Source organism: Protopterus annectens, chromosome 3.part1 (assembly GCF_019279795.1).
Source record: "Protopterus annectens isolate FY-2018-M chromosome 3.part1, PAN1.0, whole genome shotgun sequence".
Classification (NCBI taxonomy): Eukaryota; Metazoa; Chordata; order Ceratodontiformes; family Protopteridae; genus Protopterus; species Protopterus annectens.
In genome coordinates, this window is record NC_056732.1 from 1274365613 (window position 1) to 1274437701 (window position 72089).

Here is a 72089-nt window from a genome sequence, read left to right on the forward strand (position 1 = left end):
GGTAAGGGAGAAACACCAGCTGATTAGACTTAGGGATGTATTTTCAGCAAATTCTGGTACTGCAGATCCAATGGCAAATACTAAAGCAGCTTTTAATTCTGCTTTTGTGCAAATACTCTTAAATAATGTGCAGGTATTGTTAAAGCAAAACCAGATAACTTGGCAGGAGGAGGAAATATATAAGTTAATAAAATATGCCAAGTACTACATGGATCAAGTAGATAAAAAGAGAAGAGATACAGAACACAAGCCCATGCAACTGCAAATACAGATTTCAAAGGAGTAGCAGAGGCAGGGGCACAGGTAGGCAAGGTAGGCAGGGTAGAGAAAGAGCAATGAATATTCAACAAAATCAAGCTGGGAGTGGGGCTTGCCACAACTGTGGACAAACGGAGCATTGGAAAGGAGAATGCTCTAATCTGCAACAGCAGCAAATGCAGCAATGGCAAAATCAAAATCTTTCCAATGTTTCTCTACCACCCCCACTCCCAGAGTGGCAACAAATGCCAGGAGGAATGCAGTGACAACACTCAGAGAAAAAAGGATGAGTTAAACTTAAGAGCATTAATGCAAGTATATTAAGTAGCACCTTTTGTCAAGTTAAAAGTAGGACAAAAAGATGTTCAGCTTCTGACTGACACTGGTGCGACTCAATCTATCTCGAAAAGAACTGACAAGGATAAAATTCCAATATCGTCTGAAACAGTGTTAGCAGTGCATGTCACCAACACTCTCACTGATGTTACTGTATCTAAAACTATCCTGGTCTCTTTAGGACTGATTGAAAATAAGCATGTTTTTCTCTTAAGCACCTCAGTTCCTGCAAACTTAATGGGTAGGGATCTACTTTGTAAATTAGGATGTACTAACTTTTGCAATGCAGATGGCATTTATTTAGAATGAATCTGAAAATGCGTTTGCCAGTTGTGGTCACCTATGGTAAAGTACTTATGCCATTTAATATCACATGGAGAGAGGCATCTCCTGCTTTCACATGTTTAAGTTACCATACAGGTTACCTTGCCCTGTTATTCAGAAGCAGCTGTGAGCTTTCCTAGGTTTGGGTGGATAGTGGAATACTTATATTAACTGATACAGCAGCTCCAATACTGATATAAGAGCAAAAAAATAAATAATGGCAGATTTGTGGTAGTAAGAGACTACTAAGTAAAGGAGGAGGATTACACTGACGTATTTATATTTCAGCTAAAACTGCTATAAAAACATTTGCGGAGGGTCTCAATAATAATCTGCTCAAGCAACTGAGACCTCCAAAGCAGAAATGCAAGCAACCTCCACCCCCCCCAACACAACCCAAATGACACATAGCCTGCAGACTCAGTCTGCCACTCAACCACAGCCAATAAGGCAAAACAACGTACCCAACACACTAGTCACAGGTGACTCTATAGTCAGGCACACTGATGTCCCACTCACCAGGTTAAACAAGGAGAAGGTTACCATCAGCTGCCTGTTGGGTGCCAGGATCCGTCACATAACCCACGCACTCCGGTCACTCCACAACAAGTACAAATATGACTCTGTCATTGTCCATATTGGTGTGAATGACCTGAGACGTACCTCCCTGGACTACATGACAAGAGACATGGAAGAGCTCTCTGATCTTGTAGCCCAGGCAGGTATGACCCTAGCCCTGAGTAGCATTCTGCCATCACCCAGAATGATGTCGCAGTACAAGGACAAAATGATTGACTTCAACAATTGGCTAAGCTTCTGGTGCCATTCTAAAGGGATCCAGTATCTGTCTGCCTGGAATGACATGGTTGACAGACCACGATGCTTTGCCAGAGATGGCCTGCACCTGTCACCCCTGGGATTCCGGATACTGGCTAAGGTTCTTGCCGCCCCTATAGTGCCTTTTTTAGGCAAGGTTCAAATGACAAATTCACCACCATAACAGGAACAGGCAAGTAAAAATTGAGGGTGATGCTACTCAATGCTAGAAGTCTAAATCTCAAAATGCACTCACTCGAGATACTCCTTAAAATGGAGATCATCAATATCTGTGCAGTGACTGAGACCTGCTTCAAGGCTCCAGACAGCACCCCTGCACTAACAGGCTATAACTCATACCACACTTTTCGGCCATGTAACCTGGACCGGAACACCAAAGGCAGAGATGTGTCCATATTCATTAAGGATATCCACACCTCCAGGCTAGTTGCTCAGCATAATGCAGCCGAGGTTATCCAAGTGCAACTAACTCTGGGCAAAACTGCAATCCAAATTGTAGCTTGCTACAGATCACCCACCATGCCCCAGGATTCCCACTCCTCTTTTCTTGATGTACTGGAAAATATTAGGGTTCAACCAAACACCCTAATAATGGGCGATTTCAACTACCCCACCATTAACTGGGAAAACTACTCATGTACCAACTCCTTCGCTCAACGCTTTCTGGAATTCATAAACTTCAATGCCCTGGATCAACTTATCCACACCCCCACCAGGAGCAACAATATCCTAGAACTAGTCATTACCAACATGAGTGACATTCCACACCTGAAGTCAACGCCTCACTGGTCCAATCCGACCATAAGCTAATTACCCTAGATATCCACATCCTGCCCCCACCCCCATTAAGGAAACCATGGTAAAAAATTTCTCCAAAGCCAACTTCATGCTTCTTAAGACAGAAGTGGTGAACTTCACAACACCCATGCAGATCGACAATACAGTTACGACTACTGAATCCTACACAATTGCACTTTATAAGCACTTACATGAGTGCATAGATTGTGCTATCCCAAACAGAACCAAGATGCTATCCTCCAAAAAAAGGAAGCCAATCTGGTGGTCGCCTGCCATAAACAAACTGTACAACAGAAGGAAGAAACTGTTGCAAAAGAGAGTAAAATCCCATGAGTGGAGTAGCTCCCTGGTCAGCCTCAGTAAGAAGCTGCGATCCCTGATAAAATCCTCCAAAGCTAGTTACGAAAACAAAATCACCACTGATTCTAAAGACAACCACAAAGCATTCTACAGCTATGTCAAGAATCTCAATGGCAACACTCAGATCTGCTCTGAGTTGCAGCACAATGGCACTAAATATACAGACCCAACTGATATTGCCAACATCCTGGCAGATAGGTTCAGTGCTAACTTTACCCCCCTCTCACCCCCTAACGAGCCCATCTCTATACTGGAAGAATGCAAAGTTCCTGTAATCACGGCTGCACAGGTAAAAACCACACTCTCCAAAGCCAAGAACACAGCATCCATGGGAGCAGACAACATCCCAGGCTGTGTTCTACACAAACTACAGAACAAACTGGCACCCCACCTAAGTACCATGTTCAATCATAGCCTCACCTCAGGCTTTGTGCCTGCTGAATGGCGCACAGCGACGGTTATCCCACTCCAAAAGGGGCGAGCCACTACCGACCACGGGAACTACTGCCCCATTAGCCTGACGAGCCTGGACTGCAAGGCCATGGAACTTATAAACAAAGACACTGGTAATCTCCAAACTCTGGACCCCACCCAGTTCGGGTTTGCAAAAGGCAGATCATGTCTCCTAAACCTGATTGACTTCTTTGAAGCAGTCACCAAAGCCGTAGACAAGGGTAAGGTGGTTCACACAGCCTATCTAGATCTTGCCAAGGCTTTCGACACCATCTCCCACTCTGGCATTATAGATAAACTCACTAAACTAGGTATAAATTCCTATGTCACAAGATGGGTTGCCAACTGGCTTACTGATAGAACCCACACTGTGAAAGTAGCAGACTCCAAATCTGACTTCAGACCAGTGACAAGTGGAGTACCACAGGGTTCAATCCTGGGTCCTCTCCTGTTTGGTATCTACTTCTCTGAAGTACAGGCTAACACAGAAGGTCTTTGGCTAACGAAGTTCGCAGATGACTGCAAACTAGGAGCCATAATCAAAACTCCTAACGATGTGGACATCCTACAAAAGGGCCTCACTGAGACAGATGCCTGGTGTCAAAGCCATGGCCTCAAGCTCAATGCCAAAAAGTGCATTGTCAACCCCTTTGGTAAAAACTCTGTACCCGTGAACTACAACATAGGCAGTAGTATACTTAACACCGAAAGTGTGATAAGAGACTTTGGGACACAGGTGGACAGTAGTCTCTCCTTTGATAATAACATTGCCACAGTAGTCAGGAAATCCTTCTACGTGGCACACCTCATCACAAAAGGTTTCTCATCCAGAAAAAAAGAGGTCATTGTTCCCCTCTACTCATCACTCATTAGACCCATTATAGAGTACAACTCCCCTTTTGGTATGTACCTCACAAGACATCTACAACAACTGGAAAGGCCGCAGAAATACCTCAGAAAGAGGATTACCGGCCTCAAACAGATGCCCTACGCAGACCGTCTCAAAAAACTCCAGCTTTACTCCATCGCATATCGCCTACTCAGAGGTGATCTCTGCCTAACATACAAAGCTATGTCAAACCCAGAGCTGTTGGACATGCTCCACTTAAAGAAATCCCAATCCCTCCGAGCTACACACTCTGGGGACCTAAACCTTGTCACCACAATAAACAGAACATGCCGGAGGGATAGATTCCTGTCCCAGAGACTTCCCATACTCTGGAATAAACTACCTATCTATGTCAAACAAAGCTCCTCATTAGTACTCTGCAGGAAAAATCTTGATGATTGGAAGGGAAATAGGAAATTCACCCCGGAGATCACCTCTGTGGCTCTGCTCGACAGTGGCACAGGAAAAAAAATTTCTTGGGTGGCAAAAGCCAGGGTACCTTTTTGACTGGGCTTGCATAGGCCCCAGGGCAGATAGCCAAGTACCTACCTATGAACCTATAATGGAGTTTAAAAAAATTCTGGGAGACATAATCAGCATTCGGCAGGGAATGTTACTTAGAGGTGGAGATTGAAACATGATTTACAACAATAAGGATATATCTGGGCGTCTAGAAAGGAAAATATAAAACAGGGTAGATTTTTGAACAAATGTATGAAAATATTTTCTATGGATGTCATGAATTCAGTAGTAAGAACTGAACTGGCCTATACCTTGTCACCACAATAAACAGAACATGCCAGAGGGATAGATTCCTGTCCCAGAGACTTCCCATACTCTGGAATAAACTACCTATCTATATCAAACAAAGCTCCTCATTAGCACTCTTCAAGAAAAATCTTGATAATTGGACGGGAAATAGGAAATTCACCCCGGGGATTACCTCTGTGTCTCTGCTCGACAGTGGCACAGGAAAATAATTTCCTTGGGTGGCAAAAGCCAGGGTACCTTTTTGGCTGGGCTTGTATAGGCCCCTGGGCAGATAGCCTAGTACCTACCTATGAACCTATGAAGGTATAACTGGGCTTGACTAGACAGACATTATATTTCACAGGAACATATGCATTTAATTGAGAAGTGACATACATCCTATAACTATTTCAGATCAGAAGCCAATAATTACACAGATAAAAATGAAGGGTAATGAAGAAAGATGAGACACTGATGTTTCCACAACTACTTATTAAAAAGAGAGGAATTTAGGGAATGGGTAGTAGAAATTATTTGACATTTATTTGGGAAGATAGAAAATACTCCAGACGTTATAGCTAGTGAATGGGATAAAATGAAAGTGAGTTTAAAATAGGGTAGAAATAAAACAAAGAAAGATCTGGTTAAGAAGTAACAAGAATTGTTGAGCTGAGTTGGCAAAGGTTATAGTATTACAAAATAAAGTAAATCTCATAGAACAAGAAGAAGCACAACTGTATTGTGCTAAATAGAAAATAAGGGAGTACCTGGATAACATGCATGAGTTTAGAAAGATTGCTGTTTAAGCAACTGTTTTTTGAAAATAATTTCAGAGCACAAAAATTTTTGGCACAATGACTTGGACAACATAAAGTACAAAGGTATGTTGCCAAAATTAAAAAGCCTAAAACAAGAAAAACAACCAGAGATCCTGAAGAGATATTAGAGATAATTCGAAAATTTTATGAAAATTTTACAAAGCAGAGAAGTGGGGAAATCAAGAAATAGTGCAAATGGAAATATTTATGGCAGACTTAAGTATGACAAGGTTAGAGGCAGATGAGGCCCAACAATTAACAGTTAAGACAGGAGGTGATGAGATTAAAAATAGCGATGTTAACAAGTGTGCGGGAAAGTCACCAGGAATAGATAGTATTCCAGTGGAAGCTTGAAAGCTAGGAGGGAAGAAAGTGATAAAGATCTGGAAGGTTTTGTTTAACAGTATTTTAAAAGGATCTATAATAGCTACACAGATGGCAAAAGCTTTGCCAAAATTGATTGATATTGATCAATGTGGTTTTGTGGAAGGGACTCAAACATTTGATAACATTAAAAGAATGATGATGATCCAGAAGGAAGTAGAATATAAGAAAATACAACTGCTGCTGTTGGGTCTTGAAGCAGAGAAAGTATTTGACAGAATAAGCTGGGATTTTATGAGTGGGGCAATTAAAGCATTTGCATTTCCTGATACAATAATAAGGTTAATTAAGATATATGATAGACTGGATGTGAAAATTAAACTGGGATGGTTATTCTCTGATAACTTGTGTCTGAACAGAGGAAGCAAGCAGGGGTGTCCTCTTTCCCCTTTGTTATATGTGATATATTTAGAACCACTGGCAAAGGAAACAAGAGATTCAGAAACTGAAAGATAAAATTGGCATTGCATTCAAGAAAAGTTGGCTTTATTTGCAGATGATATTATTTTGTATCTGACGGAACCAAAAAGAGCATCTCAGTGTTTTGGATCATTCTGAGATAGTTCTGGGATTTTTTGGGATATAAAATTAATGAAGATAAAACAAAGGCTATAGCTGTAAACTATGTATCCACACATGAATCTGTTCAGCAATACCCATATTTATGGGGACATGATAAATTCAAGTATTATGAATATGGGTTAAAAAGGATTTTGTTATGGCAGTTAAGGATATATGGGAAGAGACTAAACAAAAGATAATACAAAAAACTGGGAAAATGAAAGCTCTTGCCAATGGATATGGATTACAAGATACAAGCAGTAATAATGTTTTAGTTCCTTTAATTTTATAGAGAGGTAAAGCATATTTTTATCAATCAGAAGAGAAGTTGATTGCAGACAGGTACTTACTAAAGAGCTGAAGGATTTATCTGGGAGGACAAGAGTCAATTGGGATAAGCTGATCCTTCCCATAAAACATATATATATATATATATATATATATATATATATATATATATATATATATAATATATATATATATAATATTTGGGAAATGATGGAAGTATCAACAATAAAACATGAACAAATGCAAATAAAAATTAGTAAGGAATATTTTAAAGGACTTACATTAATACTGAAAACAGCAATGACATCTAGAAACAAACTCCAGGCTATAAACCAATTTGCTCTTCCTGTCCTAACTTACAGTCTTGGAGTGATTGACTGGTCCCAAAAGGAGTTTGATTGGTTGGACAAGACAACAAGAAGGATGCTTCGCGCTCATCAAATGATTTACAATAATCAGTGCATACCAACACTATATTTTCCCTGTTCTGAAGGAGGCATGGGCCTCCTTGAAATTAGTTACATGCATAGACCTTCAATCGTGGGACTGCATATGTAGATCAGTATGTATGTATACCTTTAAGAAGCTTTCCATGGGCTTATACATGTGTATAAATACTGAACATAAGTGAGCCAGACTGCCATTTTGTAGCCGTTGAGATGTAAGCATGGATGCATGTAATGGTCTGTCAGTTAATCAGTTAATTTATATTTTATGTTGCTGCTATCGATCCTGATGTGTTTCTCTATAATAAAGCATATAAATTAACTACCTCAGTTGTTAGTCTTGAATCATAACACAGGACAAGTGACATGGTGTCAGAAGTGGGATCCAGAAATCCAGAATCAAGATCATGAGGCACTCGGTGAATGTTGGAGGAATATAAAGGAATGGCTCATCCCTACTGCACAAACAACTCGCAAAACAGGTCAGAAACAAATTCCAGGTTCTAAAACTTGCTTAAATTATTTCTTGCTCAAAAAATATAAAACGAAGCACTCAAAGCACTCAAAATGAATTTCTAGTTAAAGGAAATGTCTGAAAATGCGACATATTGAAAAAAGTATTCAAAATAGTTATGAAAACATTTGAAACAATGTCCAAACTGCAAATGTATAAAATAAGGAAAACTGCATTTTTTCACTATGTGCTACTTTTTCGCATTAATTAAAGCTATTTAAAATATCTGAAGTAAACAAAGTGTTAGCAAGTTTGTGCAGTATGACAGTAGTTATTTTGCAAAATACAGCCATTTCAAAGCATATTTCGCAAAGTACATTATTTGGAAGAGTTTATTGGCATTTGAATGTTATTACAAGTATCTGGTGTGTGTGCATATTCGTATACAATTACAAGTGGGCCAGGACTGCATTGTGTTTTACTACAATTTGTTGACATGGCAGAAGGCTTTCTTAGATCAGCTCCACTTGTATTTGATAATAATATTGCAGAGAACTGGAGAGTGTTTGAGCAAGAGTACAATATTTTCTTACAATCTGCATTTTCAGAGAAAGATGCACGTACAAAGGCATTTCTTCTGCTTAATTTAGCTGGTTCAGAAGCCACAGAAGCGTTCATATGTGTATGCACTTGCTGTGTTTGCAGGGGAGGGGGAAAACCACCATACAGTGGTACTGGCTGAATCAAGTGAAGTCCCTGAGTGCTTAAAACGTAAATTTAGAGAAATGTGTAACCTCCAAATGGATATTACAATGGAAAAGGTCACAAAAGTACCTCACGAAGAGGATCCTAGGCCTTAAATACATGCCCTACATGGACAGACTCAAAAAAACTCCAGCTTTTCTCTCTCACATATCATCTATTAAGAGGTGATCTCTGCTTGACTTACAAAGCCATGTCTGACCCAGCCCTGTTAGAAATGTTACACCTAAAGACATCCCAATCCCTCCACACCACATGCTCCAAGGACCTCAACCTCATTACCACAATCAACAGAACACGCTGGAGGGCCAGGTTCATAACCCAGAGACTGCTCATGCTCTGGAATAGACTTCCCATACATGTCAAGCAGAGCATCTCACTGGCCCTTTACAAGAGAAATCTTGATGAGTGGATGGGAAATAGAAAGTTCATTATAGTATCCGCATGGGCATACGAGCTAGTGGTATGGCTAGAATTGCTGCTGCCATCATGCCTAATAGCTTCAGAACTTCTGATGCTGGTGCTCTGTCTTTTGATATCAGAACGCTGACATGCTGATGAAGAAGAAAGACTCTTCCTATTGGAAGCCTTAGTGTGGTGGTGGTGTCCAACTCTGCCCCGATAAAATCGATTTGCTGCAATGGTGACAAGGCAGATTTTTCTGAGTTGATTGTAATGCCCAGATGATTGCAGAGTGACAGAGTGGACTCCCTGGCCTGAATGAGTTGATGCCTGGTGGTGGCGGTAAGGAGCCAATCGTCTAGGTACGGAAACACCTGGAATCCTAGATGCCTCAGGTGAGCCATGACCACTGCCATGCATTTGGTGAACACTCTGGGGGCTCTAGTGAGACCAAAGGGCAGGGCTTGAAACTGGTAATGGTTGGCTCCCAGCCAGAAGTGCAGATGATCCCTGGATGGCCTAGCCATTTTTATGTGGTAGTATGCATCCTTAAGATCTATCGAGCACATCCAACTGTCTTTCCCTAAGAAGGGAAGTATAGAATGAAGCGTGACCATCTAGAACTTCTCTTTCATTACGTACTAGTTCAGTCTGCTGAGGTTCAATATGGGTCTCCAGTCTCCCATCTTCTTTGAAACCAAAAAGAATCTTGAGTAAGTTCCAGATCCTGTCTGGTCTGCTGGGACTGGCTGGACGACTCTTTTTCTTAGCAACGTTTGGACCTCTATTGTTGCCTGTTCCCTGTAACTGGGTGGAATGTCCAGGATTTTTCTTATGGGTGGAGGGGGTGTGGCGAATGGGATGAACTATCCTCTGGAAATGATACTTTGTACTTAGCTGTCTTTTATTTTCAGCCAGGCGTCTGGATACAAAAATAAGCAACCCCCGACTGCCTCCTCAGCAGGACAGTCAGGCCTCCTCTCAGGAGCACTGGTAGGACTTCCCAGAGAAGTGATCTGTCGCCCTGGTGTTGTGGACAACTTCTGCCATGAGAGCGGCGTCTTTCATTACTGCCCCCTCCTCTGCCTCTGGAGGGGGGGGGGGGGTCACCACGTGTGTCCTGAAAGGCTCCTTGGGCTTTTCGGAACCACATTTTTCCTCCCCTTTGATCTTTTGGGTAGGGTCGAGTAGGGGTGGAAAAATGGACCCCAACGGCAGACAGAGTCTTTCTGTCCTGTTCATACCTGGTTAAGGTTTCCTTCACTTTAGGCCCAAAGAGGGATGAGCCATTAAAGGGAGTGCTCAAAAAGGATGACTTGAAGGGCTCGCAAAGGAACACAAGTGCATCCAGGAGTGTCTCCTAAGAGCAACTCCTGTACCCACTGCCCTACTCATTCCATCAGCTGCATAAGAGATGAGGCGCATGGATGAGCTGACTACAGAATGGAGGGTAGCAAGCTGAGCAGCAAATTTGTCTGAAGCTCCTGGCAGCTACTATACCCTGAAGAGCATCTCCTAGCTCCTTAAGGAGATCTCTTTGTAACCTGGTAAAATGGGTTGAGCGAATGAAGAGCAAAGGTCGCGGAGCTAAACATGCACTTCTCATATCTATCCATAATCCTGGAGTCTCTGTTAGGAGGATGGATTGATGAGGAAGTCTAAGACATTTCCTTTTTGGTGGCTGCTGCCACCACCATGGCATCAACTGGAACACCTTTTGTTAAAAATGGTTTGTCAAGGGGGGCAGAAATACATTTATTAGGCCTCCTAGGGACAGGCTCCATAGTATCCGGAGACTCCAACGCCCTTTGTGAGACCAGCTGCATCAGCTCATCGAAGGGCGGAGACATCCAAGAGGTGGGGGGCTGAGATCCGAAAGCCTTCAGGAGAACTGACTCATCCTCAGTAGGGCTTTTGGACTGTCAGTCACCCATCTGCCTAAGTATTTCAAGTATCTCAGCAAGTGAGATATCCTCAGAGGGGGACCGTGGGGACCCTTCTGACTCATCTAAGTCAGTATCTGATGCTAGAGACTCCTGAGGGGAATCTACATGTTTCCTCTTACACAATCTCTTCCTGGGAACCTCATCAGTGGGAACTTCCGGTGAGGTCTCAGAAGAGCAGGGGCCACCCAATGGGCTTCCTGAGGCTCTGGGTCTCTACGCTTGGTCAGGATGTGTGAGGCAGAAGCAGACACAGGCGCTTTAGGGGAGAAGGAAGGCAGACCTGAGGTTGAGGATGTCTTAGGAGACATGACTCTCCTCATGGCATCAAAAGCATCTCTGCTCCGATGTGAGGGAACCGACGGATCCGAAGATACCATTGACACCCCCGGCACCGGGACAGTGGGCTCCAAATCAGAGGTAGCAGCCGAGTTCATCTGAGCCGAAGCTATGAGAGGTAGAGTCCGAACTGACAAGTCGGTCCGACTATCCTCCCCGGACCCGACTAGAGAGTGTCAGCCCCTAGAGTCCTCGATTGGCACTGAGGACGTCAGAGTGCATGGAGCCGAAGACACTGGAGCAGACGTCGGCTCCGAGGGTTCTACTATCATCACATCTGACTCCTCCGGCTCCAAAGGACCAGCATGGCTAGGAGGAGGAATAGTTTGAGCCAGTGCAAGGGTCTTCGGCTCCGAAGCTATTTGGGTCGAAGCCGATAACATTTTTGCCAAGGCCGGTGCCAATAACAGCTTCTGCACCACACGCTCTACATCCAGATCTGACAGGCTGATAGAGGACTGAGAGGATCGCACCGAAGGTGGTATCGACTGAAGTAATGGACTCTTTGGTGCTTTGGACACCAGTTCCAAGACTGTGGACCGGCTCCGAAAAGACTGTCTGCTCCGATGGCAGTAGAGCCGAAGTCGAAGATTTTTTCTGATTTCATAGAGTCCGAGGTCTTGGAAGACTTTGAGGACTTGCTGGATCCATCTTGGTCACTCAAAGCTTATTAAAATGAAGGTGTCAACAACCCTCTGTCGATAAGTTTTCTCTTCCTTTCCTTAAGGATCCTTGTGGAGAAGGAATGACAAATAGCACAGCTGTCTTGCAAATGCAGGGCTCCTAGACAGTAAACAAAATTCACGTGGTTGTCTGTTACAGACATCTTTTGGCCACACTTTGGGCACTTCTTAAATCCAGACTTGGGATGCTTGTCTTGGTCAGCCATTGGAAAACTTGGAGAAGAATTAATATCACACAAAACAATTCTACAGTAATCAGCTACCAAAAGCCTTAAAAAAAAAATATCAGGCTAAATCACACACACACGCCGAAATGCAATATAAATATAAATGCAAATATAAATGTGACAGGAAAGCCTTTACTGTCATCACAACTTTTTAAGCACACAATAGCAGTAGGCTATACAGAAAAAAGAAGATAGCTGCCAAGATATAATATCCTGTCTAAATATCCAGTCAGACAAAATTACTGTTAATAATAAAACTCTAACAGTAATTCTAAATTTAAGCCTTTCCTAAACAAACTGAAGGCTAAATACCCTACACAGAAAAACTACACACTAAAAAGTTTTTAGCAAAACAGTGATAAAGGTCACTGACTAAGCACAATCTACTGACTAGCAAAGAGTTTAAACTAGGCCTAAAACGAGAGGCCAACTAAAAAAAAAATTTAAACAGACTAAGGGAAGGGACTTAAGTACAGTAACACACAGTATAAAGCTGCAAGAGCTTTAATAAACTATCTAAGCTATTTAAACTAACTATGCAAATGTAAGTAAGAAATAAGTAGAAAAACAATTTTACTGACCCGAGCTAATGCAGAAACTTCAATCTATTGCAGCGGCAAACTAGATCTAAGGTAATTCCAGGTGCATCATGGGATAGGGACTTGGCCTTGAGCTATTTGAAGACCTCAAGCTTTTCAATTGGCCAGATTACCCAGAAATAGCACTGAACAGCATGAAAATGAGAAACTCGATTTTTAAGTCATGGAAGTGAGAAATTTTTCTTCCACGTCTTGTTGAGCTTAGAAGTCACACAACCTCAGATCCAATGCTTCAGAAGCTCAACCACTTTATCAGTCGAGGATGGCCTTCAAAGCAATCTTGTTTACCAGAAGTGCAGCCATATTTTCCTTACAGAGATGAGATTTTATTTGACAATGGTATCATCATAAAAGATCCAAAAGTGATTGTTCCAAAATTCTTGCAACAAGAGTATATTACCATCTTGGATCGTAGTCACCCAGGAACTTATTCTACTAAAAGAAGGGCAAGAAGACTAGCATTTTGGACTTCTATGTCAAAGGATATCGAGACAGTACTTTCATCTTGTTCTGTATGTAATAGTACTAAGCCACATCAGCAGAAAGAACGACTTCAGCTAAACCAGATTCCTGAACTACCCTGGTAGACAGCAGCTACAGCCATTTTCAAATGGAATGGTCAGTATTACTTGTTGTTAGCAGACTCTTATTCAAAATGGTTTGAGATTGACCTACTTTTCAATCTAACATCCAGTACTGTCATTACAAAGTTGAAGAGTCATTTTGCAGTCTGTGGTAGTCCGCACAAATTAGTTTCTGACAATGGTACACAGTTTACAATCCAGCAGTTCAAGAGATTTGCTGAAGAGTGGGACTTTTATTCATGTTATGAGTAGCCCCGAATACCCAGAGTCAAATGGTTTGGCAGAATGTGCAGTTCAAGTGTGAAACAGTTATTAGAGAACTCAAAACGAGACAACAGCTATGATTTTCTGAATCTCCCGAATCTCAGAAATATTCTTCGTGATAAACATCTTGGTTCACCTGCACAAAGGCTTTTGCCGAGACAAACCAGAACCACACTATTAATTAGTAGTAATCCCTTGGTTCCCTGTGCTAACAACAAAGCAGTGAGAGCTCAACTTATGAAAAGGCATTTGTCTCAGAAGTCCTGTTATGATAAGTCCAGCAAACTGCTCAATCCATTACAAGAAGGGGAGATAGTGAGGATGCAGATGTCCAAAGGTTTTGATCAGATTGGAATCGTGGAAAGTGTATGTCCAGAGCCAAGATCATACATTGTGGAATCACGACAAGTAGAATTTAGGTGGAATTGGAAAGATTTTAGTACCAGTGTCCCAGCTTGTATTGCAGCATCTTGCCTGTGAAAAAGACTCTAGATTTCAAAATGAGTCATCCAGTGTTCCAGCTCCAGAGGACATTGCAGCAAATATCTGTGTTCCTGAGAAGATTCCAGAGACTCCTGAAACAGACTGTTCACCAATGACTGTCCCTGATCCTAAACCCAGTCCTGATTGCTATATCACTAGATCAGGTCCCATTTCCAGACCATGTTCCAGATACACAGCAACTTAGACATGAACGTTTGCTTACTTCTTAGTGTCTGTATAATTGCAGTTCTTTCTTCAGATGTCATTTTTACTGTGGGCAATTCACTAAAGAGGGAGGATGTAGATCAGTATCTATGTACCTTTACGAACCTTTCCTTGGGCTTGCACATGTGTATAAATACTGAGTATGTATGTGCGAGCCAGTCTGCCATTTTTTAGATAGCTGTTGAGATATGCAGTAAGCATGCATGTAATGGTCTGTCAGTTAATCAGTTTGCTTATATTTTATGTTGCTGCTATCCATGTGTTTCTATATAACAAAGCATATAAACGAACTACCCCGCCTGTTCATCTTAAATCATAATATAGAACGAGCGACAGCATACATATCTGCTGACCTCACAAGACCCAAACATAGCAAAAGTTTAGAAATGTGAGGAGAATAAGTCTAAGATGACTTCCTTGCTTAGTTTAGCAGAAGCATATTGGCATCAAGCGGGATTGGAAATCAAACCAGAAGTAGATAAAATTAAGGCAGCAAATGAATATGCCAAAAAGAAAATATAAGGTGAAGGATGAGATGAGAAGGCAAGAAATGTGGAAAATGCATAAATATAGTTGCATGTATATAAAACTCTTGGCATAACCTCAAGTTGATCAGGATCGAACGCAGGAATGGTTAAGATGAGGTGAATTTAAACTAAAAGATGAAAGGTTAACATTGGCGGCCCAAGATAGTGAGAGGTGAGAGAGACAAATGTAGGTTTTGTAAAATAGAACTGGAAACAGTTGCACATCTTGTTGCTAGTTGTGTGAAATACTAATGGTAGAAGGACTATATGCTGAAAGGCATAGTAATGTGGCAAGACTGTTGCATTGGGGATTGTGCAAAAATTATAATACTGAAGTAGCTGAAAAACACTTGAAACATGAGCCACAAAGCATCATAGAAAATGATGAAGTTTGTATCACATGGGATAATCCATTACCAACATTTCAAAAAATAGAAGTGAGAAAACCAAATATAGTAGTCCAAGAAAAGAAGACAATAGTAGCATTGATCATTGAAATTGCTACACCCAGTGACTACAGTGTCTTATGCACAAAGAGGCACGGTCATAAAATACCAGGATTTGCAGGCAGAAATGACAGCAATGTAGACGAAGATACTCAGGTTCAGTAGTAGTAGGAGCAACGAGTCTTATAAAAAAATTTACAATCATACTTCAATATGTTACTGATACATGCAACTCTGTATGAATTGGAGGAGGAGTCATTACTGGGCACACTGCGGGTGCTGCGAAGAGCACTTCTGGCCAACATCAAAGATTGAAACAATATTAATTTCATGAACTTTAATCATACTTTAACTTAGGAATGGGGTTCATTCTCATCATGGTATCAGAAAAGTATAGTTGTGTACACTTACCATAAATGTAGATGTTCAAGTGTATTCACTGTTGCAATCATTACAATTGGGTTATCCTGCTGGCAGGCTGCCCTCAGTCGGCCTGAATTCCAAAATCTTGGTCCGGCGTCGGTTGCTGTCGCCTCTTCCCTGACGTCAGAGCGTCAGGGGTATAAAAGATGCAGCAGATGCCATTTTCTTCAGTTTTTCTTGCCCCAGATGTCAGGTGCCCCCAAAAGTGTAGGCTAAAAATATGTTAATAAAACATACATGCACCAAAGTATATTTTATCTTCATCTACAAGCAAATACACCACATAGGTTGTATAGATTAGAAAAGTACAGATAAGTTCCAGCAAAAGTAAGGGGGATGGCGGGTGGGTAACCTGGACTGCAACAGTGAATACACTCGAACATCTACATTTATGGTAAGTGTACACAACTGTACTATGTTCTTCGTGTTTCACTGTTGCAGTCATTACAATTTGGTTGAATCCCAAAGCTATGGTTGGGAGGCTGGAGCTAAATAGCATTAGAGGTGGCTATGAGGCCCTGCAAAACTGCAGTGGCAAAGCCTGCCCTGGACTTAAGAGTAGAGTGGTAAATGGTAGTGCTTTGTAAAGGTGTGCACTGAACTCCAGGTAGCAGCCTCTAAAATGGACTTTGGTTGGTACTCCCCTGAGGAAGGCTGCTGAAGTGGCTGCTGCTCTGGTTGAATGAGGCCTAATGTCCTTAGGCACTGGCTTGTCATGTTGTGAATAGTAGAAATGAATGCAGTGGCCTATCCACTTTGAAATAGTCTGCTTTGAGATAGCCTTTCCTTGTGATCCTGCAGCATATGCCACTAGTAATTGCTCTGTCTTTCTGAAAACTTTGGTTCTGTCCAAACAGAATCGAAGCTGTCTGTGTATGTCCAAAGAATGCAGAATTCTCTCCCCCTTGTTTTGTGGTTTTGGATAAAAGGTTGGCAGATGAATAGCTTGGTTAAGGGCCACAATGGACACTACCTTAGGCATAAATGTCAGGTTTGTTCTCAGAGAAACCCCGTCTGGATAAAAAAAATGACAAAAGGTTCCACAGCCATGAGTGCCTGTAGCTCTGAAACTCGTCTTGCAAAAATTATTGCTAGGAGCAGAGCTGTTTTCCAAGATAAAAACTTTATATCAGCTGTAGCGGCTGGCTCAAAAGGAGGCAGGGTGAGTTTTTCCAAGACACAGTTGAGGTCCCATGCAGGTATTGGTGATCTCCTTGGAGGCCTTAAGTTTTTGGCTCCGCTGAGGTACTGCCTTAACAAAGGATGAGAAAACATTGGTGGCTCTGTATTGTAATGAGCTGAAATGGCTGAGGCATGAATTTTAATTGATGAAAAAAATAGGCCTTTGTCCAGCATCTCAGTTAAGTATTGCAAAATCTGAGGGATATTTGGCAAGGCTGTGTCAATTCCTTTTGTCTGGTTCCAAGCACAGAATCTCTTCCATTTTCCAACATAAGATTTTCTAGTGCTAGGCCTTCTGGCCTCCAAAATGACATCCATCACAGCTTTAGTGAGAGGTGCGTTTTGTATGACTACATTATCCGCCAAGCTGCCAGATTTAAGGTCTTGAGTTGGCTGTGCAGGATCTGATTGTTTTGTTCGGACAGTAGATGAGGTATTTGAGGTAAGGTCCAAGCCGGGCATTGAAACAAGTTCCTTAGGATTGGATACCAGTACTGGCGGGGCCAGTCTGGGGCAATCAGTATCATCTTTGGCTTCTCTTGTCTGACCTTTAGGAGTACCTTGGGGAAGCGAGGCAGTGGAGGGAAGGCATATACTGCTAAGTTTTTCCAGCTGAAAGACAGGGCGTCCACTTTCCATGCCTGTCTGTGATAAGTCCTTGTGCAGAATCTTTTTAGTTGGTAGTCGTGAGGACAGGCAACTAGATCTATATCCGGGCATCCCCATTTCCTTGCTATCATGCTGAAGACTTGTGGATCCAATTTCCACTCGTGGGGATCCATGAGATTTCTGCTTAGTTCGTCTGCCAGGGTATTTGTCTTTCCTGGCAGGAATTGTGCCTGCAGATGTACTTGGTAAGTCAATGCTGTGTCCCACAAAGTCATGGCTAGTCTGCAGAGGGGGTAAGAATGAGTGCTTTCCTGCTTGTTTATATACCACACAACCGTGGTGGTGTCTGTCTTTATCAGTAGTTGTCCCGGATGAAGTAGGTCCTTCAAGGCTGTCAGGGCATTCTGAACAGCTAGCATCTCTTTGTGACTGATATGTAGATGCATTTGGTTTGCGGACCATGTGCCTTGAATACATCTTCCTGCCATGTGGGCTCCCCAGGCATAATCTGATGCATCCGATGTTAATGTTTCCCTGGCTGGGGGTAAAGTGAATGGCTGTCCTTTGTTCTGGTGACAAGCCTTCGGCAACCATCGAAACTCCTGTTGCAGGCAGGGAATGAGAGTAATCCTTGTTTCCAGGCTGTGGCAATGTTGAGTCCAAACACTTTTTAGGTACCATTGAAGTTTCCTCATATGCAGTCTTGCATATGGAATTAATAGAATGTAGGATGCCATGAAGCCCAAAGCCTGCAGAATTTTTCGTGCAGATAGCTGGGCCTTTGTTGACAACTTTTTGAAATAGGTAGTCAGTTGCCTTTGTTGGTCTGGCATGAGATAAGCCATCTGGGCAGTTGTATTTAAGCTTGCACCCAGGAATATTATCTCTTGAGAGGGTACTAGTTTTGATTTCTTTTCTTTGACTGTGTACCCTAGGCTTGATAAAAATCTCTTTACAAATGCCAGATGCTGTAGTAGAATGTCCTTGTTCTCCGCTTGAATGAGGGAGTTGTCCAAGTAAGGATATATTTGTATTCCTCTTTGTCTGCAGAATGCAATTACTGGTGCCAGGCACTTTTTAAAGACCCTGGGCGCAGTAGATAAGCCAAAAGGCAGTGCAGAGAACTGGTAATGCATTCAGCCTGCTTTGAATCTGAGGTATCTTCTGCATGTTTGTCTGACTGGGACATGCAGGTATGCCTCTTTTAGGTCTAAAGTCACAAGCCAAGCCTTCTTGCCCAGCATGTGCAGAAGCTGCTGTGGAGTCAGCATTTTGAATTTTGGTATATCCAGGTATGTGTTTAGTAAAGATAGGTCCAGTATTGGTCTCCAGGCCTTGTCTTTTCTTGGTACCAAGAACAGTCTTGAATAAAATCCTTGTCCTTGCTCTTGCTCTGGTACTTGTTAAATGGCTCCCATTTCCATGAGGGATGAGATTTGTTTTTGTGCCTCTGCCCATTGATATTTTGGCAGGTCTGGTCAACCGTTTGCCCTTGGCAGGGTATGGAAGTGAAACTTGTAGCCTTGTGACACTATGTCTAGGACCCATTTGTCCTGGGTTATGATGTGCCAATTTTGAGAAAAAAGTGCTAGTTTTCCCCCTAAAGGTGTTGCGAGAAGATAAGTGCTTGGCACAGGCATTGAGACTGTTTCCTGTATGGCTGTGATTTGTCTTCTCCACTCTTGAAGGTAGAAGCACCCCATTGTTTAGACCTGTACGAACCTTGGGGCTGGGATCTGCCTCTAGGGCGTCTGCCCCTTTGTGGCCTGTCTGACATCGGAAAGGACCAATTCTTTGTAGGCCAGTGTCTGCTAATTACTGGAGGCTGTACGTGTAAGAAATCCTTGACCATTTGCATAGATTTTGCTTTGTCCTCCATTTTCTTTAACACTTCTTCTGCCTTAACACCAAACAAGGTGTCATGCTGTAATGGAGCATCTAATAATTTTGCTTTGACATGATCAGGCAAAGTTTGTTCCTTTAACTAAGCATGCCTCCTAATGACAGAACCCATAACAGTGGCCCTGCAGGAGGCCTCCAGAGAATCAAAACCACATTGCAAAGTATGCTTTCCAACTTGTTCAGCTGCATGCAATAAATCCTGCATTTCCTTGTTTTCTGCACAATCAGAATGTATCAACATTTTCTGTTTAAGCAGCGACATGATATATTGCTGATATTTGAGCATATGAAACTGGCAATTTTAGGCCCTTATAGCCAAGGTAGCAGAAGTGTAAATCTTTTTTCCCCCATCTGTCCAGTGCCCTAGAATCCCTGTCAGAGGAGGTAGGGTTTTTTGCAGTGGAGGCCTTGATCCCTTTGGGACCCTAAGAGATAGTTTCTGGGTCAGCAGTAGGGTTTTTGAAAAGGAATTTATGAGAGTCAGGAACCCTGTAGTATCTGTCCGGCTTAACAGGAGCTGGAGGTAAGGAGTCAGGGGTCAGACTAGACTCTAAAAAGACATCTACAATGTCCAACACAGGTGAAATAGCTAGGGGCCTGTGTTGTGGTAGTAAACGGAAGTCTCTGAGCCTTTTCTTAGATTCTAAAAAATCTTGGCTCTCCCAGTGGAAATGTTCCCTCATGGTATGCAAGGTTTCCCCAAAAGAGTAGTCCTCAGGAGGAGAGGCTGAAGGGATAGATTCTTCAGCATCAGAATCCTCATAGGGAGGAAGTGAGTATTCATGATCAGAAGAAATGGAAACCTGATCTGAAGATTCATAGTCTGTCTCTTGCCTAGGCCTTTTATCAGAAAGGGGATGGGAACCCCTGATCAAAGTATTTAAGTCTTCGGCCATTTTGAGCATCTGTTTTTTGGGCATGGAGGCCTGTCCATAAGGCTGTTGTACTTGTTTCTTTGTCTTTAAAGGTGCTATATTCTTTGCCTTTGAAGCTGAAGTCATTTTAATGTGTAACTGAGTAGGACTGAAAACACCCTCAGAAGCTGATGCCTGCTCAGCGGCTCCAGACCCACCTGAGGGGATAGTCTCCGAGGGTCCAATACCTTGAGTTTCTAGCGGCCTAGTCGATTCCACGTGGCAGTCGGTAGCAGCCGTCAGGGGCTGCGAAAGCGCCTCACTGAGAACCGGTAACTGGCTTAGAAGAAGCCTCGTCATCAGTTTTGGACCTCGGTTGCCTGTCCTTTTCTTTGCGTTTCTTATGAATTCCGGTAGTCGGATGGCTATCCGATGGCATCGTATAATTAAATCTTCTGCCAAAATAGTGTAATGCAAAATCGTACCGATGTTTAATAGTGCGTTGGTTAAATCTACCACAAAACCGACAACTAGCAACGTCGTGGTCAGGGCCTAGGCAAGGAATACAGTAAGAATGAAAGTCCTTATGAGGTATTTGCTTCCCACAAGAAATACAATTATTAACTTTTTCTGACATCGGTCTGGAGCAAGAAAAAAGTTTCCCCAACAGGGTACTTAGCTTTTAATGAAGACTTCGGATCTGAAATTTGAACACGAAAATCTCAGCAGTCAGCCGATCGGCACTTGTGAACTGCTTCGGGCACCACACGGCAAGAAAGACTGAAGAAAATGGCGTCGGCTGCATCTTTTATACCCCTGACACTCTGACGTCAGGGAAGAGGCGACAGCAACCGACGCCGGACCAAGACTTTGGAATTCAGGCCGACTGAGGGCAGCCTGCCAGCAGGATAACCCAATTGTAATGACTGCAACAGTGAAACACGAAGAACATCCCAAAAGACTTGGAGAAATTAAAAAAAAAGATATATTCATAAAGTAGCAAAAAGTATACCAACAACTAAGCCAACACGGGAATGGAGAAAGGAGATCCTGTTGACAGGGGTGAATGCAATTATGGGTAGAGAGAATAGGCAAAACAGGGCTGGAATTTACTGGAGGAAGCTGGCAAAGGAACCAAGGTACTGGAAACAAAACTGAAAGGTGACAGAATGGGAAAAAGCCAAGAAGACAATTGGACTGCAAGCTAGAGACTGCATAATCTATCAGGGATTGATATTAGAGTATGGACAGTGAGAAAAGGATACAGGTATTAAAATGAAATATCTGCACTGGTTGAGTTTTCAGATGAATGTAGAAAAGAAGCTGCTGTTCAAACCGGAATAATTAGTATGGCATATAAAACACTGCATGACAACTATAGGAATCAATCAGAGGAGGTCAGAAAAAATTGGAAGAGAGATTAGACAAGCGATTCACAAAGAATGAATGGGAGAACATACGTATGGTTACAAAGCATGCAATAAAATCTAGAAGATTTAGATTTTTGCCTATTTGCTTAGGTACTTTTATATCCCAAGCAGACTTCAAAGAATTTTTCCACAGGTATATGGCAAATGTTGGAGGTGTAATGGGGTAAAAAGAGGTACCTGGGAGCATATATTTGCAGAATGTAATGAGTTGGCAGACTTAAGTACTCTGATAGGAATACTGGGCGAGCAAGTGTAACTAAGGAAATTATTTTTTGAGCTGGGATACAAGATATAAATTTCCTAGACACAGTAAGGCCTTGCTAAGTTTAATTCTGGTGGCTACCAAAAAAGCAATTACTAGAAAATGGAAATCAAAGCCAAAACCAACCACACTTGAAGTAGTGAATAATATAACAGAGATAAAATAACAGGAAGTGAGATCTTCAGAAAAGAGCAAGAGTAAATTGCATTAAAAATTAGAAATTGTGGGAATGATACATGCAAAAAATGTTTTGGAGGAGGAATAAGGTTTAAAAAAGTCAAGAATTGAAACAATGTATGTAATGTTGGTATGATTATGTTATATAGAAAAATAGACGTGATGTACAATGTTTGTAAATGTGAACTTGCTAATATGATTTGATTACTTTTATATAAATGCAAGTTGGCCTGTATCACAAGTGATAAATCAATGAAGGTGTTTAAAAAAAAAAACACTTTTGAATTTTTGGAATACGATAAACAAGATTTCTAGGTTCTTTAATGATGAAAAAATCATAATCATTAGGAGTATTAAATTTCTGATACAGTAAATCAGTCAAACAATAATATTTCTATAGGATAAATTCAGTTAATTCAAAGACGAAATACCATATACTACATCCTTACTCAAAAGTTTATACATTCAAGTAAGATAATCAACTTCATCCATAAGGAAGATACCACCACCACCCCTGTTGAGCCTCATAACCCTAATCAATGTATTTCTCAACATATTTAATAATGGAATGTCATTAACAGTCATATTATAAAACTCTTTGGAACATTTTACATTAAAAGCCTATCTGATCTCATGCTCACATATTTTTTTTCAAAACTCTGCAAAACTCTGCAAAATGTAACATACAAGAGGGTTGTGTAAACTTTTTCTTACTAAAGTATGTTTTTTTAAACACGTTTATTGAACTATCACTTGCAAGGCAAATTTACATTTATATAAAAGCAATCAAACTGTATTAACAGGTTCATGTTTACAAACATTATACTTCATATATATTGCTATATATCATATAACTTAAGCAACATTACATAAATCATTCAATTCCTGCCCTTAACAAAAAAAAAAAAAAGAAAAATCTTTATTAAAACATCAATTATGACACAGGCAATCATACATTTATATAAATGAAAACAATCCACACTGACACAATCCTAGTTGCAAGCATTTTACATCACAAACCATACTGACACATTCCCAGTTGCAAACATTATACATCACTAACAATCTACCCAATCATTTTCAGTCTAACATTACATAGCTCATTTAAGCCTTGCCTTCCTTTAAACCTCATTCTTCCCCTGTATGTACTGTTCCCACAGTTCTCATTTTTTCTTCTGTAGTTTGCTCCTCCCTTTTCTAAAGATCTAAATTTCAGTTGTTTTATCTCTGTTACTATATTCACTATCTCTTGTATAGCTGGTTCAGATTTTGATTTCCATTTTCTAGTAATTGCTTTCTTGGCAGCCACCATAAATAGACACAGTAAGGCCTTACCATGTCTAGGCAATTCCGATTCTGTAGCATAGCTCAGAAAAATGATCCCTTTCATCACACCAATGTGTCCACCCAGCATCGCTGACAGTGCATCCCACAGGAAATCCTTAAAGTCCACCAAATGACTTCACTCCCAGAAAATATGTTCCCACATCACACCTCCAACATTTGCTACCCACCTGAGGAAAAATTCTCTGGAGTCTACTGGGGATATAAAAATATCTTTTGTTGCACATTTGGGGGACATACATATATTCTCCCATTGTTTCTTTATGAATTGTTTATCCAGTCTCTATTCCCAATCCTTTCTAACATCCTTTGACTGATTCTTCGAGTTATCATGCAAAATTTTATATGCTCTAATAATTATTCCTTTTTCAATGGCAGCTTCTGTTCTAGATTTGACTGAAAACTCTATCAGTTCTGGTCTTTCATTTAGGACCTCATATTTCTTTTTCTTTGCCTATACTCTGATATCGGTCTACTTTATTCCCGCGAAAGCCAAATCAGTCGAATACAATTCGCACAACACATAACGAGCGAAACGCAAGTACGTCGAATGCACTAAACCGCGAAAGTGGAAATATCAAATTCGCATAGTTGGCCCATCTGCGGAATAGCTCCGTAAGATAAGTGTGTAATAGTTACAGACCTTAAGGTTAGGGTGCGGATTAAGGTAAGTGCATAGATATGTAATGTATGTAAAGTTTAGCGTAGGGTTTTATTAAGTGTATGTGTGTGGAATATTTTGTTTGTTTGGGTATAGCTCAGTAGGGTAAGTGTGCGGTAGTTACGGACCTTAAGGTTAGGGAGGGGTTAAGGATACTGCATAGATAGTTGTGTATGTAGGCTTTAGTGTATGGTCAGAAGTAGGGTTTTGGTGCTTTACTTTAGGGTTAGAAGTAGGGTTTTGGTTAGTGTGTGTATGTGTTGTTTTTTTACTGTGTTTTCGTAGGTAGTATGTTGCGGGCAGTGGGGTTGGTCAACTATGCGAGATCAAGATTTCATATTTTGCAGTTTAGTGCATTCGACGTATTCGCGTTTCACTCGTTATGGTTCGCGCAAGTTGTATTCGACCGATTCGGCTTTTGCAGGAATAAAGCAGACCCCTCTGATATCAATGCTTGATAGGGAAGGCAATCTCTAACCTGCAGTCCAAATAAATTTTGAGTGTCTTCCATTCTATCATCTTTCCCTCTCTAGTTATTTGCACTCAATACCTTGGTTTCCTTGCCAGTTTTCTCCAATAAATTCCAGCTCCCTCTTGCCTATTGTCTATATCCCTAACTGTAGTCATCCCTATCGGCAGAATCTCCTTTCTCCATTCCTGTGTTGGCTTAGTTCTTAGGATACTTTCTGCTACTTCATAAATATAATATTATGTATGATTATTGCTATTCTCCTTAAAGGCCTGCATCCAAAATCCCAGTCTCTCCTTGTTTCTTCAACTTCCCCGCTGTTTCATCATCATCCTTTTCCACTTTAAATTATAGTTTTCTGCTTGTGCAACGTATAGGAGCCTTAACTGTGTAGCTCTGAAGTACCCCTTCAAACTGGTTAATCCCGATCCGACCTGTTCTACTGGAAGAATCAGCCTTCCCCAACTTGACTCTTGCTGTCTTACCCTCCCAGATAAAGCCCTTCAGCTCTTTTTAATTGCTATCTACAACTTCTCTTCTGGTTGATAAAAATATGCCTGACCTAACGGGACTAAAAACATTTTAACTGCTTTTATCTTACTATCCATATCCATATAACAAAGCTTCCATTTTCTCAGTTTTTCTATTATCTTTTGTTTAGTCTCTTCCCAAATATCCATATCTGCTGCCACACCAGAATCATTTTTTAATCCTTCCTCCTGAATTCTTCATTTTGTCATATCCCCATAAATATGGATTTTGCTGAACCAATTTGTGTATGGGTACATACTTTACCGCTATTGCCTTTGTTTTAGCTTCATTAATTTTGTATCCTGAAAAGATTGGAAACTGTCTCAAAATGTTCCACAGCACAGTAATGTCTCTTTCTGTTTTTCTCCAGTATAAAATATAATCTGCAAATAGAGCTAGCTTTTCTTGACTACCATACCAATTATAACCTTGTATTTCTGAGTCCCTTATTTTATTTGCCAGTGGTTCTAAATATAATGCAAACAACAAAGGAGAAAGAGGATAACCCTGCCTGGTTCCTCTGCTCAATCAAAAATTATCAAAGAGGACTCCATCCACTTCAATTTTTGCCTCTGATCCCTCATATATCCTCCAAATCAACCTTATAAATTTTTCAGGAAATGCAAATGCTTCCATTGCCCTGTGGTCCTTTCTACTACCCTGCTCATAAACAACCATATTACTCTGTCAAATATTTCCTCTGCATCAAGACCCACCAACAACAATGGTTTCTTCTTACATTCTGTTAATGTTGTCAAATGTTTGCCTCCCTTCCACAAAACCACATCGATCCATATTTATGAATTTTGGCATTATATTTGCCATTCTTTTAGCCATGATAGACATGAACACTTTATAATCATGGTTTAGTATTAAAATGGGCTTGTATGAAGCTGGATCTGATGGATTTTTACCCTCTTTAGGTATTATAGCTACGACTGCTTTCATCCAGGAGGATGGTACTTCTCATCCTCTTAAAATGCTATTAAACAAAACCTTCCAGATCTTTATCGTTCTTTCTCTCATAGCTTTCAAACTTCCACAGAGAAACCATCTATTCCCGGGGACTTTCCTGTAGATTGGTTATACATCACAATTTGTATCTAAACTCCTCCTATCCTAATCGTTAATGATTGAGCCTCATCTAACTCTAACCTTGGCATATTTAATTCTTCCATAAATATTTTGATTTGTATCTTTTCTTGATTTCCATATTTCTCTGCTTTACACAGAATTTTTGAAATATTTCTAATACCTCTACAGGATCTCTTGTTAAATAAATAAATATCGCAAGGAAGGTAACATTTGTTTACCGGGAAAGTCCAACTTGAAACAAAGCCAATTTTCAGCAGAGGCTTGGGGAGAAATGCTGCATATCTTTGTGATGTGGGAGGAAACCGAAGCACCTGGAGGAGACCTACATGAATGCAAGGAGGACATGCAGATTCCACACAGAAGGCACTCCAGCCGAGAATCGAACTGGAGAAACTCTTGCTGTGAGGTGACGGTGCTACGGCTGCACCACTGCGCTGTCCCCTTAAGCTTGGTGACAGCACTTTCTACTGCCTCAGACATTGTGTCAAGTTTTTCTCTAGTGTTGTTATTAAAAAACAGTTGCTTAACATCAATATTTCTAAACTTGTGTATATTACTGAAGTAATCCTTTAATTTCTGCTTAGCATTTTGCAGCTGATCTTCCTCTATGAGATTCCCTCTATTCTGCAACACTTCAACATTTGTCAGTGCCTCTAAATAACTCTTATTTCTTAACCATAGCTCCCTTTCTTTTATTTCCACCCTATTTTTGAACTCCACCTTAATTTTATACCACTCCCTAGCTACATTTTCAGAAGTAATTTCTATCCTCTAGAACAGATTCTGAATAATTTCCACTACCCAATCCTTAAATTCCTCTCTATCAACAGATAGGTGGGAAAGCGCCAATGTCTCATTTTTATTTCATTACCCTGTTTTTATTTTAATTATTATTGGCACATGATCTGACATAGTTATTCGGTGCACATCAAGAATTTAAATTAAATGCAGAAGTTCTGTGAAATGTACATTCTATGTCTAATCTAGCCCTGTTTTTACATATTGGGGAATAATATGTAAATTTACTCTGAACTCCTATTACTGAATTCACATCTTCCATGCCAAATATTTCCGTAAATTTCTTCAAAAATATTCCCTTTGTTATACTTTCCCTTCTGGGCCACCCAGACACATCTTCACTGCTGCAAATCAAATTCCATTCTCCACCTATAAGTAACATTCCTTGCTAAAAACTGATTATTTCTCCCATAATTTTCTTAAACTCCATTATAGCAGTTTTAGGTGGAACATAAATACATGCCAGTGTAACCCTTTTCCCTTGCCAGTAGTCCCTTATCACTACTAATCTGCCATTATTACCTTATCTTTTTCTGTCATTACTAGAGCTGAGGAAATCCACACAATTATTGGAAAATGTAGGTTTTCTGTAAACCCTTGACCCAAAGCACCTGTTCTCATGATCTTTATAGACTGTTACATCTAAATAGTTAATCTGATCATCAGTGTGAGTAAATCTTAAAAAAGGCTAATATTAAGTATGTGATGAAATCTTCCCTTTCCTGTCCTCTACCCTTCCAAAGGATGAATACATCATTCAAAACATACTACTTTTCCCATTGGTACACAACCAGGATGGCATATATAGAGGCACAACTGGCCCCCATGGTCATATGTTTGCCTGGTGTAAAAAAAAATGTCCTTCAAATGAAATATAACTTATTTATTTTTTTTATTTATCATTTGTTGACCGGGAAAGTCCGACTAGGTTCCACAGAGCCTGTTTTCAGCGGAGGCCCAGGGAGAAATGCTCCTTATGTTCAAAATCACCTCCATCACTTCAAAATCAAAGTTAATTAATGGATTATCTAAGTTTCTCAGCTCAAGTATTGCTCTGTGGAATAACTCAAACCCCTCTTCTTGGGGTATGGATGTAAATAAATCAATAACCTCTATTGTGGAGAAACTCACTGTGTCAATGTAAACTTCTTGTTTAATCTTAGTCAAGAAGTCCCGTACGTCTCTCACTATGTGCTCAATAGAAATTAAGGCATCTTTCAAAATGACATCAACAAACACTCCTAAGGGGTAGTCATACTATTGCGGGCTGCTACTATAAAATGGTAGGGGTTTTTAAGATGTTTTAGTGGATTTTTGTGATCCCAAAAACTGCTGGGGTAACTGGATGTTCAATTTTTAAGAATTCATGTAGTTCATGTGTAATGACTCCCTGCAAAAATGCATCCTTGAAAACTAGTTGCATATTCTTGTGGCAAATCGCATTTTATATGCTTAAATGTAACACTGTCTCTTTAGAAGTTTAAATGTCTTACTAAATGAATCATCACATGACTGCACGATTTTTTTTTAAAAGAAGAAGTTTTATATGCAAGTCAAATGGTTCTGAAGTCCAAAGTTGAATGAGTGAAAGTGTTTGACCGTTTTTATGTAGATGGTATCCTTTTACATTTGGAATTTATAAAATCACTGTTTTTATGCAACACCTGGAGTTTGCATTTTTATTTACTTCAGTGAAAATGAACAGTCTACAGTGCATTGAGAGTTGTTGGTGATTGTTCACAATGTGAGCCTTTTTTTTAATATCCAAAGTCCTCATGATTCCTCTAATCTGCTCCAGCGCTTTTTTTAAGTTGATCAAGTATTTTCCTTTGAAACAGAAAAAAAAGTTTCACTGGCATAATCATGGGCTTTTGTGTTAATGTCAGAAGAATGAGCAGTAGAGTTGCCTGTCTACTTGCTGTCTCAGTGTTTGTAGGCTAAACTTTATATCTAATGACCAGTTATGTATCAAAAACATATTTGATCTTTCAGATAAAATATTCTGAAGACAGCTGAATATAGCAGATTGAATTTTGCTCTCAACATTAACTGATTGCTGGGATAAACTTGCTTCTCTCCTGCTTGATGTACAGCAAATAATAATTTTTGACAAATATTCTGCTGACGCAACTGTTTCAATACTTTTCCTTTATGCCATAATTTTTGTCAGGAGTAACTCCTTCTGCTTGTATGATTGCATTTTTACTAATATAACTTGGCTGCTTTTTCATGGCCAAGTTTGGAGCATACACATGATGTACCCTTTCAACTATTGATAATATGTGATTTCATAAAATAAATTTTATCACTTCTTCCAGTTTGTCTGGCACAGCAAAAAATCTCAGGTTTCCTCAGGACAGTATGTCTCCTCTCTTTTTTTTTTTTTTGAAAGAGTTCTTCTCGAGAAATCTCATACTTAGCCCAGCTTTTCTTCATTTCAACCTCTGACTTTTGAAGTTTAATCAGCTCATATCAATAGCTAGGTAAAGTTTCTTCTATCTATTCCAGTCTTTTGACTCTACATATTACTTCAGTGTTTCACTTATTTTTAACACCTCCGACTGCAGGTATTTATTTCCGTCTAAATTACTGCAATCTATCTCCTTATATATTCATCATAATGACTAGACTAGTTGCCCTTGTGGACCACTTTAAGCCTAGCCAGTTTACATTCTGGTGATTGAACTAACCTATCCTATTTGGTAAAATACAGAACGAATGCTGTTTCTCAGTAGATCGATTCAAGATTCAAAAAGCCAAAGTTGAATACAAATAATTGCTTCGGCTTTATTAGATTTTGTTGATATAGATTTCATCAGAACAAGAAACTGCCCTTTGGCCAACCCTTATATAAGAGTCATATTAAATTGATTAATTAATTAACTAAGTGCATACCTAATATTTAAAGTGCTAGTGCTACATTGCCATACAATATTTCAATACATATATTGATACATATTTTAAGAACGTTCCTTTTAAAACTACATGAAATGCCTGGCCTCACCCATCCCATTTTCAATTATGTTTTTATATTTTGTGGGGAGCCGTGCACAGAATAAACATTTAGGAGTTACCTCTCTCAATTAGCAGTACAGGGGGCAGTCCTGGGGTAAATTTTCTCCTTCCATTCCCTAGAACCAAACTGTGCTTGAATATAGAAAGGGATTAGCTTTGTTTTAAGTGGACGGGCAGTCTGCTCCAGAGCAGCGGTATCTTCTCTGGGATCTAAACCATTTTGTTCATATTGTAGAACATATTAAGATCCCTAGATCAATTATTTTTGATGTCATTTGACTTGCTGATGAAGAGTAAATCCATCGGTATCAGAATGGAGGATGACTTGTATGCCAGACACAAGTTACCACTTAGAAATCTGTATGCTGCTGAGCACAATGTCAGGACTTTGAGGTGGGCCATGTAGGACATAAAGTTTAGACCTTGTATCTTTGTGAGCACAGTTGCATATGTTTGGATATACACATGCCAAAGGGGGCATTATACTCAAAGATTGGCCTAATGACGGCTGAGTAAAGGTGGGCAGTGACATTCCTTTTTTTAAGCTGTGCAATATAAAAGCATTTTTATGACAGTGAACACATGCTGGTTGAAACGTACGTCACTGTTCACATAAGTTCCCAAATCCCAAACAAGTGGGTCAGCGCTTAGGGGCATAGTGTCAATGTGGCAGTTCTCTGGGGTAAATGACTTTTAAAAACAGTTGAGGATAATTTAAGCATTCCTTTAATGAGTATATTAAACTCTTCACTTTGTAATGTGACAGTTCCCTTGGCTTGGAAAGTTTCAAAAATGATGTCATTATACAAAAAGGAAGAAAATATATTAATAATTATTGTTCTAGAAGTTTAAGCTCTAGTTTAAAGAAGCGCTTTGAAATATGTTTGATGGCATTAAAAATGACATAATAAAAAATAACGTACAATATTAACCAACATGATTTTTCAAAGGGTAGATCTACACTGACTAATGTACTAGAATTTTATGGTCAGGTTATTTCATTGATGGATGATGGAATGACTGCTGCTGCTGTCATATTTGTGGATTTAACCAAAGCTTTTAATATTTTATCACATAATTATTTCTGATGCTTTGGTTAGATATAATTTCATTCCATATTTTATTAATTGGATTACCAAATGGCTTTCTGATAGAAAAAAAGTTTGTTACCATTACGGCCGAAAATGATACTTCGATGTGTATAATTTCAGGTGTTCCTCAGGGATCACTGTTAGGACCATTATGATTTAATATCATCTTTCCAACTATCTCTGCCATAAGAGGATGCTGGCTGAACAAATATACTGATTGCAAATCAAAATTTATTATACTGTGTGATAATAATTATACTGAAATTAACAACTGTATGTCTATACTATCTAAACGGATTACAGACTTTGGTTTTATTTTTAGCACCAGTAAAAGCAAAATAATATATTTTTGCACAAATAACACTACTCATCCAATTATATTACAAAATATGCTAAACACAGTTAAGGACTACACAGATTTAGGAATTACAGTTATAGCAAACTGGTCCTACTCAAAAAATGCTTTTCTTGTTGCAATTAAGATGATGAGAAAGGCTTATTGTTGAAAAATATTTCAATTTGTGACAAGTATTTGGTGAATTTATAAAAAAATGTATATTCAACCAATACTACAGTATAATAATGTTTTTTGCATATATAATGAAGACAGCTTGGCAAACCCGAAAGAATTCAAAGAAAATGTACTAAGTCCCTCCCTTCACGACTATGGTGATAGGTGCAGAAGGTTCAATCTTTATATTACTTATTACAGATATTTTAGAATTACATTAATTTTAGAATATAAAGCATTTAATGACAGTGTTTTACAGGCCATGATAAATTTAGAAATTAACAAAAATATTAAAACTCAAACACAATCACTATATGCTTCTGGACAAGGTGTAAAGGACTACTACTAGAGGGCAATTTATTACACAGAAAATTCCTTTACTTTGGAATCAGCTGTCACCTAAGATTAAGAAATCAAAATCCTTAAGTATTTCAAGCATAAATTGAATGGCTGGATGGGGGATGTGGCACTTTTTCCTAGCTTTGGGGAATCAGTGCCCCTTGATAGTCTTTGGGCCTGAATGATATTTTTGATCTTACAAATTTCATGCTAATTTGGTAACCAGTATCAGATCATGATTTTGACACATGGTATTTACTTGGGACAAGCTTTCCTGTAGGATAGCCAAGTCATTTGGGGATTTAATAACTGCTTCTAGCTTGCAGTCATATGCAAACTTAGTCAGCCAGAGGAGTTTGACATTGACTTTTACTTCAGAGAAGTAGATACCAAACAGGAAAGGACCCAGCAAAGATCCTTGGATGACTCCACTGTTGACTGGTCTCTTTATGGAGATATCTTTCCCTACTTTGATTTCCTGTGTCCTATCTGTAAGCCAGATGGCAATCCAGCAGGTGACATATGCATTATTCCCAGTTTAATTAGCTTTTCTACTATGCCTGAGTAGGGATTGTCTCAAAATATTTGGTCAGTTCAAGGTTTACAGTGTGTGCAGTTTTACTTTCATCCATTGCTTTGGTGACTTTTTCAATAAAGTCCACTAGGCTTAGTAAGCATGACCTGCCCTTAGCAAATCCAAACTGAGACACATCCAGAGTTTGGAGGTTCCCTGTGTCCTTATTGATTAGTTGCAAAAGTCTTTCCATGGATTTGCATATGGTCAGACTTGTGCGTCTGTAATCACCTAAGTCTTTGGAAGGTCCTCCGTTATGCAAGAGAATGACTGTAGTTCTCCATTTGCCTGGTACAAAACCTATATGGAGGCTGACGAACAGTGTTATTAGAGGGGTGGCTAAATCATCATGCATGATATTTAAGATGTATCCAAGGATATTGTCAGGACCCAATGATGCAGTATTTTTAGCTTTTGAAAGTGCTTTTAGGACTTGGTCTTGTGTGACAGCTGGAGGCAAGACAGCCTGGGCACAGCTTGAGGGACAGACAGAGGGAAGAGAGAGGTAAAGTTAGGGATGGATTTATCAGCCAGTAGGTTCACTCTGTCTTCAGCCTCAGTGTAGATAACATAGTTCACACTCAGCTCATCACATTGCTGTGTTGCACCAAAGACAAAACTTAACAGTTTTTTTTTTTTTTTTTTTTTTGCCATCCCAGCTACAGTTTTCACTTCTCCTTTTCTGGTTGATTTTCTGTCATTTTCACAAAGGTTCTTTGCTGGCATCCAGGCAGTGTAATTACTTGCCAGTGACTAAATTGTATCCAATTATTTGCTTTTTTTCTCAAATTTGCAGTTGTCATACTGGTAAAGTTTAAATCAACTTATCAGTCATCTTGCATTTCCCTCTATATGATGCATTTGAGTTTTGAAACACATTTTTTCCTAAACATTTTAAGGGCACTCACAATCTTCTGCAAGAAGGTGGCAGAAAGTAGGACTTTACCCTTAGCTAACATCATCACCACTAAACAATGGATGCACAGCAGAGAAACTGTAAGGAAGTTATAAGGCTTCTAATACTGTTAACACAATGAGCAGCAGTTGATTTGCCCTCTCCTAGTGTGACAACTGAGATATTCTTAAAAAGCCTACAAATGTTATCAACTGTGGTAAAATTCAGTTACTGGTTAGTAATTACACTGCCTGGATGGCACCAGAAAATTAAGTAATTAAGAAAACCAACAATAAAAGGAGAAGAAAATACACTGGCTGGGAAGAATCTTGCAGCTGTTAAGCAGCAAGAAACCAGAGACTGCAGGAAAGTCTGGCTGAATATAAGGCTTCTCAAGAAGAGCTGTTTTAAAAAAACAGTGCTCTTAGAAGACAGTGCATAGGAAAAATATGAGATTTGTCACTATACAAGAGAAACTAGGAAGAGTAGATGCATTAACTTTATTAAAGTGTAATTAAGGAAATGGACTGTGCTCCATAGCAAGATTTGCTAATTTAAAGGACAAATCATATGTATTGCTCCAAATATGGCAATGAGAAGACGGCCAAAACCGATAACAGTAAAGATTTCATTGTTCCAGCAGAAAGAGCTGCTCCTGATAAACTATGACAGAAAGAAAATGTATTAAAATTGGGGGCGGCACAGTGCTTGTGGAAAACAATTAATTGGTGTACACCAGGCAGAAGAGAAGCAAGTTTATCCAGTTAATCAGGGGATGTCAAAAGGCAGGAGGAGTGAGATTTAAGTTGCTAAGTCCAGATGTCTTCAGAACATTTTTCCTGGAGGATCAAAAAAATTTCTGCATGCAGAATAGGCTAAGGAGGAAATAAAGTTTAGCCAGCAAGGAACTTTGCTTCTTATTCTTCTGAAAAACACAAAGTCCACAAAGACACATTGCCAAAAAAAACCACATTCCACTAACACAAAGGTAGTTGCAGCAACAAGCCCAGGAGCTGACAAAAAGAACCAGGACTGCCTTGGACCTGAAACAGACAGTGGTGATGGGAGTGTGCGAAGATCAGGAAAAAGGCCTTCAAAATCAAGTTTGTGAATTCTGTTGTATTTATTAGCCAATTGAGTTGTCTTTTTCCCCATTTTGAGTTTAGAGAAGAATGTGACAAATCCCAGCTTGTAATCATCCATGAACTATGTTAACCATGAATCTTCATCTGATACATGGAAATCTGAAAAACAACAGAGGACCCAGCACAGATCCTTGAATAACTCTACTTGCCTCCTTCATGCTTTTGGAGGATGCATCCCCAAATCTTACTCTAAGAGTCCGGTCCCTAAGACAGTTGGCTATCTTTGTATGTATGACTTGTTAGATTTATAGGCCTGTAATTCTTGGAGTCAGTGGCGAGGCTACTATTGTGGAGTGGCATCACAACAACTGTGTACCACATCTGTGGGACAAAACCAGTTGACAGGCATAAAGTAATGAGGCTCAGTATTGGGTCTACCAATGCTTTTTAAGTGCTATTACTTAAGCAACAAGTTATATTGCCAGGACCCATACAGAATTATCATAATTTTACAGTTTTTTTTTTACAGGTAGATGTCTAGACTAACTGCAGTTTTTCTTGCCTTTGCAAAGTTACTAGTTGTTTTCTTCCATCAGCATGTGGTTTTAACTGGAGACAAGGACCCTGTATATACAAGCAATTAATCACGACAGGTCTGAATAACGTACTCTGAATAAAATCTACAAGTGTTCTTTCTTGCATTTGCAAAGTTACTAGCTGCTTTTTTCCCATTAACAACTGATTTTAATTTGAGACAAGCAGCCTGCAAGTGCAAGGAATTACTCATGAAATCTACAAGGTAAACTGCAATTCATTTTAAAGGCACACTGGCAAGCAGTTGAGTAAAAAAATACATTTTAAACTGAGGATGGTTAATAACTTATGGAAGTCTTATCACCTTGATGTATTAAACATAGCAGGACACAATTTAGTTTATTTATTAAAGGGTAGTCAGCATGTTTTTTTTATTGAAGTTAAAAGTTATCGTTTACTGCAAGCATGCAAGCTATTTTTCACAATGTGCAGGAAGTAGAGAAAAGATCCCAATTAGTGTAAATAAGAATACAGGCTCTAGCATGCTTAATCTTAATTTTAGTGCAGGTAATTCCTGTGGGTGCAACCATCAGATTTGGGGAAATTGCTCCTGTTTAGAAGCAAAATTCCTCTTTAAAAAGTGTACATAGTTTTGTATGTTTGCTGTGGGAGGATGGGGATGGGAGGGCTTTGAAAATGTATTTTTGTTTGTTTCAATCATTTTTAAGTGAAATGTCTGAGAAAATGTAATATGGGTTCATACACAGATGAGAAACAGTAACTACATACAGAAAGCCAATTATTAATGCATGCGTGTAAGATGCAAGTTCGAAATATATATTCAAAAGAACTGCCACGTATTGCAGGTAGGAAAATAGCTTTGCATCAGAATTACTGCTCTGTCAATATTAACATGGAACATAAATGGCCTTACAGACACATTTATTTATTGGTGCTCTTCTGCAGTTGAGGCTCAGGAAGAAAAGCTCCATTATACAGACATCATTTGCATTGTTTCATAATTTAGTTTCATGCATGAGCAATAGATGCATTGTTCAGAAATCCTTGACATCAGTTACTTCATTTAGAAACCATTTTGATTAAAATAACACTTGCATATGAATACATTCTTTTAAATACAGGGAGAAATATGCAGTGCAATATCATCTATATGCAAAGACTGAGTTAGAGCATCCCACAGAAAGGAAGGAGGGGGAGGAGGCACCAGGAAGATAAAGATAAAATCCTACAGAAGGGTAAAGTTGTGATAACTGTAAATTAAGTTTTGTGCAGGGAGTTATAGCACAAATACATATAGCTATATTAGTACCAGTTTAATCAGGGGTGGTGCAGGTGAAGCGCCATTTATCTGTCAGGTTTTGTTTCAGCTGGCATTTAAATTATTTGATTGCAGACTGCTCTTAGGTGGAGTAGGATTGTTTTCCAGCTATTAGCAATGCAGTGTAAATATACAAAATATCCTGCATTGTTAGGTTTAGTTATAGAGAGAATTGATTTGTCAGTGGAGCATAAAGGTCTCTTAGTACTGTAAAGCTGAATGCTGGACTGAAGAGATGGGAATTTTTCAGGACTAGGTAGTAGTTTGGAGGCTGTAATTAATTTTTATTTCAACAGAGAATTATTTGTCTGAGCCACTTCAGTTGCTTGAGAGAGAGAGGCAGTGATGTAATCTCTATTGTTGGTTAGTTGTAAATTTGGCTACTTCATTGTAGCATTATTCTATGTTGGGTGGTAGAGAGGAGTTGAGACTAGTGAGGGTAGGAGAGACATATAATAAGGTAGAGAATAGAAGGGATGTAACTATGTTTTGTCTAGCAGATTAAGTAAGGTAATCCAAAAGACATGAGTAGGTGGATTGGACACTTTAAATTGGCCCTAGGTGTGAGTGTGTGCGTGTATGTGCCTTCTGTGGAAGGTTGGGCACCGGGCTGGCAACTCGACACCATAAAACTCCACTGCCAATCATGAGTGGACAGATGATCTGCTGTGGCGACCCCTACCCGGGAAAAGCCGAAAGAAGAAGCGATTTATTCTACAGAGGCACCCTAACTTTTGCTGAGTCTTCCTTACAGCCTGCTGAAGATGGAGATCAAATTTTAGGTGGTTGTCTATAATCATTCCCAGATGTTTGCTGTGGGTTACCAGCTTGGAACTGGTCATGCTGGATGACAATACATTAAAGGTAGTTTTTGTGGGTAATTTTCTACAAAACATAGTGTATTTAATTATCTTAAGTGTAAGTGCAAAAAGCAATATTCAGGAGAGACAGTTCAATTGAAAAGAGCATGTGAATTTGGCAAAGAAAGGATTTCAGTGTGGACATTCAGGAGAATTTTATAACAAAAATATCTTGGGTATAAATCCAGGAGCAATAAGCACAAGATAATGATAAAAACAAAAACTCCAGAGCCAGAAGTAACAATAACTGTAACTATTTCGCAAGTAAAACTTACGCAGATAAAAACTGCTTCGTCAGGCATCAAGATACAAAAGTTTAAAAACCTCATATACCATTCACATTAAGTCATAAAACAAATCATTAATTATTTAAAAATCTTTAAGTCAGTAAGAAACTATTCTAAATAACAACAAAAACACTTTTATAGGAACACAAACTCTATCTATGATTTTAATTAATTTTATTTGAAAGTCTTAAAACTGGTTTTATACTAAATGCATCAATCAACCCCGGTGAGCCTTGAGCCTTGTAGCATAAAATCCATTTTCTTTCCTCTCCTTCAGTTATATTCCTCCTATCCCCCCTCTAATGTATGTTGGAACTATATTTACAATTAAAACTTTAAATGTACAAGTTTTATGTGTCTAATATATGTCTATAGAGAGCATTACTTATCTTCTGCCTCTGTTTCAGATATGTGACTGCATATTCTCTCTCTAAATCTCTGGTTGTTTTTTCTATACAGAAAGGAAGACACCTGCAACATGTAGCCATATATACTATGTCTCCGAACACTGTTTTTCAACCCCATTTCTCAAACACTAATAACAGTCACAAAAAAAAATGATTGAAGCTAAAAAAGTGAGACATAAGGACACTAGGTGTAGGTACATTTTAACACATGATCACAAAACAGTAAATATTACAGACCATGCTTTCTCAAGTCCCAAAATTAAGAGAGATTTATGAAGCAGATCCTGCATTTAGTTACAGAATATATGCTATGTTAAAGAACAAACTATGCTATAAAAAGTAAGTGAAATCGAAAGGACAAAACCAACAGAAAAGGGAAACGCATGCTTAATAAATGTACTCTTTGTAAGTAGATATACACAGATAAAGCATTTGTGCATCTACTAACAGGTAAAAATTTTATATACAAAAGCATAGGGCGATTATAACACCAGGGATATAGTATAAGATAAAATAGTAAGTAGAGTTTCTGTGTTTTTATTAATGTTTAGACTAGTTTCTTAATAAAGTAAGGTTTTTAAATGACTTACTTGATTGCTTTTAACTTAAATTGACTGGTATATAAAAGAGGTTTTTAAATTTTTGTATCTTGATGCCTGAAGAAGCAGTTTTTACTTGCAAAGGTTTTACTTGCAACATAAATACTTACAGCTATAGCTACTTGTGGTTCTGGAGTTATTGTTTTTCTCACTGACATTCAGCAGAATATCAGGAACAAAGTAAAAGAGGAGCAATAATACTGATAGCGAGAGAAGTGCCAATAGTTACAGAAGAGGAAAAAGACAATAATGGCAGCTTTGTTGTGGTAAGGAGCTATTGGCAGGGAAGGAGGATTACATTGGCATATATTTACACTCAACCTAAAACTACTGACACTAATTGTAGGAGGATCTGGGGGCAATAATAAGCTATCAGCAGGGGGGGTATTATTAACAGATAGGGACTGGAAGCTTACTTGTAATAATGAGATTGTATCTGGGGGACCTAGAAGGGAAATACAAGAAGAGACGGCAAATGTCTGAAGTACCTGAGAATGCAGGGCATGGAAGATGTGAACTCAGTAGCAGAACAGAACTTACACATTATTCCCCAAGATACAAATGGGTTAACAGGACAGACATTATATTTTGTACAAGTATGTAAAATTAATTGACAGTTATGATACCTATCCAATAACTATATTAGAACACAAACCAATACAAACTGAGATACAGACGTAGAATAATAAAGTAAACGTGAGACACTTGTACTTCCCTACTTACTGTCAAAAACAAATAAGTAGCAGAAGTTATTTAAGAGTTATAATGGAAGAAGGAAACTACTTCAGAAGGGATAGCTAATGTGTAGGATAAACTGAAAATGGAGTTTAAAACACTCCAAAAATAAAAGTGAGAGAAAGAGAAATGGGAAAAAGGTTAATAGGGATTATTTAGAAAGCTTAACAAAGGATAATGTATTGATTAAGAAGGGAAAACTCACAAAACAATAGGACCAAATGCAGGGTGCTAAAGGAGAAATAATGGAGTATTTGAATAATATGCATGAGTTTAGAAAACTTATTAAGCAACTATTTTTGATAACTCTAGAGTACAAAAACTTTTAGCACAACTTACTAAACAGAAAGTAGAAAGGGCTGTCGCTAAACTTAGGACACCTTTGATTTATGTGGACAGTGATCTAACTTTTGACCAACATGTCCATTTAAGAAAGTCCTTCTACATTGCACAGGTTATAAACAAAGGGATTGTGTCTAGATCTAGGGATGTGATTGTCCTCCTTTACTCCGCTCTCATTTGGGCAAGCACTCAGTATAATGCCCCTTTCTGCATGTTTCTGTCCAGACACATGCAACAACTGGAATGTACACAGACATATCTTACTAAGTGGATACAAGGCCTGAACAATATGTCCTACATGGTCTGACTCAAAGCCCTGCCACTATATTCGATATCCTACAGACTAAGATGCAGTGCATGTCTGACATACAAGGCATCCCCCAACCAATAATGATGGATTTATTGCACATCAGCAAGTCAAATGCTATCAGGAATATTCAGTCTAGGAATTTAAACCTCTTCTGAAACATCAACAAAATGGTTTGCTAGAAAAAGTTTATATCTCAGAGGGTACTGCTGCTCTGGAACACACTCCAAATCTATCGAAAGCAAGGCTCATCGATGTCAATATTCAACTGCAACTTGGATCTATGTATGGGAAACAGAAAATTTCCTTCAGGACTGTCCCCTGTACTACTAATGGGAGCAGGCAGCTCCAAAATACTTTATCCCTTGCACTGGCCCCCTCTAATTATCTATGGTATGATACCAGTTATTCCTACTTGAAGTAATATATAATTATTGACCATGAGAAGACTAAGGCCAATCTAACACCAAAGGGGTAGGTTAATTCAAGCACCAAAAGGAATCTGGCTAGGATTAAAGTGGTCCGCAAGAGCAGTTAGTCTAATATTTATCTATGAATCTATAAATAAAACAGCAATCTTATAGAGGGACTAGAAATATTGTGGAATGAAAATATGTATAATGCTCAGGAAGTGGGTACCAAGAAAAGGCACAAATGAAAATATTTATGGAAGATTTAATTATGCCAAGGTTAGAAGATGACGAGGCTCGACAGCTAAGACAGGAAGAACTGAAATAAAAATAATGACATATAATCAACTTATATGGAGGTCTTCAAGAACAGATGGTATTCCTCCAGAAATGTGCAAGTTAGGAAGGAAGAAAGTGATAAAGGTAAGGAAAGTTTGTTAACAAAATTTAAAAAAAATGAGTACAAGCATCCTGAAGGACCTTACTATTGTAGTTGCTTGATTGTACTATTTCATATCAGGCTTCGTGCAGACCCATTTGAATTTTAATTCATGATTACTATGTTTATGGCTATGCTAGCTAACAGAATGGCAAAGGTGCTGCCAAAATTTAAACATATGGATGAAAGGACGTGGCTTTGCTGCTGATGGATCTTGATGCAGAGAAATCATTTGACAGAATCAGCTGGGACTTTATGAGTACAGCAATGGAAGCATCCATGTTCCCTGACAGAACAGTTTTATACAGAGGGTATTTGAGGGGTCAGAGGAAATAATTAAGGTGGGAGGGTTTCTCTCTGTTAAGCTGGGATTAAAGAGAGGGACCATATTACACCGGAAGAGATCACTAACCTGCTAGCTGACAGATTCAGGGCAAACTTCAACGCCCCTATCCCCACCTACCATATCCAAAAGCATACTTGACACCAGCCCTATGTCTAGTATCTCTAGAACAGGTCATCTCTGTGCTTGCCAAGGCCAAAACATGGCCTCAATGGGACCAGATAATATCAAAGGTTGTTTACTAAACAATCTAAAACAAGACCTAGTGGACCCACATGGCATTCTCTTTAATGAGCTTGAGAACTGGCTATTTTCCTGTAGAATGGAGAACAGCAACAGTAATCCCCCTGCACAAAGGGGAGCCATAAACTGACCTTGAGAACTACAGACCCACAAGTCTAACCAGCCTCATCTGCAAGGCCATGGAAAGAACTATCATGGACCTTATCAACAAGGACACAGGTGACCTCCAAACGCTGGACTCAACCCAGGTTGGGTTGAAAAGTAGATCATGTTTATTAAACCTGGTAGACTTCTATGAGAACATCACCAAAGCCATGGACAAAGTTAAGACAGTACACACAGCCTATCTCAACTTTGTCAAGGCTTTCAACACAATTCCCCGCTCTGGCATCGTTGAGAATCTCTCAGATAGGGTTTAACCCTTACATTATTAGATGGGTAGCCAATTGGCTCACCAACAGCACATACACTGTAAAAACTGGTGACTCCACCTCCACCAGTAGACTTGTCACCAGTGGAGTACCACAGAGGTGTGTGCTGGGCCCCTTAAGGTTTGTCATCTATTTCTCAGAAGTCCTGGCCAAAGTAGACGACCTTTGGTTCACCAAGTTCGCAGATGATTGCAAACTGGGAGAAATCATTGTGTCCCCCAACAATGTCAACATATTACAAGAAGGGCTAACACAAACAAAAGACTTGTGTCAAAGCCATGGCCTAAAACTAAATGCAAAAAAAAAAAAAAGCATTATTATTCCCTTTGGCAAAACAGAATTCCCTACACATTACAATACCGACAGCAACCTCCTGAGCTCCAACTCAGTGGTGCAAGACTTGGGAACACAGGTTGATAGCAATCTGAATTTTGACCACCAAGTTTCCACAGTGATAAGGAAAGCCTTTTATGTAGCACACCTCATAAGCAAGGGCATAGGATCCAGGTCAAGGGTTGTTAAAACTCTACTGTACTCAACCCTCATCAGACCACTAAGAGTATAACGTAGCCTTTTGCATGTACCTCACCAGACACCTACACTGAGACCTCACAGGTTTCTTACGAAGAAAATGCAGGAACTCCAAACCATGACCTACGTGGAGAGTCTGAAAGCCCTGTCACTTTATGCTGTATCTTATAGTATGCTGAGAGGTGACTTCTGCCTGGTCAGTAGGGCAATCTACAAGCCTGCCCTAATGGAAATGTTGCACATCTGCAAGTCAAATGGCTCATGAGTCACTCGCTCTAGGGATCTCAACCTAGTTTGTGACATTAACAGATCATGCTGGACAGATGCATCTCCCGAGACTGCTGATTTTCTCTGGAATAGACTCCCTACTCACGTAAAGCAGAGCTCCTCACTGTCCCTAGTCAAACGCAACCTAGATAATTGGATGCTAGACTGCAAATTCACCCCTGGGGTGGCTCCCATGTCCCTCATGGACAGGGGTAGCTGGTGTTGATCACAGACCTGCTCTGTTCATAAATTAATTCTGTGAACTACCCACAAAAAAAAAAAAAAACCACAAATGGGGTACTTGGATTTAACATTGCTAGGCTTGTAAAGGCTCTAGGGTCGTTAGGCCAGTACCCTATGAACCACATAGAGATACCCTGTTTCCCCTTCATTTTTTTTTTATATTTAGCACCATTACTAAAATAAAATAAAATAAATAAGGGAGAGCCACAGTGGTGCAGCGGTTAGCGTTATTGCCTCACAGCAAGAGGCTCTCCCGTTCGATTCTTGGCTGGAGCGCCTCCTGTGTGGAGTCTGCATGTCCTCCCCATGGTCGAGTGACGTTTAAAGGACCACTACGGGCAAACAATGAAAAAACATATATTTTTTATCTTGCCATGATTTACTGCACTTCCTAAAGCTGCCTGCAGCAAAATAAGCGCTCATTCCTAATTTTATTTTTTTTTACTCTTGTCTGCCCTCATGGGGGCAGACATCGTAATTCCTTTGGAAAGCTAAATCTGCCTCAAGGCACAGACTGTGAGAACAAATAGCCCTACCATTTGTTGTCAGACTAGACTTCCAATTAATTAGCATGGACCACCTGAAAAAAAATGCCAAGTTTGTGAGTCTGCAGCTCATGTGTCATTGACTGGTATTATCTTTACATAGTTATTCTCTTATAGTATAACCTGAGCTTATGATATTTAATGATAAATTTTACAACAGTTCTCAGTTTCTTAACAATGACCTCCCAAGCCTCTGATGTGACCTAGTACTTTTTCTTACTATTGCTTTATCTAGTTTGTCTTAGTTGTATACCTGTAGCATGTCTCTTATCCTCTCAGCAACAGACTCCTGGAGAAAACTTCCAAAGCAGATACTTGTATTGAAAGAGTAGCAGCAGCTGTAGCAGTGAAACTACACTCCAAAACAATGCACTCAAACATAGTACTGACAAACACAGGGGAATGTATATGTCTGAATCAAGCAGTGATGAAATTGCTAGGGACTTCACTGAGCACAATTTTACTCTTAATCTCTCCATTTCATAATCCATAACATTTGCACCACACTTACAAAGGCACACCTCCACCTTCCACAAACACAGCTACCCACACCCACACAACATACCAGTCAAATTTAAGGCTTTTCCCACCTCTCTGCAAAACACTGCTGTAATGGCTTTGGCAAACAAATGAAAATGATTGATGTGTGTTGGTTCAAGACTCCCATCCATATCTCTCATCAGTACACATTTTTGCAGAAAGTCCAGATTTTTTGTCTGTTTTTCATAAAATTGCAGTTTTCTGTCAAATCACTGGCAAACCATTGAACACTGAAGTCCGAAAGTTGACAGGCATTTGATTTTCAGACTTCATATCCTTAAGAAAATTCGCTCTAATGCAAAACCTGTTCATTAACTTTCTAAGTTTGTAAGTGCAATATTTATAAATTGTCCCATTTTGGGCCTTTGTCCCCTATTATTTATGGCCTTGTCCAGATTTCTTGTTCTATAATGTTGACAGTTATGCTGCCATCCCTTCCTACTGGAGCCAGTCCACTGCACTTGCACAAGTGTCCCCCTCAGCAGGGCAGCTAGCAGGTATCAGTGCAGATTTGCTTTATAGTTCTTTTACACCACACACACACACACACACACACACACACACACACACACACACACACACACACAGTAAATCTTGTTGTCCATGTTATTTCTTCTTTTCCTTGGTTTTGTTTCTCTTACTTGTAATGTTGCTTTTACTCATTTTTTCTCCTGCCACCCATATCTACCCTAATAATTACTTCTAAAAAATACTTTTTCTCACTCTTTCTTCTCTTCCCCTCCTCTTTATCCACTATTTGAACTTTTCCACTCTGACATTTGCTTTATGGGTAAATAATGAACTGTTACCCTTATGTCAGCACATTTCAATGCTACATAATATTGTATTTAGTCTAATAATCAGTTCAAAGGTAGGTACTAGGCTATCGGCCTAAGGGCCTCAGTAAGCCTAGCCAACAAGTTTCCCTGGCTTATGCCACCCAAGAAAGTTATTTTCCTGTGCCACTGTCGAGCAGAGCCACAGAAGTGATTCCTGGGGTATATTTTCCTGTCTCCCATCCACTCAAAGATTTTTCTTGAAAAGTGCTAATGAGGAACTTTGCTTGACATAGATGGGTAGCTTGTTCCAGAGTATGGGAAGTCTCTGGGACAGGAATCTATCTCTCCAGCATGTCCTGTTTATTGTGGTGACAAGGTTTAGGTCCCTAGAGCGTGTAGCTCAGAGGGATTGGGATTTCTTTAGGTGTAGCATGCCCAACAGCTCTGGGTTTGACATAGCTTTATATGTTAGGCAGAAATCACCTCGGAGTAGGCAATATGGTATGGAGTAAAGCTGGAGTTTTTTTAGATGGTCAGTGTAGGGCATCTGTTCGAGTAATCCTCTTTGTGAGGTACTTCTGTGGCCTTTCCAGCTGCTGCAAATGTCTTGTGAGGTACATTCCAAAAGGGGCGTTGTACTCTATAATGGGTCTAATGAGTGTCAAGTAAAGGGGAACCATGACCTCTTTTTTTTCTGGATGAGAACTCTTTTGTGATGAGGTGTGCCATGTAGAAGGACTTCCTGACTACTGTGGCAATGTGATTATCAAAGGAGAGACTACTGTCCACCTGGGTCCCAAGGTCTCATCACACATTCGGTGTTAAGTAGACTGCCACCTATGTGGTAGCTCACGGGTACAGAGTTTTTACCAAAGGGGATGATAATGCACTTTTTGGCATCGAGCTTGAGGCCATGGCTCTAACACCAGGCATCTGTCTCAGTGAGGCCCTTCTGTAGGATGTCCACATCATTTGGGGACTCGACTATGGCTCCTAGTTTGCAGTCATCTGTGAACTTCGTTAGCCAGAGGCCTTCTGTGTTAGCCTGTACTTCAGAGAAGTAGATACCAAACAGGAGAGGTCCCAGGACTGAACCCTGTGATACTCCACTTGTCACTGGTTTGATGTCAGATTTGGAGTCTGCAACTTTTACAGTGTGGGCTCTGTCAGTGAGTCAGTTGGCAACCCATCTTGTAACGTAGGGTTTTATACCTAGTTTAGTGAGTTTAGCTATAATCCCAGAATGGGGGATGGTGTAAAAAGCCTTGGCGAGGTCAAGACAGGCTGTGTGAACCACCTTAGCCTCATTGACTGCCTCAGAGAAGTCGATTAGGTTCAGGATGCATGATCTGCCTTTCACAAACCCGAACTGGGTGGGGGCCAGAGTTTGGAGGTTACCAATGTCTTTGTTTATGAGTTCCATGATGATATCTGACAGGGCTTAGTGGTAAATCACTTTGGCTATGGTGTGCAGGGTCCTGGGTTTGTGCCTTGCAGAGGCTGTTTATTTTTTTTTCAATCATAACCTCACCTCAGGCTTTGTGCCTGCTGAATGGCGCACAGCGACGGTTATCCCACTTCACAAGGGGGGAGCCACCATGGACCACGGGAACTACCGCCCCATTAGCCTGACGAGCCTGGTCTGCAAAGACATGGAATGTATCATCATGGAACTTATAAACAAAGACATTGGTAATCTCCAAACTCTGGACTCCACCCAGTTCGGGTTTGTAAAAGGTAGATCATGTCTCCTAAACCTGATAGACTTCTTTGAAGCAGTCACCAAAGCCAGAGACACAGGTAAGGTGGTTCACACAGCTTATCTAGATCTTGCCAAGGCTTTCGACACCATCCCCCACTCTGGAATTATAGATAAACCCACTAAACTAGGTATAAATCCCTATGTCACAAGATGGGTTGGCAACTGGTTCACTGACAGAACCCACACTGTGAAAGTAGCAGACTCCAAATCCGACTTCAGACCAGTGAAAAGTGGAGTACCACAGGGTTCAGTCCTGGGTCCTCTCCTGTTTGGTATCTATTTCTCTGAAGTACAGGCTAACACAGAAGGTCTTTGGCTAACAAAGTTTTCAGATGACTGCAAACTAGGAGCCATAATCGAAACTCCTAATGATGTGGACATCCTACAAAAGGGCCTCACTGAGACAGATGTCTGGTAAACCATTGGCTCAAGCTCAATGCCAAAAAGTGCATTGTCATCCCCTTTGGTAAAAACTCTGTACCCATGAACTACAACATAGGCGGTAGTATACTTAACACCAAAAGTGTGATAAGAGACCTTGGGACACAGGTGGACAGTATTCCCTCCTTTGATAATCACATTGCCACAGTAGTCAGGAAATCCTTCTACGTGGCACACCTCATCACAAAAGGTTTCTCATCCAGAAAAAGAGGTCACTGTTCCCCACTACTCATCACTCATTTGACCCATTATAGAGTACAATGCCCCTTTTGGTATGTACCTCACAAGACATCTACAACAACTGGAAAGGCCACAGAAATACCTCACAAAGAGGATTACTGGCCTCAAACAGATGCCCTACACAGACCGTCTCAAAAAACTCCAGCTTTACTCTGTCACATATCGCCTACTCAGAGGTGATCTCTGCCTAACATACAAAGCTATGTCAAACCCAGAGCTTTTGGACATGCTCAACTTAAAGAAATCCCTCCGAGCTACACACTCTAGGGACCTAAACCTTGTCACCACAATAAACAGAACATGCCGGAGGGATAGATTCCTGTCCCAGAGACTTCCCATACTCTGGAATAAACTACCTATCTATATCAAACAAAGCTCTTCATTAGCACTCTTCAAGAAAAATCTTGATGATTAGATGGGAAATAGGAAATTCACCCCGGGGATCAGTGGCACAGGAAAATCATTTTCTTGGGTGGTAAAAGCCATGGTACCTTTTTGGCTGGGCTTGTATAGGCCCCAGGGCTGATAGCCTAGTACCTACCTATGAACCTATACGTTCCATGGCCTTGCAGACCAAGCTCATCAGGCTAATAGGATGATAGTTCCCAAGATCAGTGGTGGCTCCCCTTTGTGGAGTGGGATAACTGTTGCTGTGTGCCATTCAGTGGCCACCAAGCCTGATGTGAGGCTATGATTGAACATGGTGCTTAGGTGGGCAGCCAGTTCGTTCTGAAGTTCGTGTAAAATGCAGCCTGGGATGTTGTCCAGTCCCATGGATGCTGTGTTTTTGGCTTTAGAGAGTGCAGCTTTTACCTGTGTAGTTGTGATTACAGGGACTCTGCATTCTTCCTGTATAGATATGGGCCCTTTAGGGTGTGAGAGGGTGGTAAACTTAGCACTGAACCTATCTGCCAGAATGTTGGCAATATCAGTTGGTTCTGTAATTTTCATGCAGTTGCGCTGTAACTCAGAGCAGATCTGGGTGTTGCCATTGAGATTCTTGACATATGTATAGAATGTTTTGTGATTGTCCTTAGAATCAGTGGCAATTTTATTTTCATAGCTAACTTTGGATGCTCTTATAAGGGATCTCAGCGTCTTACTGAGGCTGACCAGGGAGCTCCACCACTCATGGGATTTTACTCTCTTTTGCAACAGTTTCTTCCTTCTGTTGTACAGTGTGTTTATGGCAGGGGACCACCAGATTGGCTTCCTTTTTTGGAGGATAGCTTCTTGGTTCTGTTTGGAATAGTATGATCCATGCACTCATGTAAATGCTTATAGAGTGCAATTGTGTAGGATTCTGTAGTTGTAACTGTATTGGCCATCTGCATGGGTGTCATGAAGTTCACCACTTCTGTCTTAAGAAGCATGAAGCTGGATATGGAATAATCTTTTTACTGTGGTTTCCTTAGTTGCACTTGGATAACCTTGAATGCATTATGCTGAGCAACTAGCCTGGAGGTGTGGATATCCTTAATGAATATGGGCACACCTCCGCCTTTGGTGTTCCGGTCCCTTTGGAGCCTTGAACCAGGTCTCAGTCACTGCACAGGTATCGTTGTTCTCCATTTTAAGGAGTGCATTGAGTGAGTGCATTTTGAGATTTAGACTTCTAGCAATGAGTAGCATTACCCACAGTGTTTGTTTACCTGTTCCTGTTACATTTGAAACTTGTCTAAAAAAGGAACTATAGGGGTGGCAAGAGCCTTAGCCTGTATCCGGAATCCCATGGGCGACAGGTGCAGGCCATCTCTGGCAAAGCATCATGGTCTGTCGACCATGTCGTCCCAGGCAGACAGATACTGGATCCCCTTAGAATGACACCAGAAGCTTAGACAATTGTTGAAGTCAATCATTTTGTCCTTGTACTGCGGTATCATTCTGGGCGATGGCAGAATGCTACTCAGGGCTAGGGTCATACCTCCCTGGGCTACAAAGATCAGAGAGCTCTTCCATGTCTCTTTTCATGTAGTCCAGGGAGGCATGTCTCAGGTCATTCACACCAACATGGACAATGACAGAGTCATATTTGTACTTGGTTGTGGAGTGACCTGAATGCATGGGTTATGTGGCAGATCCTGGCACCTGACAGGCAGCTGACAGTAACCTTCTCCTTGTTTAGCCTGGTAAGTGGGACATGAGTGTGCCTGACTATTGAGTCACCTATGACTAGTGTGTTGGGATATGTTGTTTTGCCTACTATATTATATATGTTATAATATATATATATATATATATATATATATATATATATATATATGTTTGCCCATAATATCTGAATAAGTGCATAATATCTGAATAAGTGAGTAGGATTTTCATGACAGCATCAAGGAAACATTTTCCTTCCTTCTGTGTTTTTTTTTCTTAAGTTTTGGATTTTTCTTGGTATATTGATTGATTTTCTTAGTATATTTTATTTTTTATTTATTTTCCATTTGTTTACCAGGTTAGTCCGACTGGACACAAGATGACCATTTTCAGTGGAGGCTGGGGGAGAAAAGCTTCAAATACATAGTAAACAGTTATAAAAAATAATAAAAATAAATTATACAAACATAGCTATTTTGTACAAAGAGCATAGAAAATATAAAAGGAGTAAAATCAGAGTGTTACAATTGATGCAGCATACACAGTGGTTAGAATATTGAGTAACAATTAAACAAGATAATATACAACAAATATACAACTGCTTGAACATAAATTCAAAAAGAAGTTTCCATAGACAAACAGGGTCATTAGAAATCATAACTATATTGATATGATTTATATTGCATTTATCTTGTTTTAATGATGGTATGTGTGTATTATTGTATGTGTCATATGTGCACAAATATTTGTATTACTCTATGTATTTACAGTACATTGACAAAGTACTGGGTCACATCAGAGGCTTGGGAGGTCATTGTTAAGAAACTGAGAACTTTTGTAAAGCTTGGCATTGAATACCATAAGTTGAGGTTATGCTATGAGAGAACTATGTAAAGATAACCATGTCAGCAGCTAGAATGCAGTATAAACTGAATGTTTTACTGTGCACAATAAGAAATGGATAGATTGGCCCCAACTCTGGACTGATGCGTGTGCTTTTTTTTTTTTTATTCCTGGGGAAATGCTATTCAGAAGTGAAGAGACATATAAGGGAACAGTTTTAGTGGCACACCAGGCTGTGATTTTTTTTGATGTCTGTTGTCATGCAAAGCTGACAAAATAGTTGAATCTACCCAAGCCTGAAATGTGAGACTGTAGCCCACTGAAGGAGGGGAGATGGGAGGAGTAACTTGGCCAAGAATTGAAACTTGCAAAATTGCTCCTTGTGAAAAGTATTTTTTATCTCAGTAATTTGTTGACACTTTTGCAAGTTTCTTTCAGAGAATGTGTAGTACATCAGTAGGAACAACATTTGTAAAACTCAGCACATACCAGTCAATGACACATGAGCTGCAGACTCTCAAACTTGGCAGTTTTTTTCAGGTGTTCCATTCTAAGTGAATGGAAGTCTAGTCTGACAACAAATGGCAGGGCTATTTGTTCTCAGTCTTATGGGACAGATTTAGCTTTCCAAAGGAATCACGATGCCTGCCCCCATGAGGGCAGACAAGAGTAAAAACAAAATAAAATTAGGAATGAGCACTTATTTTGCTGCAGGCAGCTTTGGGAGGTGTAGTAAATCATGGCAAGATAAAAAATAGATTTTTTTTCATCATTTGCCCATAGTGGTCCTTTAAAGACATGCAGGTAGGTGCGCGAGTGAATGGGTGTGCCTTCTTTGAAGGTTGGTCGTCGGGCCGATCATTAGCAGACCGGAGGTCCGCTGAGGCACCCCCTAAGAAAAGCCGAAAGACATTAGTTTTACTAAAATAAGGGATTCACAAATTCAGGGATATAACTGGTAAGGTAATCTCAAAAAGTTAGTTTTACTTTCACATATTTTGTATTTGATAAATCCAGATAAGAACATTTTGGTGCTGTAGAACATTTTGAGACAGTTTCTGGGACATGAACAGTATCTACTTATTTATCCTTTGTTGACTGGGTCAGTCCCACTAGGCTGGTGGCCTCTTTTTAAGACAGACCAGAGATGGTATTTACACTAAAAAGGGAAATTTGACCAGGGCATCAAGGAACTCCCCCTATTTTTTCTGGTTAGCATTTTGGGTGGAGGGCTGCTACAGGAGGAGAGGAGAATGGAACAGAATGCATATGTGAGTGATGGCACTGAAAACTCCAATACACAATCTAAGGAAAAGGGTGAAGAATGTATAAATAAAGGACCAAATAATTTGGATACAAATTGTCTGGAGAATGGTATAAAGCACATGTAAATAAGTCATTTGCAAGATAGAGGAATGTATGCAGATATTTTATGTCAAATAAGGGATGAGAGGGAACCTTTAGAAGAATGTGCGAGTTTGTGGTTTAAAGGAGAACCGCACCCACAGACTCAAAAAACATGTTTATTTCATCATGGCTTGGTGTTTCATTTTAACACCACTCTGGGACTATTTACAGGTTTTTAAATATTTTTATACATAATTTCCGAGTCTGACCACATGGGGTCTGGCATCTTGAAATAATTCTGATTGTTTAATCTGTCCCATAATGCAGTGCTTGGCTGTAAAAACATTATACCATGTATGCCTATTTCTTCCTGAAGCCCCTGTCACTGCATTGATTTTACATGCATACACTGCTGTCTTTCAGTCAGTTAGTTTTAAGTAACATTTCATGCCATTCAGTTTCTACTTAAAACAAAAACAGTGCAAATGCCACAGAACAGACTTTCAAAGTGCTTTTACTGCTGCTGCTTTTTAGAATGGCTAAACTGCAGTGTTTTGTGAAGCCTAATCTCCCATCCCCCTTCACACCTAGCTGTCAAAGTGCTAAGGGTAATTTGAGCTGTTACCACCAGTGATTGACAGCCCACAACAAGAGACTTGAGTCATGTACTGTTTCCTTGTCTAGCCTTTACTTTCTGTATAGGTAGGGAAAGAACCAGGCAGCTGTGACATCACAGCATGGGTGGGCTTTATGAAGGTCATGGAAATGTCAGTCTAGGGAAGGAATTGCCCAGAAAACTACCTGTATTCATAGGTGTCGATGACATCAATGGATTAGAGACTGCAGCAAGCTTTATCAGGGCGGGACAAATGTTTTTTGAAAGTGAAACCACCACAGTTCAGTGAACTACTGTTCCAGTGGAGAAAAACAATCTATTTTAAATATTTTACATGCTGTATTGTTGTTTATTCATAGCAGGGGCAGTAACTAGGGAGAAAAAGGACAGAAAAGTTGAGCATTTAATAACAGAATCCCATTGTTGTCCTTTAACATGATTCAAAGGTGTTATACTGCAAATGCCATTGTAGGTGTAGGGCAGGATAACATTGAGATGTGTAGACTGTGCAGCAGGATAAAGTAATGAATGGAACTGATAAACAGAAGCAAGAAGACAGTGGAGGAATACAACAAAATGTAGTACAAAATCATATGCTGCTGCTGTGGCAATATAAAAAATTATTCATAACAATGAAAATAAAGTTATTTATAATAGACAGACACCAGATGTTGGTGTTGAATCCGAAAATGGTGATTCTATAGATTTTGTCGCTTGTCTCTCTCTCTCGCATAGATGACAAGCAGGCAGGGTATTTCGTTTAGATGCTCTAATACATAGAAACACATCAGGAATGACAGCGGTTAACAGACAGACCTTACACACACACATGCTTACATCTCAACTACAAAATGGCAGTCTAGCATGCACGTGCTCAGTATATATACACTTGTGTAAGCCCTTGGATAGCTTCTCAAAGGTACATACACAGTGATCTACAGATTTTGTGTGAGAAAGAATTGTTTCTCAAAGTTTTGTTGCTAAAGATTTTTCATTTATCCACAATGGAACTGAAAAATGTTGCGACCTTACATTTGAACCTTTTATGTTGGCCGAAAAGTTTTTGACATTATGCATCTAAAACCCTTTTGCTCACCATGCAATCTTTTTAGAGTTTAGAGAATATGACACAGAGAAAAAAAATAAAGTACAACTTAAGGCTTGTGAAGTTAATGACGAGGAAATTACAGTTAGCAGCTAGAAAAGTTATAACCAAGTTTATGATATCATAAAAAGTGTTGTTGGAATGAAAATATGGAATGGGGGATGGGATGCGACAATATGTTTACATAGTAAAGAAAGAAATGCTAATGTGTAATAATTGGTAATGGTAAGAAAGAAATGCTGAAGTACTGGGGGATCCAAAACCTGTTTTTATTGTGGGTCAGGTGAATAACAAGAGTGTGATAGGAGTAGGTGCTTTCAATGTGGAGAATTTGGAATTTGGACATGCAGCAAGTAATTGTAAAATGTAATGTAGAAAATGTTGTGACATACATCAATTGTTTGTCAGCATATTGTTGAAAATATGACTAAAGAAAATGTTGAAAATGTTGCTCATGTTGAAATGAAAGTGCAAACACTGAATCTGAAAGCAATAAAAATGAAGAAGTTGTATATCACTTAATATACAGGGAATGATGATGCGAATGTGTTAACATACAATATGGATGTCCAAAATCAAAGCAAGACATTCAGTCAAGATGAAGATACTGATAAATGTTCTGTAAGGAAGAGAGTACATAAAAGAAAAATAAAATTACCTCAAAAAGTTAAAAAGGAAAATGGTAGTATAAAGTTGTTTCTTTCAATGCAAATAGCTTGATTAATGAAAAAGAGTATGATGTAGTTTGAACTGGTCAAGAAAAGTGGAATGTTTAATATTTACAAGATACTGGACTGCTTAATTATCAAAATGGTAAACTGAGATTATATGGGGAAAGGGAATAAGATGGGGCTTTGGGAAGAATTTATGTTCTCAGGTTGCTCTTATTTTTAAAAATAAAGAAATAACTGCATTAGATTTTACTGCTGTTGTTCTGGGCAGACGTGCTGTGTGATGCAAGGGAAGGAGAAAAGGTGAAGAGTAACTGTCTTACATGCAGGTTAAAAAAGAGAGTATTTGAAAAAAATGTAAAAATTTATAAGTGTTAGCAAAAATGGATATAAGAATTGTGGAGGATTTTAAGTGTAACATTAGGAAGATAACAGGAAAACTAGGGAAAATATTGTCATATGTTGAAAACAAAGTCGGCACAGAAAAAGTATGTTTAATAAAACAGGTAAGAGCCCTCCCACCAGAAGGTGCTTCTTCAGACCATGAATACTAAAAAACTCCCACAAACTCAATAAAGAAATTCAAATTCATTGCAACGAGTGGTAAAACACATCTCATCAGGAATATCCAATCAAATGTACAGAGCAAGACAAGTCACCGGGTTTGAACAGCAGGGGTTCTTTAAAGCCTGTCCTGAAGTACAGGAATGTACTCAGAGGATGCAAGCACATTTTACTGCTCTGTAGATTTGATTGGATGTTCTTGATGAGATGTGTTTTACCATTGGTTGCAATGAATTTGGATTTCTTTATTTAATTTGTTGAGTTTTTTTAGTATTCATGGTCTGAAGCACCCCCTTTCCTTGAGAAAGTGCTTACCTGTTTTATTAAACATACTTTTGTTTTTATATATTCTGTTACCTCTGCCAAGTTTCCGTGCCGACTTTGTTTTATACATTCTGCACTTTGGTCTTGATTGTCAATGCAGTTAATTATTTATGGGGATTTCATTGTCATATGTCAACAAATTATTAAATATGGGCAATTACAGGCAGGGAAGAAGAAAATGAATTTTACATACACACCAAGCATTTTGTACTGAAACTGATTATATTCTTTCTCTGATGGACTAAATGAGCATAAAAGGGATACATATGACGATTCCTTTTCTAATACCTTGGTTATTAAAGTAGACATTATGAATATAGAAGAATATAATAGACGGAATAAGGGTATTAAAAGTTTGATGGGGTGCAGAAAAGGACGATTTTTAATGGAAGATGCAGAGGCGCTTTGGAAAGATCACTGTACAGTACTGTCTTTTTTTGAAACTACAGAACACTACGGGGTTGTATACAAAGAAAACATAATAAAGAATATGTAAGCCTGGAGAAAACATTTTGGAAAAACAGAAACGTTAAACATGGTAATTTATTAAGTATGAGAAATGTGTATGGAAAAACGAACAAAAGATGAGGAAAGAAGAAAAAAACATGAAGAAACTCAATTTTTTAATTTAGAGGCAGACACATTTTTACATATTAAATATGAAAAAGTATCTCCTGTTTAGAGTAAAAAGGAGAGGAATAAGATAACATTTGAGATGTGTAGACTGTGCACCAGGGTAAATAATGACTGGAGCTGATAAGAGGAGCAAGGAAACAGTGGTGGAATACAAGAAGGTAGAAAAGAAATATATGACATAAGGCTACACTTCAAAGTTGTATAAGGATTACAGGTGAAAATAAAATAGAAAAATTGAATGTAAATACAACAGATGAGGCTGTGGTAGAAAATATGATAAGAAGGATAATGAAGGAATCAAGTGATGTTTTGAAAGATGTTAAAAAAATAAGTATGCCAGGAACTGATCGAATAGGATATGATTTTTATAATAAAATGAGTAAAGAAAAGAAAATCTTGTTTGTGAGTTTTGAATTACTGGTTACAATACATAACTACAGATAAGATTTGTGACAGAGTGGTAACATTTTTGTATAAAAAGAGTGAGAGAAATTATATAAAAAACTAGAGGCCATTAACATTAAACATTACAATTTATTAGTGAAAATAAGTCAAAAAAGAATAGGAAGTATGTCAAATAATTCACTGAGGATATCTACAGAATTGTGAGTAAGGAAAATAAAGAGATGACTGTTGTGAGAGAGATATGGTTAGTAGCATTTTAAGTGAGGGGAATAGGATTAAAATAATATCATATAGTATAAAAATGCATATGATAGGGTTACTCATAAAAATGTTTTTCAAATTACAGCTTATTATGGGATGCATAAAATTATAAATTTAGTAAGCTCTATATAGTTTAATTCAAGGAATAAAATCTTGATTAATGAATCATTTAGCAAGCAAATAAAAATTCAAAGAGGTGTTAAGCAGTGGGGGTTTTATTTACCATGGTTATGAATGCTGTTATGATGAATGCAAAAAGAAAAGTGCATGAGGGTGCTACAAAGACCAAATTCCAGTTTATATGGCTTATGCAGACAATTTAGTTGTTATAGTTAATGGAGAAGAACAGATTAGAGAAGTAGTGTTTGAAATAGAATAATGTACGAGTAAGATGGGTTTAAATGTAAACAAATAATGCAAAGACTTGGTAATACTGCAAAGATTGCAAGTGTTTATTTTTTGCAAGCAGAAATTAATGTTTTAGGCAGAAAGTTTGGACATGGGGATGAGACTATAAGATTGTGGGTAGACATTTGCCACTAAGTTAGAAATACTCAATACACATTAAAATATTTTGAATTATTATAAGAAGAAGGTATATATGATTCCTTCATATATTTTGGGCAATATTGGGTGGGTATATTCTTTCCTGACCAGTTTTGAGAAGAATTCCTTTATATGGGGATCAAAGCTTAACCCAGTTAAAAGGATTATATTGTCAGATTAAAGACGGTAGTTTAGGTTTGATAAATTCTGTTTATTTGGCATCACTGCATTTATTCTGGTTTCTTAAGAAACTCAACAATAAGAATAAAGGATGCATTAGAAAAACAATGTTGGAAGGTCATAAGGAAATATGGGAAGAATTAAAAATGAGAAAAATTGATTTGCAAGGAGGAAGGAAGACTATTATAAATTAAGGAAAAGGTGGAAAGTGGTATGGCATGAAATAAAAAGTTCTACGAAAAAAATGGTAGAGTATTATCAGATAAAGTTGTTATGGAAAAATCTGGGATGACAAAGAGGAGGTTTTAAATCCATAAATGAATTATAAATAGGCACAAGAGAGAGTATGTCGTATTGATGAGACTATGAAGCGCTTATTTCTAGAGGGTAAACAAAAGTAGTATGGTGTTTGACAAAAATAACTGTGGAGCTTTTATGAACATGGATATCTCTGTATATGCATTCTATAAAAATTACAATGTTGCAAACACAAACATATTAGACAAATTGTCATACCAATAAAGCATATTTTAAATATGAGATGTCAAGACCTCAATGTCAGATTTGGAGTGGGCATACAGCTATAACAAAAATTAAAATATGGCTATGGAAAAAGGGTTGGGTGGATGGGGGTATATTTTGATTTTTTATTATAGTGCCTGTTTACCTAATATGTAAATGCATAAATTATGATTTCAATGGATATGTAAATAAATAAAACCCCTACTCTTTTTGACAGGTGTCATGATATAGGTTCATAGGTTCATAGGTTCGTACTAGGCTATCTGCCTTAGGGCATTTATAAGCCTAGCCAGAGTGTATGTGGCTTACACCACCCCTTAGGATGAGAATACTACGCACTTTTAGGGTTTAGTTTACTATGCCTCTGTCTAGTAGTGACAAAGAGATGACCCCCAGGGTAAACCTACGATCTCCCATCCACTCGTCGAGATTTCTCTTGAATAGAGTCAGTGAGGGGCTCTGCCTAACATGGACTGGGATTCTGTTCCAGAGTGTAGGGAGCCTCTGGGTTATGAATCTGTCCCTCCAGCACGTTCTATTTATTTCTGTGTTGAGGTTTAAGTCACTTGTTCTCGTGGCTCTGATGGATTTGGATTTTCTGAGGTGGAGCATGTCCATTAATTCAGGATTGGACATGGCCTTGTACGTCAGGCACAGATCACCTCTGAGTAGGCGGTATGCGACTGAATAGAGCTGGAGTTTTTTCAGTCGGGCAGCATATGACATATGTTTAAGACCCTTTATCCTCTTGGTGAGGAACTTTTGGGGTCTTTCCAACTGCTGCAGGTGTCGGGTGAGATACATCCCAAATGGGGCATTGTACTCAATCATTGGCCTGATAAGAGAAGAGTACAGGGGCACAATGACCTCTCTTGATCTAGATGTGAAACCCTTCATGATAAGGTGGGCAATATAGAAGGTCTTCCTAACCACTTTGGCAATGTGAGTGTCAAATGAGAGGTTACTGTCAAACTGGGTCCCTAGGTCCCTGATTACCTCTTCCGTACTTAATGCATTACCGCCTATGTGGTAATTTGTCGGTACCTTGTTTTTCCCAAAGGGTATGACTATACATTTTTTGGCGTTTAGCTTAAGGCCATGGCTCTGGCACCAATTATCCGTTTCTATGAGGCCTCTCTGAAGGATGTTTGTGTCCGCTGGAGTATCAATTATGGCCCAGTTTGCAGTCATCTGCGAACTTTGTCAGCCACAATCCTCCTATGTTTGCCTGTACCTCGGAAAAATAAATGCCGAACAAGAGGATCCCAGGACTGAGCCCTGTGGGACACCGCTTGTGACTGGCTTAGAGTCTGACATAGCTCCAGCAACTCTGACCCTGTGGGTTCTGTCCTTGAGCCAGTTTGCAACCCATCTTGTGACATATGGGTTTACATTTAAGCTGGTGAGTTTGTCTATGATGCCCGAGTGGGGTATTGTGTCAAAGGCTTTTGCAAGGTCAAGGTAGGCTGTGTGAACTGCCTTACCCTCATCAATGGCCTTAGCGACTGTTTCAAAAAAGTCGACCAAGTTCAGAAGGCAGGATCTGCCCTTGACAAAGCCACATTGGGTAGGATCCAATGTCTGTAGGTCCCCAATGTCTTTGTTTAAGAGTTCCATAATGATCCTCTCCATAGCTTTGCAGACCAGGCTCGTCAGGCTTATGGGGCGGTAATTCCCAGGGTCCGAAGCACCGCCTTTGTGAAGTGGGACCACTGTTGCCGTCGCGCCTCTTTGAGTGCGTATCCTGTGGTAAGGCTAAGATTAAACAGCAGCCTTATGTGTGGGTTTAGTTCCTCTTGGAGTTCATGTAGCACACAGCCGGGACACCATCCGGTCCCACTGATGCTGTGTTTTAGCTTTAGAGAGGGCAGCTCTCACCTGGGCGTCTGAGATGTTAGGAGGCTACACTCTGCTGGGATAGTTATTTCTCCTTTGGGGAGGGAGGAGAAATTTGCACTGAACCTGTCTGCCAGAATGTTGGCAATGTCAGTGGGTTCAGTGTATTTTGTGTCATTTTGGACCAACTCTGAGCATATCTGGGAGTTTCCACCCAGGTTTCTAACATAGCTAAAGAAGGCCTTGTGATTGTCTTTTGTGTCATTTGCGATTTTTCTCTCAAAGTTGGCCTTGGATGATTTTATGAGTGATCGTAGTTTTTGCTAGTACTGATCAGAGATGCCTTTCCTTTTAGGGATTTTGCTCTGTCATGTAGTAGCTTCCTCCTTCTGTTGTAAAGTTTGTTTATGGCTGGGGTCCACCAGACCGGTCGCCTGCCTTTGGGGAATGGGTCTTGGTTTTATTTGGGATTGCATGATCCATGCATTCTTGAAGGTGCCCATAGAAGGCATTTGCAAGGGATTCAGCAGTGTGGGTTGTGGTTTCCACTGGCCCAGGGGCCTTGAAAGATACCACTTCAGTCTTAAGAAGTGTGAAGTTTGCTTTTGAGAAGTTCTTCACTGTGGTCTTTTGTGCAGGGGTGGGCGGGATGTGGATTTCCAGTGAGATTAATTTATGGTCTGATCTTACCAAAGAGGGATGTACTTCCGGTGTGGAGCATTTTGTCCCCATGTTTGTGATGATCAGGTCTAGTATATTGTCTCCTCTTGTGGGAATGGTGACTAGTTGTTCCATTGCATTTGAGTTTATGAATTCTAAGAACCTTTGGGCTAGAGTGTTGGGGCTTGAGTAATGTTCCCAGTCTATGTTTGGGTAGTTGAAGTCTCCCAAAATGATGGTATTTGGAGAGACATTCATACTCTCCACCTAAACTACTACAAAATCAAACAGAGCAGCACTCCTAATGCTGCACTGCAGTGTCAGAAATACAATTGCCTGGAGTGGGAAGAGAACCCACTCTGCCTTCTGGTCTTCCAGTAGTAAATGTGTTTGTGTTATCTGGTTGTGGCACTGCCACTGCTAATTAATGAAAATAAAATAAATACTACAGTTGTGAAATTATGCACCAAAACATGGATTTGTTCAGCAATATCCATACTTATTAGGATATGATATGATGAAGTATTTGGGTGTGTAAATTAAAAAGGATTATTTTAGGGCAGCTAAGACTATGTGGAAAAAGACTAAGCAAAAGGTTATACTTAAACTGAGAAGCTGGAAGCTCTTAGTTATGGATATGGATAGTAAGATACAAGCAGAAAACAAGTTTTTAGTTCTTCTGGTGTTATAGTCATGTCAAGCAAATTTTTAATCAATCAGAGAAGCTGCGAATGATAATTAATAGAGAGTTAAAAATGAATTTATTTTGGAGAGGGGGAGAGTGCGCTCGAAGTATGATAAGTTGATCTCCCCCAAACAACAAGGTGGTTTGGGATTATTGTTTTGAAGGAGTAGTTAAGGCTCATATACATAATTCAATATGAAGTTTACAAATCAAAGTGGAAAAGGATTATGATGAAAGGGGGTAGAAAGATAAAGAGACTAGGATTTTATATTCAAGTCTTTATAGAGAATAACAACAACAACAACACAGAATATAAAGAAACAAAGCATTCTAAGAAATAAGTTAGCATGGGAATGGATAAATGGTATTTTACTAAAAATGATGACCGCAAACAGCGGCACAGAAAATAGACAATAGGAGGCAGGAATTTATTGGGGGAAATAAGTAAAAAAACAAGGTATTTGAGCAAACAACTTGAGGGGGAAGTTAACAGAGTGGGGTGTGGCTATGCAGATGTTTGAACTGCAGGTTAGAGACTGCTTTCCTTATTAGGAATTAATAAGGGTACATGCAAGCTGTAAGGGTAAGAGGGATGCTAAGCGAAGGCCAGCTCTGATAAGAGTTTTAAGCTTACTCTACAACAGGAGATGCTGTTAAAAAAGGAATAACTTGTAGGGCATATAAAACACTGGGTGCAAGGCAGTTGGTTGGATTTTCTTTCCACTGAAGGCAAAAAAGCTGGTACAAATGATCAAAATGCATTTGATCGAACTATACCAGCTTTCTGCCTTGCAGGATCACAGAACAGTGGAGACTGGGGAATTTGTCCTTTCCCCACTGAAATGCAATCTCAAAGTTTGTATACATAAGTTGTGGGGATGATTTGTCCCCTGTAAAAATAATGATTATTGTGTTCATTCAGTAACACTGATTTTTGTTTTGTCCAAAAATGCTTGCTGAATTGTCAGTTGACATTTGGAAGATTTTACCTTTTAAAATATAATTAAAATATAATCAAAATGTTGCATGATAATGGCAGGGCTCAACTGCAGGAGGTAACAAAAGATGGAAGAGAGACTGGAATGACAATTTACCAAGGAAGACTAGGAAGGAATCTGTGTTGTTTCAAAGTATGCAAAGTCCACAAAGTTTAGGATTTTTGGCATGGAAATATTTGTGTGTGTGTGTGTGTGTGTGTGTGTGTGTGTGTGTGTGTGTGTGTGTGTGTGTGTGTGTGTGTGTGTGTGTGTGTATATATATATATATATATATATATATATATATATATATATATATATAGTTATACCCAAGCATATGTCAGAGGATTTTCTTTTTAGGTAGATAGCAAAAGGTGGAAGTGTGATTGGGAAGACAGAGGTAATCATGAACATGTGGTAATCATGAACATGTTTGGGAAGGGAACAAATTGGTAGATTTAAAAAAACCCTAGACATCACTCTGTAACAGAAATGTGGAATCAGAGGGTTCTAACCAAGGAAATCATTCTTTTGAACTAGGGTATAGGACCTGAATTACCTAGAAAAAGCAAGGCCTTATTAAGTTTAATGCTACTGGCTGCTAAAAAAATAAATAAATGAAAAACTGAAATCAAAATCTAAATCAACTGTAAGTAAAGCACTGAACATTGTAATGGGGATAAAGAACTGAAGGTGGACCCTTTGAAGATGGAAAGAGCAAACATCAAGAAATAAATGATTTGTCAGAACATTACCAGTACAATACTGTTCAGCAGGTGGAATAAAGTTTAAGAGAAGGCAGCCATTTAGCAATTTATGTAATGCTGGAATGAATGAAAAGTGTTAAAGAAAACATGTATACTGTAAGGCAACAACAACGGAAACTGTTACTACTGTTTGTTTTCTATTAATGTATGTACATTGGATCAACTTATCCACACACCCACCAGGGGAGGCAATATCCTAGACCTGGTCATTACCAACATGAGATCAATTCCTTGTTGGTCAGATCCGATCACAAGCTAATCACCCTAGACATCCACATCCCACCCCACCCCCCCATTATGGAAACCACCATAAAAAATTTCTCCAAAGCCAACTTCACAGTGCTTAAGACAGAGGTGGCAAACTTCATGACACCCATGCTGATGGACAATAGAGGTACGACTGCTGAATCCTATACAAATGCACTTTATAAGCACTTGCACGAGTGCATGGATCGTGCAGTCCCTAACAGAACCAAGATGCTATCCTCCAAAAAAAGGAAGCCAATCTGGTGGTCCCCTGCCATAAACAAACTCTACAACAGAAGAAAGAAGCTGTTGCAAAAAAGAGTAAAATCCCATGACTGGAGGAACTCCGTGGTCAGCCTCATTCAGAAGCTGAGATCCCTCATAAAATCCTCCAAAGCAAGTTACAAAAAAGTACAGTTGTGTACCTACCATAAATGTAGATGTTGAGTGTATTCACTGTTGCAGTCATTACACTTGGGTTATCCTGCTGGCAGGTGACCTGCAGTCGGCCCGAGTTCCAAAGTCTTGGTCCGGCGTCGGTTGCTGTCGCATCTTCCCTGACGTCAGTGCTTCAGGGGTATAAAAGTTGCAACCGACGAGATTTTCTTCAGTTTTTCTCGCCCCAGATGTCAGGTGCCCCAGATAGGAAGGCTGGAAAGATAAAATTATGCCAGAAAACATGCGTATATTACTATAAACATTTCCTTCATCTACAAGCAAATACACCACATAGGTTGTACAGAGTTGAGAAGTACAGAAAAGTCCCAGCAATGAAAAGGGGGATGGTGGGTGGATAACCTGGACTGCAACAGTGAATACACTCGAACATCTACATTTATGGTAGGTACACAACTGTACTATGTTCATTGTGTTTCACTGTTGCAGTCATTACACTTGGGTAGAATCCCAAAGCTGAGGTTGGGCGGCTGGGTCTAAATTGGATTTGGAGAGGCTACCAGGCCCTGCAGAACTGCAGTGGCAAAGCCTGCTCTGGATTTAGAGTAGAGAGGTAAGTGGTAGTGCCTGGTGAAAGTGTGCACTGAGCTCCAGGTTGCAGCTTCTAAAATGTCTTTGGTTGGTACTCCTCTGAGGAAAGCTGCTGAAGTGGCTGCTGCTCTGGTAGAATGAGGCCTAATGCCCTTAGGCACTAATTTGCCATGTTGTGCATAACAGAAGCGGATGCAGTGGCCTATCCATTTTGAAGTTGTCTGCTTTGTAATAGGCTTTCCCTGTGATCCTGCATCATAGGCTACAAACAGTTGCTCAGTTTTTCTGAAAGCTTTTGTTTTGTCCAAGTAGAATCATAGCTGTCTGTGTATAACCAAAGAGTGCAGAAGTCTCTCCCCTTTATTCTGGGGATTTGGGTAGAAAGTAGGTAAATGAATGGTTTGGTTCAAGGCCACATTGGAGACCACTTTTGGCATGAATGTTGGGTTTGTCCTAAGAGACCCTGTCCTGATGAAAAATGATGAAAGGTTCCGCAGCCATTAATGCCTGTAACTCTTGAGACTCTTCTTGCTGAAGTTATTGCTAGGAGCAGAGCAGTTTTCCATGACAGGAATTTTAGATCAGCTGTGCTGGCTGGTTCAAAAGAAGGCAGTGTGAGTTTTTCTAAAACAAAATTGAGATCCCAAGTTGGTACTGGTGCTCTCCTTGGGGGTCTTATATTTTTTGCCCCTCTGAGGTACTGTCATAGTAGAGGATGTGAAAAAAGAGGAGGTTCCGTATTGTAATGAGCTGAAATGGCATGGATTTTAATTGATGAGAAAGATAGACCTTTGTCCAGCATCTCAGTTAGGTATTATAAAATCTGAGGTATATTAGGGACAAGTGGTTCGAGCCTTTGTGCCTGGTTCCAAGCACAGAATGTCTTCCATTTTTCTGCATAAGATTTCCTAGTGCTGGGCCTCCTGGCTTCTAAAATGACATCCATAACAGCTTTAGAGAGAGGTGCAGTCTGAGTGGCTACATTATCTGCCATGCTGCCAGATTTAAGGTTCTGAGTTGACTGTGCAGAATCTGATCGTTTTGTTGTGTAAGAAGATGAGGAATTTGAGGCCTTTCTTGTCTGACTTTTAGGAGTACCTTGGTAAGGAGAGGCATCGGAGGGAAGATATAGACTGTCGGGCCTTTCCAGCTGAATGACAGAGTATCCACATTCCATGCTTGAGAGTGATACGTTCTTGTGCAGAATTTCTGTATTTGGTAATTGTGAGGAGAGGCAAAAAGATCTATGTCTGGACGTCCCCATTTCCTCATTATCATGCTGAACACCTGTGGATTTAGTTTCCATTCGTGAGGATCCATGAGACTTCTGCTTAGTTTGTCTGCCAGTGGATTTTTTGTTCCTGGCAGGAATTGTGCCTGCAGATGTACTTGATAGGTCAGTGCTGTGTTCCACAAAGTCATGGCTTGCCTGCATAGGGGGTAGGGATGTGTGCCCCCTTGCTTGTTTATGTACCACATAACTGTGGTATTGTCCGTCTTTATTAATAGTTGTCCTGGATGTAGTAGGTCCTTGAAAGCTGTCAGGGCATTCTGTACAGCTAGCATCTCTTTTTGATTAATGTGAAGATGCATTTGTTCCTTGGGCCACATGCCCTGAATACATTTTCCTGCCATATGTGCCCCCAGGCATAATCCGATGCATCCGTTGTTATTGTTTGCCTGGCTGTGGGTAAAGTGAAAGGCTGTCCCTTGTTGTGGTGACAGGCCTGGGCCCACCATCGAAACTCCTGTTGTAGGCAGGGGAATTTAAGTTATGATTGTCTCCAGGCTGTGACAATGCTGAGTCCAAACACTTTTTAGATACCATTGTAGCTTCCTCATATGCAGTTTTGCATATGGAATTAGTAGAATGCAGGATGCCATGAAGCCCAGGGCCTGCAGAATTTTTCTTGCAGGGAGCTGGGTCTTTGTTGCCATCATTTGAAAGTAATGAGTCAGTTGCCTTTGTTTGTCTGGCGTGAGATAAGCCATCTGGGCAGTTGTATTTAAGTTTGCACCCAGGAATATTATCTCTTGAGAGGGCACTAGTTTTGATTTCGTTTACTGTGTACCCTAGGCAAATTAACAATCTTTTTACAAACGCCAAATGCTTTAGAAGAATGTCCTTGCTCTCTGCTTGAATAAGGCAGTTGTCCAAGTAGGGATATATTTGAATTCCTTTTTGTCTGCAAAATGCAATTACTGGTGCAAGGGATTTTGTGAAGACCCTGGGCGCAGTAGATAAGCCAAAGGGCAGTGCAGAGAATTGGTAATGCGTTGAGCCTGCTATGAATCTGAGATATCTTCTGCAAGATTGTCTGAATGGGACATGCAGGTATGCCTCCTTGAGGTCCAGAGTAACTAGTCAAGCCTTCTTGCCCAGCATGGGCAGAAGTTGATGAAGTGTTAACATTTTGAATTTTGGAACATCCAGGAAAGTATTTAGGATTGACAGGTCCAGTATTGGTCTCCAGGCTTTGTCCTTTCTGGGTACTAAGAAAAGTCTTGAGTAAAATCCTTGTCCCTGTTCTTGCTGTGGAACTTTCTGAATTGCTCCCATGTCCATAAGAGCAGCAATTTGTTTTTGTGCCTCTGCCCATTGACTTTGTGGCAGGTCTGGCATACCTTTTGGTTTTGGAAGCGTGTGGAAGTGGAATCTGTAACCCTGAGAAACAATATTCAGCACCCATTGGTCCTGGGTAATCATGTGCCAATTTTTTGAGAAAAGTGCTAGCTTCCCCCCTAGGGGTGCTGTCAAAAGGTAAGTGCTTGGCATTTGCAGAGGGAAGTCATTGGGACTGTTTCCTATAAGGTTGTGATTTGTCTTCCCCTCCTTTGGGGGCTGAAGCACCCCATTGTTTAGGTCGGTAGAAGCCTTGGGGCTGAGATCTGTCTCTTGGGGGTCTGCATCTGCCTCTTTGTGGCCTGTCTGACACTGGAAAGGACCAATTTTTTGAAGGCCAGTTTCTGCTAAATCTAGGTGGTTGAACCTGTAAGAAATCTTTCACTGCCTGCATTGATTTTGCTTTATCCTCCATTTTCTTTAACACCTCTTCGGCCTTAAAAAGTACAGTTTTGTACCTACCATAAATGTAGATGTTTGAGTGCTAATACAGCTGCAGTAATCACAGATGGGTTCTCTGCCGTCAGGCGGGTCCTCGGTCGGCCGAATTCAAAAGTCTAGGTCCGGCGTCGGTTGTTGTCGCCTTTTCTCCTGACGTCAGTGAGGCAGGGGTATATAAGACACAGCCGACGCCATTTTCTTCAGTCTTTCTTGCCCCAGATGTCAGGTGCCCCCAGAAGGAAGGCAATACATAAATTATAATTATATACATGCAATGTAGTATAATCAAAAATCAGTAGTTGCAAGCAAATATACCATAGAAGGATAACCCAATCAGGTTGTATGAAGAGGGGTTAGGCCCTAGGCCTTTACCAAGAGGGGAAGGAGGGAGGGAAAACTGTACTGCAGCTGTATTAGCACTCGAACATCTACATTTATGGTAGGTACAAAACTGTACTATGTTCATCGTGCATACAGCTGCAGTAATCACAGATGGGTAGAATCCCAAAGCTACGCACAGGGTGGTAGGCACTAGGTGGAACTGGGATGAGCCAGAATGCCCTGCAACACAGCAGTGGCAAAGCCTGCTATAGTTTTGGAGTATAAAGGCAGGTGGTAGTGTTTGGTGAAGGTATGCACAGAACTCCAAGCGGCTGCCTCCAAAATATCTTTGGTAGGAACTCCTCTGAGGAAGGCTGTAGAGGTAGCTGTGGCCCTGGTGGAGTGGGATCTGATGCCTGTAGGGACTGATTTTCCATGATAGGAGTAACAAAACCGTATGCAGTGGCCTATCCATTTAGAAATTGTCTGTTTGGTCACTGGCTGCCCTTGAGCTCCTACAGCATAGGACACAAAAAGTTGTTCTGATTTCCTGAAGGGCTTTGTTCTGTCCAAATAATAACATAGCTGTCTATGGATGTCTAAGGAGTGTAGCAGCCTTTCCCCTTTGTTTTGAGGATTGGGGTAAAAGGTAGGTAAGTATATGGCTTGATTTAAAGCTACCCTGGATACCCCTTTAGGCATAAATGAAGGGTTGGTTCGAAGGGAAACCCTGTCCTGATGGAAGATGAGAAAGGGCTGCACAGCCATGAGGGCTTATAGTTCCGAAACCCTACGAGCTGAGGTAATGGCCAGAAGGAAAACTGTTTTCCAGGACAAGTATTGCAAATCTGTTGAGGCAGCTGGTTCAAAGGGAGGCAATGTTAATTTTTCTAGAATGTAATTAAGATCCCAGGCTGGTATTGGTTGTTTCCTTGGTGGTCTTATATTCTTAGCCCCTCTGAGGAACTGTCTTAAGAGTGGGTGAGAGAATAAGGGTGGATCCGTGTTGAATTCTGCAGAAATGGCTGAGGCATGGATTTTTATGGAGGAAAATGAAAGTCCACTGTTCAGCAGCTCAGCTAAATACTGTAATACCTGAGGCAAATTCAGTTTTCTAGGGTCCTGGCCTTTTTTCTCATTCCAAGAGCAAAACCGTTTCCATTTTGCGGAGTAAGCCTTTCTAGTAGATGGCCTTCTGGCCTCCAAAATGACATCCTGCACCTCTTTGGAGAGTAGGGTCTGTTGTGGTGTTAAGGAATTTTCCATGCAGCGAGACTGAGTGTTTTCAGCTGGCTGTGAAGAGTTTTGTAGCTGTGCTGAGTCAGCAGAAGAGGCATTAGAGGTAGGGACCAGGGAGGAGTATGTGTTAGGCTCCTCAAGAGTGGGTGCCAGTGCTGTCTTGGCCAGTCTGGAGCAATCAGTATCATCTTCGGTCTGTCTGCTCTTGCTTTCAAGAGCACCTTGGGCAGAAGAGGCAGAGGTGGGAAAGCGTAAACTGTCCATGCTGTCCAACTGAATGAAAGGGCGTCCACTCTCCAGGCCTTTAGATGAAAGGTCCGTGAACAAAACTTTTCCAATTGATGATTCCTGTGCGAGGCAAAGAGATCTATGTCTGGCCTCCCCCATGCTTGGATTATCTTTGTAAACACTTGAGGATGCAACTTCCATTCGTGTGGATCTGTCATATTTCTGCTTAGATTGTCTGCCAGCGTGTTTTCCGAACCTGGCAAGTACTGTGCTTGAAGTTCGACTTGCCATTCCAGAGCCAAGTTCCAAAGTGTCATGGCTAGTCTGCACAGGGGGTATGAATGTGTTCCTCCTTGTTTGTTTATGTACCACATTACTGTGGTGTTGTCTGTTCTTATCAATAATTGTCTTGGATGCAGGAGGTCCTTGAAAGCTGTAATTGCATTTATCACTGCTAGCATTTCTTTTTGATTGATGTGAAGGTGCTTTTCCTTTTGGGACCATTTGCCCTGAATGCACCTGTCTGTCATGTGCGCCCCCCAGGCGTAATCTGAGGCATCTGTGGTGATGACTTGATTTGCTTGAGGCTTGCAGAATGGAAGACCTGTGTTTGTTTGACATGCTTGGGCCCACCATAGAAATTCCTTTTGCAAACATGGAATTATTGGTATTATTGTTTCCAAACTGTGGCTGTGTTGAGACCATAGGTTTTTTAGGTACCATTGAAGTTTCCTCATATGCAACTTTGCACATGGGATCAAAAGAATGCAAGATGCCATGAAGCCCAGAGCCTGCAGGATTTTCCTTGCAGTAAGCCTGGTACATTTTGCTAGTATTTTGAAGTACTGAGTTAGTTGCCCCTGTTTTTCTGGCGTAAGGTAGGCCATCTGGGTGTTTGTGTCCAAGTTGGCACCCAGGAAAGTTATTTTCTGAGATGGTGTTAGCCTGGATTTCTCTTTGTTGATTGTGTATCCCAAAGAATGCAGTAACCGTGTTACATAAGCCAGATGTTCCAGAAGCATGTGCTTGCTGTCCGCTTGGATCAGGCAGTCGTCCAAATAAGGGTAAATTTATCCCTTGAAGTCTGCAGTAGGCAATTACTGATGCCAGGCTTTTCGTGAATACTCTGGGCGCAGTAGATAAGCCAAAGGGCAATGCAGAGAATTGATAGTGGATTGAACCTGCAAGAAATCTGAGGTATCTTCTGCAGCTTTGTCTGATTGGGACATGCAGGTATGCCTCCTTGAGGTCCAATGTTACCAGCCAAAACTCCTTGCCCAGCATGGGAAGAAGCTGCTGTAATGTGAGCATCTTGAATTTTGGTACAAGTAAGAATGTGTTTAGGATGGATAAGTCCAAAATGGGTCTCCAGTCGGTTCCTTTCCTTGGTACCAGAAATAGCCTGGAATAAAAACCTTGACCTTGTTCATGAGTAGGTACCTCTTGAATAGCTTTCATGTCTATGAGCTTTGAAATTTGTAGTTGTGCCTCTGCCCTTTGATTGTGTGGCAGGTTTGGCATGCCTCTCATTTTTGGAAGAGGGTGGAAATGAAATCTGTAGCCTCTGTTTATAACGTCCAGGATCCATTTGTCTGTTGTGACAATATGCCAATTTCTTGTAAATAATGCCAGCTTTCCTCCCAAGGGTGCTGTCAGCTGAGACTTGCTTGGCATGGAAAGGAGGGAGTCATTGGGTTTGTTTCCTGTATTGTTGTGCACTGTCTTCGCCTCCTCTTGGTGCTGGAGTTTGCCATTGCCTGCCTCTATATGAGCCTTGTGATTGTCCTCTGCCCCTTGTGCGCCTGTATCTACCTCTTTGGGGCTTGTCCGTGGCTGGAAAGGACCAGTTTTTTGAAGGCCAATTTCTGCTAAAACATGGTGGTTGAACCTGTAGAAAAGCTTTGACAGTTTGCATAGATTTGGCTTTTTCTTCCATTTTCTGTAATATCTCCTCCGCATTAGTACCAAATAGCACATCCTTTTGTAAAGAAGCATCTAGAAGTTTAGCTTTCACATGATCAGGCAAGATTTGTTCCCTAAGCCAGGCATGTCTACGAATGACTGATCCTGTAACAGCAGCTCTACTTGAGGCCTCTAGGACATCATATCCACATTGTAAGGTGTGTTTACCCACTTGCTCTGCACTATGCATCATATCCTGCAACTCCTTCAAATCTGGTTGTTCAGGTTGAGACATTTTATTTCTCAATTGTGATAACAGAAACTGCTGATATTTAAGCATATGAAACTGACAATTTAAGGCCCTCATGGCTAGGGAGGCTGAGGTATATACCTTTTTTCCCCACCTTTCTAAGGATCTTGACTCTCTTTCGGAAGGCAATGGATTCTTAGCAGTAGAGGCCTTCATACCCTTGGGGCCTTGAGAAATGGTTTCAGGGTCAGCATTATGGCTTTTGTAAAGAAAATGGTGAGAGTTAGGAACGCTGTAGTACCTATCAGGCTTGACTGGGGCAGGAGGCAGGGAATCCCGATTAAGGCAAGCCTCCGAATAAACATCAAGTATGTCCAGGACAGGAGGTATCGCCAGAGGTCTGTGTTGAGGAAATAAAAGAAATTCCCTAAGTCTTTTCTTGGAATCAGAAAAGTCTTGGCCTTCCCAATGGAAGTGTTCCCTCAAAGTGTGCAAGGTTTCCCCAAAAGAAAAATCCTCAGGAGGAGATACGGAAGGAATGGACTGCTCTGCATCAGAATCTTCAAAAGGGGAGTAAGAGTGTTCCTCTACATCAGAGTGTTCTGAAAAAAGGAGCCCTGATCAGAAGAGGGAGAATCTTCCTCCACTCTGGGTCTCTTGTCTGGAGGTTGTGAACCCCTGATAAGAGTAATTAAATCCTCAGCCATTTTAAGCATCTGTTTTTTAGGCATGGGGCCTGGAGATGGGCCCTGTGCAACAGGCCTCTTGGGATGCCTGGCTGATTTGGATTTAGTAAAGGCCTTAATGGAAAAGGAAGATGAGGGTCTAAAGACACCATGGGTGGAAGTGGACCTGTCCACATTAGGAGGCTCAACGCTCACAGTGGCTTCGGTGGTTGTAGTCTGGGTAAGGGCCGAGGTACCTGCAGTCTCGGGTACATTAGACACCGCCAAAGAAGTGTCGTCGGTAGTCAGGGACTGCATAGGCGTCTCGCTGAGAACCAGACCACGTGTAGCCGGTTTTGGCGTGGTGTCGGTGGGGACCGCGGACCTCGCGTGTCGGTCCTTGTCCTTGCATTTTTTGGACAAAACGGTAGTCGGAGTCTCCGACGACATTTTATAATAAAAGGCTTTACCAAAAAGTGTTGGGTGAACTCCAGCAGCTTAATAGTCTTATTGAAAGTAAGCGCCAAGCGACAGCCGAGATGTCGTGGTCTGGGCCTAAACAAGGCATGCAGAGGAATGGAAATCCTTATGTGGTATTTGCTTCCCACAAGAAATACAATTGTTAACTTTTCTGACATCGGTCTGAGGCAAGAAAAGTTTCTACGGGTACTTAGCTTTAATGAAGACTTGGTTTCCAATTTTTCGTAAATTCAGGAGCTGGCCGACCGGCACTTGCGAACTGCTTCTGCTTCGGGCACCGCGCAAAAAGACTGAAGAAAATGGCTGTGTCTTATATACCCCTGCCTCACTGACGTCAGGAGAAAAGGCGACAACAACTGA